This window comes from Zea mays, chromosome 1, assembly GCF_902167145.1.
Source record: "Zea mays cultivar B73 chromosome 1, Zm-B73-REFERENCE-NAM-5.0, whole genome shotgun sequence".
In the NCBI taxonomy this organism is placed as follows: domain Eukaryota; kingdom Viridiplantae; phylum Streptophyta; class Magnoliopsida; order Poales; family Poaceae; genus Zea; species Zea mays.
In genome coordinates this window covers 208,269,405-208,341,493 of record NC_050096.1, presented here as the reverse complement: position 1 = coordinate 208,341,493, position 72,089 = coordinate 208,269,405, and the positions used below count along the sequence as shown (strand labels likewise).

The following is a 72,089-nucleotide window of genomic DNA, read 5'->3' as shown; positions in this document are numbered from 1 at the left end:
AAGATTGACAAGTTGAATGAATCACTTTCTAGCCTTAAGATTGAGAATGATAAATTAATGTCTAAGGCTAAAGATTTAAATGTTTGCAATGTTTCTATTTCCAATCTTAGAAATGATAATGTCATGTTACATGCTAAGATTGATGAATTAAATGCATGCAAACCCTCTACATCTACTGTTGATCATGTTTCCATTTGCACTAGATGTAGAGATATTAATGTTGATGCTATTCATGATCAACTAGCTTTAATTAAACAACAAAATGATCACATAGCTCAACTTAGTGCCAAAATTAATGAGCATGAGATAGAAAATGAAAAATTTAAATTTGCTAGAAGCATGCTCTATAGTGAGAGACGCCCTGACATTAAGGATGGCATTGGCTTCCAACAGGGAGGCAATGTTAAACTTAATGCCCCAAGAAATTGTCTAACTTTGTTAAGGGCAAAGCTCCCATGGTTCAGGATAACGAGGGCTATATTTTATATACTACTGGTTATCCCGAGCACAAAATTAGGAGAATTCATGCTAGGAAACCTCATAATGTTTTACATCATGCTTTTATGTATAGAAATGAGGCTTCTAGCTCTAGGAAATCAACCCATGTTAAATTGCCTAAAAAGAAATCTCATATTGCATCAAATGAACCTAATGTTTCATTGAAAACTTTTGATGCTTCTTATGTGATCACTAACAATTCAGGCAAAATAGTTGCCAAATATGTTGGGGGCAAACACAAGGGCTCCAAGACTTGTGTTTGGGTACCCAAGGTGCTTGTTTCTAATGTCAAAGGACCCAAGACCGTTTGGGTACCTAAGAACAAGGCCTAAACTTGTTTTGCAGGTTTATGCATCCGGGGGCTCAAGTTGGATCATTGATAGCGGGTGCACAAACCACATGACTGGGGAGAAAAAGATGTTCTCCTCCTACGAGAAAAACGATAATCCCCAAAGAGCTATAACATTCGGGGATGGAAATCAAGGTTTGGTCAAAGGACTTGGTAAAATTGCTATATCACCTGACCATTCTATTTGCAATGTTTTTATTGTAGATTCTTTATATTATAACTTGCTTTCAGTTTCTCAATTGTGCAAAATGGGTTACAACTGTCTTTTTACGGATATAGGTGTTACTGTCTTTAGAAGAAGTGACGATCCAGTAGCATTTAAGGGAGTATTAGAGGGTCAACTATACTTAGTTGATTTTAATAGAGCTGAACTTGATACTTGCTTAATTGCTAAGACTAATATGGGTTGGCTCTGGCATCGCCGACTAGCCCATGTTGGGATGAAGAATCTTCACAAGCTTCTAAAGGGAGAACACAGTTTGGGACTAATCAATGTTCATTTTGAGAAAGACAGGGTTCGTAGCGCATGCCAAGCAGGAAAGCAAGTTGGTGTTCACCATCCACACAAGAACATCATGACGATCGGCATGCCGCTTGAGCTACTCCACATGGATTTATTTGGCCCGATAGCTTACATGAGCATCGGCAGGAGTAAGTATTGTCTCGTTATTGTGGATGACTATTCTCGCTTCACTTGGGTGTTCTTTTTGCAGGATAAATCTCAAACCCAAGAGACATTGAAGGGATTCTTGAGACGGGCTCAAAATGAGTTCAGCTTAAGGATCAAAAAGATTAGAATCGACAATGGGACGGAGTTCAAGAACTCTCAAATAGAAGGCTTTCTTGAGGAGGAGGGAATCAAGCATGAGTTCTCTTCTCCCTACACACCACAACAAAATGGTGTAGTAGAGAGGAAGAATAGAACTCTACTTGACATGGCGAGGACCATGCTTGATGAGTACAAGACATCGGACCAGTTTTGGGCGGAGGCGATTAACACCACCTAGTACTCCATCAACAGGCTCTACCTTCACCGAATCCTCAAAAAGACATCATATGAACTTCTAACCGGTAAAAAGCCCAATGTTTCATATTTTAGAGTCTTTGGTAGCAAATGTTTTATTCTTGTTAAAAGAGGTAGAAAATCTAAATTTGCTCCTAAGGCTGTAGAAGGCTTTTTACTTGGTTATGACTCAAACACAAGGGCATATAGAGTCTTTAACAAGTCCACTGGACTAGTTGAAGTTTCTTGTGACATTGTGTTTGATGAGACTAATGGCTCTCAAGTATATCAAGTTGATGTTGATGAGCTAGATGATGAAGAGGCTTCGTGCGTCGCGCTAAGGAACATGTCCATTGGGGATATATGCCCTAAGGAACCCGAGGAGCCTCCACAAGCACAAGATCAACCTTCATCTTCCATGTAAGCATCTCCACCAACCCAAAATGAGGATCAAGCTCAAGATGATGAGAATGAAGACCAAGAAGATGAGCCACCTCAAGAGGAGGGCAATGATCAAGGGGGAGATGCCAATGATCAAGACAAGGAAGATGATCAGGGTCCAAGACTGCCTCACCCAAGAGTCCACCAAGCGATACAACGAGATCACCTCGTGAACTCCATCCTCGGCGATATTCATAAAGGGGTAACCACTCGATCTCATGTCACACATTTTTGTGAGCATTACTCTTTTGTGTCTTCTATTGAGCCATACAGGGTGGAAGACGCATTAAGGGATTCGGATTGGGTGTTGGCAATGCAAGAGGAACTCAACAACTTCACGAGGAATGAGGTATGGCATTTAGTTCCACGTCCTAACCAAAATGTTGTAGGAACCAAGTGGGTATTCCGCAACAAGCAAGATGAGCATGGTGTGGTGACAAGGAACAAAGCCCGACTTGTGGCCAAGGGATATTCATAAGTCGAAGGTTTGGATTTCAGTGAAACCTATGCACCCGTAGCTAGGCTTGAGTCAATTTGCATATTACTTGCCTATGCTACTTACCATGGCTTTAAGCTCTATCAAATGGACGTGAAAAGTGTCTTCCTCAATGGACCAATCAAGGAAGAGGTCTATGTTGAGCAACCTCCCGGCTTTGAAGATAGTGAGTACCCTAACCATGTCTATAAACTCTCTAAGGCGCTTTATGGGCTCAAGCAAGCCCCAAGAGCATGGTATGAATGCCTTAGAGATTTCCTTATTACTAATGGCTTCAAAGTCAGAAAAGCCGATCCTACACTCTTTACTAAAACTATTGAAAATGATTTGTTTGTATGCCAAATTTACGTTGATGATATCATATTTGGGTCTACTAACAAATCTACTTGTGAAGAGTTTAGTAGGATATTGATTCAAAAATTCGAGATGTCTATGATGGGGGAGTTGAAGTATTTCTTAGGATTTCAAGTCAAGTAACTCCAAGATGGTACCTTCATCAGCCAAACTAAGTACATTCAAGATATACTCACCAAGTTTGGAATGAAGGATGCCAAGCCCATCAAGACACCCATGGGAACCAATGGGCATCTCGACCTCGACACGGGAGGTAAATCCGTAGATCAAAAGGTATATCGGTCGATGATAGGATCACTACTCTATTTATGTGCATCTCGACCAGATATTATGCTTTCCATATGCATGTGTGCAAGATTCCAAGCCGATCCTAAGGAAGTTCACCTTAGGGCCGTAAAAAGAATCTTGAGATATTTAGTTCATACACCTAAGTTTGGTCTTTGGTACCCCAAGGGATCCACCTTTGATTTAATAGGTTATTCAGATGCTGATTGGGCAGGGTGTAAAATTGATAGAAAGAGCACATCAGGGACTTGTCAGTTCTTGGGAAGATCCCTGGTGTCTTGGGCTTCAAAGAAACAAAATTCAGTAGCTCTTTCTACCGCTAAAGCCGAGTACATTGCCGCAGGCCATTGTTGCGCGCAATTGCTTTGGATGAGGCAAACCCTTAGGGACTATGGCTACAAATTAACCAAAGTCCCTCTCCTATGTGATAATGAGAGTGAAATCCGCATGGCGGATAATCCCGTTGAGCACAACCGCACTAAGCACATAGCCATTAGGTATCACTTTTTGAGGGATCACCAACAAAGGGGGATATCGAGATTGCTTATGTTAGCATCAAAGAACAATTAGCCGATATCTTTACCAAGCCATTAGTTGAGAAAACCTTTACCAAACTTAGGAATGAGCTAAACATTCTTGATTCTCGGAACTTTGATTGATACTTTGCACACATAGCTCATTTATGTACCTTTGATCATATCTCTCTTATGTCTACGACTAATGTGTTTTCAAGTGTATTCCTATGCTAAGTCGTAGATTGAAAGGGAAATGGAGTCTTCGGCGAAGACAAGGCTTCCACTCCACTCTATCGGTATTGTTTACCCTTCGTCGTCACTCCGCACCGCTCTCCACTTTGGTATAATCTTCACTCTTATTACTAGTACCATTGGGGAGAGAGTATTAAGGCTCTAAAGACTCCGTTTTTGGAGATTAATGCCAAAGGCGGAGAGAGTATTAGCCCAAAGTAAAAGGACCGCACCACCACACCAATTTCAAAAATTTTAGAAACAAAGTTTTTAATGTTTTCAATTGGTATATTTAAAATTAGTATTCCTCTAAGAAATTCTATCTCAATTGGAATCTATATTTTAAGGAGGAGTTTTTCAAAAATTGGTATCTAAAATATTTGATCTTCTTTCAATTGGTAAAACCCTCCTGAACACTAAGAGGAGAATTTCATTCAGGGGGAGTTTTGTTTAGTCAAAGGAAAAGCATTTGAAACAGGGGGAGAAAATTTCAAATCTTGAGAATGCTTCTCGAAATCTTATTCATATACCTTTGACTACTTGCAAAAAGACTTTGAAAAGAATTTCCAAAAAGATTTGCAAAAACAAAACAAGTGGTGCAAAAGTGGTCCAAATGTTAAAAAGAAAGAAAGCAATCCATGCATACCTTATGAAAGTTTAAATTGGTTTAAATCCAAGCAACCTTTGCACTTACCTTATGCAAACTAGTTCAATTCTGCACTTATATATTTGCTTTGGTTTGTGTTGGCATCAATCAACAAAAAGGGGGAGATTGAAAGGGAAATAGGGTCAAACCTTTTTCTAAATAATTTTGGTGGTTGAATTTCCCAACACAAATAATTGGACTAACTAGTTTGCTCTAGATTATAAGTTCTACAGGTGCCAAAGGTTCAATACAAACCAATAAAAAGGTACAAGTTAGGGTTCAAAAAGAAAGGAGCAAAAGAAACTGAAGGCTGCCCTGGTCTGGCGCACCGGACTGTCCGGTGCACCACCGGACAGTGTTCGGTGCACCAGGGTGGATCAACTCGAACTCGCCACCTTAGGGTTTCTGGAAAAGCCACTCCGCTATAATTCACCGGACTGTCCGGTGTGCCAGCGGAGCAACGACTACAGTGCAACGGTCGACTCCAATGGAAACCTAAAAAGCGCTACAGTGCGCAAACAGTTCGCGTAGAGTCAAAGCAGGCGCCAGAAGGCGCACCGGACAGTGAACAGTACCTGTCCGGTGCGGCACCGGACTGTCAGGTGCCCCAGCCTGTCAGAGCTCCAACGGTCGAACCCTAACGGTTGGGTGATGTGGCTAGCGCCCTGTTGGGGACTTGTTCTCAAATGCTATGAATCAAGAACAAGGCAACATAAAATGTTAAATATCAAAGGCCCTTCGTCCTTCAAATCATTATTTCCCTTCGGACATAACGAATTTAGGACAAAGGTCATGAAGGACATACCTTCATGATCATGATAAAAAATGGATAACATTCAAACAAAATATAGAAAATGACACAATTTCTATAAACATTATTATTAATCTATTTCTATTTTTATTACTTGTTTGAACAAAGATAAATTACAAATGTACCTTTGGATTGAAGGAAAAGAATACAGGCGTGACGCAAAAGTGAATGTCAAGTCAGCGTGAACATTACGGGAATACTGTTCACCTATTTATAGGCACGGGTCGCAGCCCATGCAAGATTACATTAATGCCCTTTACATTTATCAATAACTCTATAGTATTTCTTCGAGGTCTAGTTTGGCTTTTCATCTTTAAGTCGGTTTCCCCTTCCCGCCGTGATGCCGAAGCTCTTTTGCATATAGCTTCATGATCATCTTATCCTTCGTCGTGATCACCATCCTAGTCAAGCTTCGTCTTGACCATGCTTCTGTATACCCGCAACCTGATTCCTGATTCCGAAGATACCTGCTCGCATACTTAGGAAACATTGTCAAATCACGTTTTTGAGGACCTTCGGAAGCCGAAGGTCCCCAACACGCCCCGGACTGTTCGGTGCGCCCATCGACAGCAGCCCAACCCCAATGGTTGGTTTGGTGGTTGGGGCTATAAATACCCCCAACCACCACCACTTCAAAGAATCCAAGTTTTCAGCCATTGCATTCAATACAAGAGCTCTAGACTTCACTCCAAGACACAAACAAGAGATCAAATACTCTCCCAAGTCCAAGATCACTCCAAACATTTAGTGACTAGTGAGAGAGATATATTTGTGTTCATTTGAGTTCTTGTCGCTTGGATCGCTTTTCTTCTTCCCCATTCTTGTTCTCAACACCTTTGTAATCAAAGCAAGAGACACCAAGTTGTGGTGGTCCTTGTGGGGTCTAAGTGACCCAATTGATTGAGGAGAAAAGCTCACTCGGTCTAGGTGACCGTTTGAGAGAGGGAAAGAGTTGAAAGAGACCCGGTCTTTGTGACCACCTCAACGGGGAGTAGGTTTGCAAGAACCGAACCTCGGTAAAACCAATCACCGTGTCACACGCTTTATTTGCTTGTGATTTGTTTTCGCCCTCTCTTTCGGACTTGGCTTTATTTCTAACGCTAACCCCAGCTTGTAGATTGTCTTTTAAGTTATAAATTTCAGATTTGCCTATTCAACCCCCTCTAGGCGACTTTCAATTATGAATCAATATCTGGAGTAAAGATATGAAACAGAAAGAACCATACCCACCTGCAGTGTTGCAATACAAGGTCCAAGACAAAGTAAATCAGTGTTAGATTCAGGTCCATGAGCCTTGAGAAAAGAAATAAAGATTTCCATTAGTAGAGCCCAAAGCTTGAAGAGCAATGGTGACAACTCATCTCCCTCTACACACTAAAAAGTCTAGAAAAGGCAGGCCAATGTGTTTGTTTGTTCAAAAGAAAAGTGCAGTATGGGGGAATGCAGCTGTTGATGCTTTTCTTTTATTCAGATTCATCGAACTATGTCATAAGCCAAAAGTATGTCAAAATAGAACTGTGCTCGGTAGTAACGTGTTTACTGCAATATCCACAATTGAGGGTGCAGTAAAGCTGTTTGAAAAAAAATCAGATCACCTGCGATCGTTTTATATCAGGACTACCCAAGGCCCAACGGATGTGCATAAGTTATAATGTAGGCTAGCTTAAAACACAAAACATGTGAATCATTGAACCTATGATATATAGCCCATGATGTGATGGTCTAAAAGAAATCAAAACATAAAATTAGGCATCGCCCTGTAAACAATATGAACGAGAACATAAACTGCGCAAGAATTTAGACACATCAAAAGTGCAAGGACCAAATTCGCCTATCTCCCACATAGCCACAGTGTGTACGAACCGTGTGAAAAAGAAATGAACTACAAAGAACAAAATGCGCCAAAACCCAGAAAAATTAAGACTCTAAAGTCGTGTGGTTCTTGCTTAGCTTACCCCTAATGTGTAAGAATCGTATGTCAGGACGATAGCTGTGGCCAGCCCCTGGGGCACACTCTGCTCATAAGCCACTGCGTTGGCCCAATGCATCACTATCTGAGGGAAGTGCACCAAATCACAAGATGCTTTCTTTGAGCCAAAAAAACCGAGCGGCCGAGCCGCCTCTTACCTTCTTGAGCTCCCGGATCACCTTCTCCCTCTTATTTTCATCCTCCGGCGACAAAACAACCCCCTCATCCTTCAAGAACTAGGCCATGACAGAGGGCGCATGAATTAGTCGAAAAGAAGTCGGAGACTCAGAATGGGAGGGGGAACCCGATGAAGGTTGAACCTTCGGGGCGGAGCTCACCTGCACGAGAGAACTGCTACGGCGATGATCCACCTCCACGAGCAAGCTGGGGTGGGGCTGGAGCTGTATGACGATCAGGGCTGGGGGAGGAAGCGACGATGGGATCGAGGCCGACTGCGAGGAGGCTGTGGAGGTACGGGGCCCACTGCCACGTCGCCGAGGCGCCGAAGCCATGTAGGAGGAGCACGGGGCACCGCGGGGGCGCCTAGACCTAGCGCCGCACGCGGCGCCCCGGGTTCTATCGTTGCCGCCATGGGAATTGGGGGCGGCTGGGAGCACGAGGTACCCTATGGACCTCTGTCGTTGCGACGTGCAAAAGGGTGAGCGGCGGGGGCGGGCATTGCGCAGCGTCGGCGGTGTCTCGGGCGGGCTTGCGCGGTGTGCCTGTTTGGTACGGGGCGGCGGGCGGGCGCTAGCAAGCCGAGGTCGGGGGGACGGGGGCGCGGGCTGTGCGGGCGGTTCCCGTGCGCGTAGGGAGGCGGCCGATGCGGGCGTGCGGTGCGGCATGGCTGGCGGGTGTGGTGTAGCGGCGTCGCGCGACGGGATTCGTGGAGCGGTCGCGACGGGGGTTTCGCGGCAGGCGGGCGTGGGGTCGCGGCGGGGGCGGTCTACACTATCCCCTTAATAGTTAGTATATATATATGGCAGGTATAAAGGGAGCCCTGGGCTTTCAATAGTTAAATGAAGTCCAGGCCGACCACCCCTGCAAGCTGGTTCAACACAGCGCGCCGACTCAACCAGGCTGTCGGGTGCACCACCCGCCCCACGTCTGTGAGCGCAAAAAAGGAATGCATGCATGAGTCAAACACGTTCCAATGCATGCGCGTAAATTTAGGAAAGATATGTGTGGCGGTTTCTATTTTTAAATGCTTTATTTTCTCTATAAATTTAGGATCGCTGCAACAGCCATGCAACTAGACGCGTAAGGATCATTTTATGATATATACTGATACTAAATATGCTACACTTTGTAGATAATTATGCAATTCGGTATACTGCGTAAAAATCTGTTACGAGCTGCATGCACACGAATTTATGATGGAAAAAATGTGCAATGAAAGGAAATGAATTGCATGCATAGAAACAAAAAATCGTATTTAATGTTTTATTTCCTTCGTAAATATAGAATCCTTCCAACAACCATGCACCTAAACACATTAGAACTAGTTTACGATATATACTTATACTAATTATACTACACGGTGTAGTTATTTATGCAATTCGGTACACTGCGTAAAAAATCTGGCATGTTGTTCACTGGTGGACGCATCTCCAGGTTGGAGCGTAAAAATCTTAAGTTTTGAGTATAAAATCCCTCAATTATAAGCGTAAATACCGAGCCAATGTGAGAGGTTGATAGCTCTAGTAGGTTGTTATTACGGTCCTATTTTTATGGCAGATCCAAAAAACATGGCAGCCGCATGCATGCGATTTCTATTTTTATACAAATCCAAATATTATGGCAAATCGTGGGAGTTTCCATTGCATGCGCGCAAATTTTGGATTATATTTTTCTTTCCAGTTCATGCGCGCAAAAAATTGGATGACATGAGTCACATAGAGCATAAATTCTTATATAACGTCGCATAAATACTTACAAATTTGGCATTTACGAACATAAATGATTTGATTTTTTATGGTGATTACGAATATCATAAATCAAGGAATTGCCTTTCCAATGTGCATGCAAAAAATATGCATACAACAAACTGATATACGAACCCCGTGTTCAAGCATAAAATCGTACAGTTTTTAGTGTAAATAATACATGTGGTAGGCATAAAACACAATAATCAAAAAGAAAACACAAATCGGAGGAGGTAGTCGCCGGAGGACATCGTCGACGACATAAGCACAGATGTATGTCGTCATTCGGGCTGCCCAAACTGCGCCGGATCGGAGGATGTCATGCGCGGTCGTCGCTGTGCGCACCTCGCACCATCCGTGACGCCGCTCGAACCTCACGTCTTGTGTGTCGCCATCGCTACTCGCACATCGAGGGGCGCCGCTTGCTCGCCGGCCTTGGAAGTGCTGCCGCCTCGGGGCCCCGGGGACGCCACCGCTTGCCCGCACAAGGGCACTGCCGTCGCTCGCCCTCTGGATCGGGGAGCCGCCGCCGCTGACCTGGGAACCGACGCCTCTACTCCGGATCGAGGAACCACCGCCACCGCACGTCGAGGTCGAGGAGCCGCGACCACCGCAGCCACTGGCCGGGGATCCACCGCCGCGCGCTCTATCGGGCAACCGCCGTCGTCGCACGCGTCGTCGCTAATGAATCTGGATGGGGCGTGAAAAACTGAACCCTAGCACTCCAGATTTTCTTTTATAGACGTCTAGACCTGGTCCGGCTCGACCGGATTGCACTGTCTGGCCTGGGCTTCCTCTAGTTATTGGAAGCCCATGGCTCCTAATATACAATATATATATATATATATATATATATATATATATATATATATATATATATATATATATATATATATATATATATATATATATTCACACACACATTAGATAAGTGTCCGTGCGTTACAACGAGAACATATAATACCACGATAATTTATATACAAAATGTGTGTTATACTGTTATAAGAAAAAGTTTCATAATCCATTTGTGATCCTGGCCATACATAAGTTTTGTTATTTTAATCTAGCTGTTTCACCACTACATTGCAGCCACCAGTACCATGCAGACTTCAATATATGCCACGATTTGCATGGTCTCATCGTTGGAGAGCACGTCCCACACCTGCCGGAAGAAGTTCCCTCGTATATCGTCTACACATGTAAAATAATCTTAGTTCCACTATTATTTGATATATCAGTGTTTCGATGAAGACTGTTAAGTTGAACATCCATCTAGGATAGAGGTTACGTTCATCCACAACGGAACAATGGACTATGACTTGAATTGCTAGTTTTGTGTGAATAAATTTTACCAAAGCCCTTAACTGATACTAGGCTGCAACATGCATCCTGAAAGTCGCCTAGAGGGGGGTGAATAGGGCAAATCTGAAATTTACAAACTTAATCACAACTACAAGCCGGGTTAGCGTTAGAAATATAATCGAGTCCGAGAGAGAGGGTGCAAAACAAATCGCAAGCGAATAAAGAGTATGACACATAGATTTGTTTTACCGAGGTTCGGTTCTCGCAAACCTACTCCCCGTTGAGGTGGTCACAAAGACCGGGTCTCTTTCAACCCTTTCCCTCTCTCAAACGGTCCCACGGACCGAGTGAGCTTCTTCTTCTCAATCAAACGGGAACAAACTTGCCCATAAGGACCACCACACAATTGGTGTCTCTTGCCTTGGTTACAATTGAGTTGTTCACAAGAAAGAATGAAAGAAAGAAGCAATCCAAGCGTAAGAGCTCAAAAGAACACAACAAATCTCTCTCACTTATCACTAAAGCCTTGTGTGGAATTGGGAGAGGATTTGATCACTTGGGTGTGTCTAGAATTGAATGCTAGAGCTCTTGTAAGTAGTTGGAAGGTGGAAAACTTGGATGACTTGAATGTGGGGTGGTTGGGGGTATTTATAACCCCAACCACCAAACTAGCCGTTTGGTGGAGGCTGTTGTCGCATGGCGCACCGGACACTGTCCGGTGCGCTAGCCACGTCACCAGGCCGTTGGGTTCCGACCGTTGGAGCTCCAACATGTGGGCCCGCCTGGCTGTCCGGTGGTGCACCGGACAAGTCCTGTAGACTGTCCGGTGTGCCACCCGCCCGTGCTCTGCCATCGGACAGTCCGGTGTGCACCGGACATGTTCGGTGAATTATAGCGGAGCGGAAATCCGAAGCTGGCGAGTTCAGAGTCGCTCTCCCCTGGGGCACCGGACACTGTCTGGTGGTACACCGGACAGTCCAGTGAATTATAGCGGAGCGCCTCTGCGTTTTCCCGAAGGTGAGGAGTTCAGCCTCGAGTGCCCTGGTGCACCGGACACTGTCCGGTGGCACACCGGACAGTCCGGTGCGCCAGACCAGGGCACACTTCGGTTGTCCTTTGCTCATTTTGTTGAACCCTTTTCTTGGTCTTTTTATTAGCTTTTTGTGAACCTTTGGCACCTGTATAACTTATAGACTAGAGCAAACTAGTTAGTCCAATTATTTGTGTTGGGCAATTCAACCACCAAAATCAATTAGGAAAATAGGTGTAAGCCTAATTCCCTTTCAATCTCCCCCTTTTTGGTGATTGATGCCAACACAAAACAAAGCAAGTATAGAAGTGCATAATTGAACTAGTTTGCATATTTGTAAGTGCAAAGGTTACTTAGAATTGAGCCAATATAACTACTCATAAGATATGCATGGATTGTTTCTTTTTCTTTAACATTTTGGACCACGCTTGCACCACTTGTTTTGTTTTTGCAAATTCTTTTGTAAATCCTTTTCAAAGTCCTTTTGCAAATAGTCAAAGGTAAATGAATAAGATTTTGAAAATACTACTTTCTCCCCCTTTTGAATACAATAAGATACCAATTTGAAATTTACCAATTGAAAATCATTAGTTTTTAAAATTAGGTGGTGGTGCGGTCCTTTTGCTTTGGGCTAATACTTTCTCCCCCTTTGGCATGAATCGCCAAAAACGGATACTTAGAATGAAATGTAAGCCCTTTCCTAACTGTTTTCTCCCCTTTGGCAAATAGAATATGAGTGAAGATTATACCAAAGACGGAGAATTGCTCGAAGCGACGGCGAAGGATGAGTTACGGAGTGGAAGCCTTTGTCTTCGCCGAAGACTCCAATTCCCTTTCAATACACCTATGACTTGGTTTGAAATATACTCAAAAACATATTAGTCATAGCATATAAAAGAGATATGATCAAAGGTATACTTATGAGCCATATGTGCAAGACATCAAAAGAAATTCCTAGAATCAAGGATATTTAGCTCATGCCTAAGTTTGTTAAAGGTTTGTTCATCAAGTGGCTTGGTAAAGATATCGACTAATTGATCCATAGTGTTAATATATGCAATCTTGATATCTCCCTTTTGTTGGTGATCCCTTAGAAAATGATACCGAATGGCTATGTGTTTAGTGCGGCTATGTTCAACGAGATTATCCGCCATGCGGATTGCACTCTCATTATCACATAGAAGAGGAACTTTGGTTAGTTTGTAACCGTAGTCCCTAAGGGTTTGCCTCATCCAAAGTAGTTGCGCGCAACAATGACCTGCGACAATATATTTGGCTTTGGCGGTAGAAAGAGCTACGGAATTTTGCTTCTTTGAAGCCCAAGACACCAAGGATCTTCCCAAGAACTGGCAAGTCCCCGATGTGCTCTTTCTATTGATTTTACACCCCGCCCAATCGGCATCCGAATAACCAATCAAATCGAATGTGGATCCCCTAGGATACCAAAGCCCAAACTTAGGAGTATAAACTAAATATCTCAAGATTCGTTTTACGACCGTAAGGTGAGCTTCCTTAGGGTCGGCTTGGAATCTTGCACACATGCATACGGAAAGCATAATATCCGGTCGAGATGCACATAAATAGAGTAAAGAGCCAATCATCGACCGGTATACCTTTTGATCGACAGATTTACCTTCCGTGTCGAGGTCGAGATGCCCATTGGTTCCCATGGGTGTCTTGATGGGTTTGGCATCCTTCATCCCAAACTTGCTTAGAATATCTTGAGTATACTTCGTTTGGCTTAGGAAGGTGCCTTCTTGGAGTTGCTTCACTTGAAATCCCAAGAAGTACTTCAACTCCCCCATCATTGACATCTCGAATTTTTGTGTCATGATCCTACTAAACTCTTCACATGTAGATTCGTTAGTAGACCCAAATATAATATCATCAACATAAATTTGGCATACAAACAAATCATTTTCAAGTGTTTTGGTAAAGAGTGTAGGATCGGCCTTTCCGACTTTGAAGCCATTAGTGATAAGGAAATCTCTAAGGCATTCATACCATGCTCTTGGGGCTTGCTTGAGCCCATAAAGCGCCTTAGAGAGTTTATAAACATGGTTTGGATACTCACTATCTTCAAAGCCGGGAGGTTGCTCAACATAGACCTCTTCCTTGATTGGTCCATTGAGGAAGGCACTCTTTACGTCCATTTGATAAAGCTTGAAGCCATGGTAAGTAGCATAGGCCAATAATATGTGAATTGACTCAAGCCTAGCTACGGGTGCATAGGTTTCACCGAAATCCAAACCTTCGACTTGTGAATATCCCTTGGCCACAAGTCGGGCTTTGTTCCTTGTCACCACACCATGCTCGTCTTGCTTGTTGCGGAACACCCACTTGGTTCCTACAACATTTTGATTAGGACGTGGAACTAAATGCCATACCTCATTCCTAGTGAAGTTGTTGAGCTCCTCTTGCATCGCCACCACCCAATCCGAATCTTGTAGTGCTTCCTCTACCCTGTGTGGCTCAATAGAGGAAACAAAAGAGTAACGTTCACAAAAATGTGCAACACGAGATCTAGTGGTTACCCCCTTATGGATGTCGCCGAGGATGGTGTCGACGGGGTGATCTCGTTGGATTGCTTGGTGGACTCTTGGGTGTGGCGGTCTTTGTTCTTCATCCTCCTTGTCTTGATCATTTGCATCTCCCCCTTGATCATTGCCGTCATCTTGAGGAGGCTCATCTTGTCGATCTTCTCCTTTATCAACTTGAGCCTCATCCTCATTTAGAGTTGGTGGAGATGCTTGCGTGGAGGAGGATGGTTGATCTTGTGCATTTGGAGGCTCTTCGGATTCCTTAGGACACACATCCCCAATGGACATGTTCCTTAGCGTGATGCACAGAGCCTCTTCATCACCTATGTCATCAAGATCAACTTGCTCTACTTGAGAGCCGTTAGTCTCATCAAACACAACGTCACAAGAAACTTCAACTAGTCCGGAGGACTTGTTAAAGACTCTATATGCCCTTGTGTTTGAGTCATATCCTAGTAAAAAGCCTTCTACAGTCTTAGGAGCAAATTTAGATTTTCTACCTCTTTTAACAAGAATAAAGCATTTGCTACCAAAGACTCTAAAATATGAAATATTGGGCTTTTTACCGGTTAGGAGTTCGTATGATGTCTTCTTGAGGATTCGGTGTAGATACAACCGGTTGATGGCGTAGCAGGCGGTGTTGACCGCCTCGGCCCAAAACCGATCCGAAGTCTTGTACTCATCAAGCATGGTTCTTGCCATGTCCAATAGAGTTCTATTCTTCCTCTCCACTAAACCATTTTGTTTGTGGCGTGTAGGGAGAAGAGAACTCATGCTTGATGCCCTCCTCCTCAAGGAAGCCTTCAATTTAAGAGTTCTTGAACTCCGTCCCGTTGTCACTTCTAATTTTCTTGATCCTTAAGTCGAACTCATTTTGAGCCCGTCTCAAGAATCCCTTTAAGGTTTCTTGGGTATGAGATTTTTCCTGCAAAAAGAACACCCAAGTGAAGCGAGAATAGTCATCCACAATAACTAGACAGTACTTACTCCCGCCGATGCTTATGTAAGCTATCGAGCCGAATAGGTCCATGTGTAGGAGCTCCAGTGGTCAGTCAGTCGTCATGATGTTCTTATGTGGATGATGAGCACCAACTTGCTTCCCTGCTTGGCATGCACTACAAATCCTGTCTTTCTCAAAATGAACATTTGTTAGTCCTAAAATGTGCTCTCCCTTTAGAAGCTTATGAAGATTCTTCATTCCAACATGGGCTAGTCGGCGGTGCCAGAGCCAACCCATGTTAGTCTTGGCAATTAAGCAAGTGTCGAGTTCAGCTCTATCAAAGTCTACCAAGTATAGCTGACCCTCTAACACTCCCTTAAATGCTATTGAATCATCACTTCTTCTAAAGACAGTGACACCTACATCAGTAAAAAGACAGTTGTAGCCCATTTGACATAATTGAGATACGGAAAGCAAATTGTAATCTAATGAATCAACAAGAAAAACATTGGAAATTGAATGGTCAGGAGATATAGCAATTTTACCCAATCCTTTGACCAAACCTTGGTTTCCATCCCCGAATGTATTAGCTCGTTGGGGATCTTGGTTTTTCTCATAGGAGGAGAACATCTTCTTCTCCCCTATCATGTGGTTTGTGCACCCGCTGTCGATGATCCAACTTGAGCCCCCGGATGCATAAACCTACAAAACAAGTTTAGTTCTTGACTTTAGGTACCCAAATGGTTTTGGGTCCTTTGGCATTAGACACAAGAACTTTGGGTACCCAAACACAAGTCTTTGACCCCTTGTGCTTGCCCCCAACATATTTGGCAACTACCTTGCCGGATTTGTTAGTTAACACATAAGATGCATCAAAAGTTTTAAATGAAATGCTATGGTCATTTGATGCACTAGGAGTTTTCTTCTTAGGCAACTTAGCACGGGTTGGTTGCCTAGAACTAGATGTCTCACCCTTATACATAAAATCATGGTTAGGGCTAGAGTGAGACTTCCTAGAATGAATTCTCCTAATTTTGCTCTCAGGATAACCGGCAGGGTACAAATGTAACCCTCGTTATCCTGAGGCATGGGAGCCTTGCCCTTTACAAAATTAGACAACCTTTTAGGAGGGGCATTAATTTTGACATTGCCTCCCTATTGGAAGCCAATGCCATCCTTAATGTCAGGCGTCTCCCATTATAAACCATACTACGAGCGAACTTAAATTTTTCATTTTCTAGTTCATGCTCGGCAATTTTAGCATCTAATTTAGCTATATGATCATTTTGTTGTTTAATCATGGAAAGGTGATCATGTATAGCATTAACATCAATATCTCTACATCTAGTACAAATAGTGACATGCTCAGTGGTAGATGTAGAGGGTTTGCAAGAATTAAGTTCAACAATCTTAGCACGTAATATATCATTTTTATCTTTAAGATCGGAAATTGTAATATTGCAAACGTCAAGTTCTTTAGCCTTAGCAAGCAATTTTTCATTCTCAACCCTAAGGCTAGCAAGAGAAATGTTTAATTCTTCAATCTTAGCAAGCAAATCATCATTATCATTTCTAAGATTGGGAATTGAAACATCACAAACATTTGAATCAACCTTAGCTAACAAATTAGCATTCTCATTTCTAAGGTTGTCTATAGTCTCATGGCAAGTGCTTAGCTCACTAGATAGTTTTTCACATTTTTCTACTTCTAGAGCGTAAGCATTTTTAACCTTAACATGCTTTTTGTTCTCTTTAATAAGGAAGTCCTCTTGGGTGTCCAAGAGATCATCCTTCTCATGAATAGCACTAATCAATTCATTTAATTTTTCTTTTTGTTGCATGTTTAGGTTGGCAAAAAGAATGCGCAAGTTATCCTCCTCATTACTAGCATTATCCTCATCACTAGAGGTTTCATATTTGGTGGAGGATCTTGATTTCACCTTCTTCTTTTTGCCGTCTTTTGCCATGAGGCACTTGTGGCCGCGTTTGGGAAGAGAAGTCCCTTGGTGACGGCGATGTTGGCGGCGTCCTCGTCGGAGGAGGAGTCGGTGGAGCTCTCGTCGGAGTCCCACTCCCGGCAAACATGGGCATCGCCGCCCTTCGTTTTGTAGTACCTCTTCTTCTCCTTTCTTCTCCCCTTCTTGTCGTCGCCCCTGTCACTGTCACTAGAAATAGGACATTTTGCTATAAAGTGACCGGGCTTACCACACTTGTAGCAAACTTTCTTAGAGCGGGGCTTGTAATCTTTCCCCCTCCTTTGCTTGAGGATTTGGCGGAAGCTCTTGATGACAAGCTCCATTTCCTCGTTGTCGAGCTTGGAGGCGTCGATGGGAGTTCGACTTGGAGTAGATTCCTCCTTCTTTTCTTCCGTCGCCTTGAATGCGACCGGTTGTGCTTCGGACGTGGAGGGGCCGTCAAGCTCGTTGATCTTCTTTGAGCCTTTGATCATCAATTCAAAGCTCACAAAATTCCCGATTACTTCCTCGGGAGTCATTAGAGTATATCTAGGATTGCCACGAATTAATTGAACTTGAGTAGGGTTAAGGAAAACAAGTGATCTTAAAATAACCTTAACCATTTCGTGGTCATCCCATTTCTTGCTCCCGAGGTTGCGCACTTGGTTCACCAAGGTTTTGAGCCGGTTGTACATGTCTTGTGGCTCCTCCCCTTGGCGAAGTCGGAATCGACCGAGCTCCCCCTCGATCGTTTCCCGCTTGGTGATTTTGGTCACCTCGTCTCCTTCGTGCGTGGTCTTTAGCGTGTCCCAAATCTCCTTAGAATTTTTCAACCCTTGCACCTTATTATACTCCTCTCGACTTAGAGAGGCGAGGAGTATAGTTGAGGCTTGGGAGTTGAAGTGTTGGATTTGGGCCACTTCGTCCTCATCATAATCTTCATCCCCTACGGATGGTACCTGTACACCAAACTCAACAACATCCCATATACTTTTGTGAAGTGAGGTTAGGTGAAACCGCATCAAATCACTCCACCTAGCATAATCTTCACCATCAAATGTTGGTGGTTTGCCTAATGGGACGAAAAGTAAAGGCGTATGTTTAGGAATGCGAGGGTAGCGTAGGGGGATCTTACTAAACTTCTTGCGCTCATGGCGCTTAGAAGTTACGGAGGGCGCGTCAGAGCCGGAGGTGGAAGGTGATGAAGTATGGGTCTCGTAGTAGACCACCTTCCTCATCTTCTTTTTCTTGTCGCCACTCCGATGCGACTTGTGGGAAGAGGCTTTCTGAAAGGGAATTAGGCTTACACCTAGTTCCTAAATAATTTTGGTGGTTGAATTGCCCAACACAAATATTGGACTGACTAGTTTGCTCTAGTGTATAAGTTATACAGGTGCAAAAGGTTCACATCTAGCCAATAAAAAGACCAAGTGTTGGATTCAATAAAGGAGCAAAGGGGCAACCGAGGGCACCCCTGGTCTGGCGCACCGGACAGTCCGGTGCGCCACCGGACAGTAAACAGTACCTGTCCGGTGCACCAGGGGACTCAGACTCCAACTCTTCACTCTCGGGAATTCTCGGAAGCCGGCGCGCTATAATTCACCGGACTGTCCGGTGTGCACCGGACATGTCCGGTGCTCCAAGGAAGCTCGGCCTCCGGAACTCGCCAGCCTCGGGTTCGCGCGGCAGCCGCTCCGCTAAAATTCACCGGACTGTCCGGTGTGCACCGGACTGTCCGGTGAACCACGGAGCAACGGCTACTTCCGCGCCAACGGTCACCTGCAAGCGCATTTAATGCGCGCTCTGCGCGCGCAGTCGGCAGGCGCGCCCATACCGGTGCACCGGACATCAAACAGTGCATGTCCGGTGTGCACCGGACACCCAGGCGGGCCCACAAGTCAGAAGCTCCAACGGCTAGAATCCAACGGCAGTGATGACGTGGCAGGGGCACCGGACTGTCCGGTGTGCACCGGACTGTCCGGTGCGCCATCGAACAGAAGCCTCCAGCCAACGGTCAAGTTTGGTGGTTGGGGCTATAAATACCCCAACCACCCCACATTCATTGCCATCCAAGTTTTCTACTTCTCAACTACTACAAGAGCTCTAGGCATTCAATTCTAGACACATTCAAAGAGATCAAATCCTCTCCAATTCCACACAAAACCCTAGTGACTAGAGAGAGTGATTTGCCGTGTTCATTTGAGCTCTTGCGCTTGGATCGCATTCTTTCTTTCTCTTTTGCTCTTGTGATCAACACTCAATTGTAACCGAGGCAAGAGGCACCGATTGTGTGGTGGCCCTTGCGGGGAAGTTTTGTTCCCGGTTGATTGAGAAGAAGGGAAGCTCACTCGGTCCGAGGGACCGTTTGAGAGAGGGAAGGGTTGAAAGAGACCCGGCCTTTGTGGCCTCCTCAACGGGGAGTAGGTTTGCAAGAACCGAACCTCGGTAAAACAAATCCGCGTGTCACTCTCCTTATTTGCTTGCGATTTGTTTTGCCCCCTCTCTCGCGGACTCGTTTATATTTCTAACGCTAACCCGGCTTGTAGTTGTGTTTATATTTGTAAATTTCAGTTTCGCCCTATTCACCCCCCCCTCTAGGCGACTATCAATTGGTATCAGAGCCCGGTGCTTCATTAGAGCCTAACCGCTCGAAGTGATGTCGGGAGATCACGCCAAGAAGGAGATGGAGACCGGCGAAAAGCCCACTACAAGCTACGGGAGCACTTCATCGGAAGAGTCCCGCACCAAAAGGAGGGAGAAGAAGAAGAGCTCCTCCAACAAAGGGAAGGAGAAGAAATCTTCTTCTCACCACAAAGAGAAGAAGGAAAAATCTTCTTCCCACAAGCCACATCGGAAAGGCGACAAGCACAAAAGGATGAGGAAGGTGGTCTACTACGAGACCGACACTTCATCAACTTCTACGTCCGACTCCGATGCGCCCTCCGTCACTTCTAAGCGCCAAGAGCGCAAGAAGTACAGTAAGATCCCCCTACGCTACCCTCGCATTTCCAAACATACACCTTTACTTTCCGTCCCATTAGGCAAACCACCAACTTTTGATGGTGAAGATTACGCTAGGTGGAGCGATTTAATGCGATTTCATCTAACCTCGCTCCACAAAAGCATATGGGATGTTGTTGAGTTTGGCGCGCAGGTACCATCCGTAGGGGATGAGGACTATGATGAGGATGAGGTGGCCCAAATCGAGCACTTCAACTCTCAAGCAACAACAATACTCCTCGCCTCTCTAAGTAAAGAGGAGTATAACAAAGTACAAGGGTTGAAGAACGCCAAGGAGATTTGGGATGTACTCAAAACCGCGCACGAGGGAGATGAGCTCACCAAGATCACCAAGCGGGAAACGATCGAGGGGGAGCTCGGTCGGTTCCGGCTCAACAAAGGGGAGGAGCCACAACACATGTACAACCGGCTCAAGACTTTGGTAAACCAAGTGCGCAACCTCGGGAGCAAGAAGTGGGATGACCACGAAGTGGTAAATGTTATTTTAAGATCTCTCATTTTTCTAAATCCCACTCAAGTTCAATTGATTCGTGGTAATCCTAGATATACTAAAATGACCCCCGAGGAAGTTATCGGGCATTTTGTAAGTTTTGAGTGCATGATAGAAGGCTCGAGGAAAATCAACGAGCTTGGCGACCCATCCGAAGGTCAACCCGTTGCATTCAAGGCGACGGAAGAAAAGAAGGAGGAATCTACACCAAGTCGACAACCAATAGACGCCTCCAAGCTTGACAATGAGGAGATGGCGCTCGTCATCAAGAGCTTCCGCCAAATCCTCAAACAAAGGAGGGGGAAGGATTACAAGTCCCGCTCCAAGAAGGTTTGCTACAAGTGTGGTAAGCCCGGTCATTTTATTGCTAAATGTCCTATATCCAGTGACAGTGACCGAGGTGACGACAAGAAGGGGAGAAGAAAGGAGAAGAAAAGGTACTACAAGAAGAAGGGCGGCGATGCCCATGTTTGTCGCGAGTGGGACTCCGACGAGAGCTCAAGCGACTCCTCCGACGACGAGGACGCCGCCAACATCGCCATCACCAAGGGACTCCTCTTCCCCAACGTCGGCCACAAGTGCCTCATGGCAAAGGACGGCAAAAAGAAGGTTAAATCTAAATCCTCCACTAAATATGAATCCTCTAGTGATGACAATGCTAGTGATGAGGAAGATAATTTGCGTTCCCTTTTTGCCAACCTTAACATAGCTCAAAAAGAAAAATTAAATGAATTGGTTAGTACTATTCATGAAAAGGATGACCTTTTGGATTCCCAAGAGGATTATCTAATTAAAGAAAACAAGAAACATGTTAAGGTTAAAAAGGCTTATGCTCTAGAAGTAGAAAAATGTGAAAAATTATCTAGTGAGCTAAGCACTTGTCGTGAGATGATTGACAACCTTAGAAATGAAAATGCTATTTTAAATGCTAAAGTTGATTCACATGTTTGTAATGTTTCAATTCCCAATCTTAGAGATGATAACGTTGACTTGCTTGCTAAGATTGATGAATTAAATGCATCTCTTGCTAGCCTTAGATTAGAGAATGAAAATTTAATTGCTAAGGCTAAAAATTTTGATGTTTGCAATGCTACTATTTCCGACCTTAGAACTAAGAATGAAATGTTGCATGCTAAGGTTGTAGAACTTAAATCTTGCAAACCCTCTACATCTAATATTGAGCATGTTTCTATTTGCACTAGATGTAGAGATATTGATGTTAATGCTATTCTTGATCATATGGCTTTAATTAAACAACAAAATGATCATATAGCAAAATTAGATGCTAAAATTGCCGAGCATAACTTAGAAAATGAAAAATTTAAATTTGCTAGAAGTATGCTCTATAATGGGAGACGCCCTGGCATCAAGGATGGCATTGGCTTCCAAAGGGGAGACAATGTCAAACTTAATGCCCCTCCTAAAAATTTGTCTAACTTTGTTAAGGGCAAAGCTCCCATGCCTCAGGATAACGAGGGTTACATTTTGTACCCTGCCGGTTATCCCGAGAGCAAAATTAGGAAAATTCATTCTAGGAAGTCTCACTCTGGCCCCAATCATGCTTTTATGTATAAGGGTGAGACATCTAGCTCTAGGCAACCAACCCGTGCCAAGTTGCCTAGAAAGAAAATTTCTAATGCATCAAATGAACATAGCATTTCATTTAAAACTTTTGATGCATCTTATGTGCTTACTAGCAAATCCGGCAAGGTAGTTGCCAAATTTGTTGGGGGCAAACACAAGAGCTTCAAGACTTGTGTTTGGGTACCCAAAGTTCTTGTTTCTAATGCCAAAGGACCCAAAACCGTTTGGGTACCTAAAGTCAAGAACTAAAATTGTTTTGTAGGTTTATGCATCCGGGGGCTCAAGTTGGATACTCGACAGCGGGTGCACAAACCACATGACCGGGGAGAAAAAGATGTTCTCCTCATATGAGAAAAACCAAGATCCCCAACGAGCTATCACATTCGGGGATGGAAATCAAGGGTTGGTCAAAGGTTTGGGTAAAATTGCTATTTCACCTGACCATTCCATTTCCAATGTTTTTCTTGTTGATTCATTAGATTACGACTTGCTTTCTGTTTCCCAATTATGTCAAATGGGCTACAACTGTCTTTTTACTGATATAGGTGTCACTGTCTTTAGAAGAAGTGATGATTCAATAGCATTTAAGGGTGTGTTAGAGGGTCAGCTATACTTAGTGGATTTTAATAGAGCTGAACTCGACACATGCTTAATTGCTAAGACTAACATGGGTTGGCTCTGGCATCGCCGACTAGCCCATGTTGGGATGAAGAATCTTCACAAGCTTCTAAAGGGAGAGCACATTTTAGGATTAACAAATGTTCATTTTGAGAAAGACAGGATTTGTAGCGCATGCCAGGCGGGGAAGCAAGTTGGAGTCCATCACCCACACAAGAACATCATGACGACCGACAGGCCGCTTGAGCTACTCCACATGGATCTATTCGGCCCGATTGCTTACATAAGCATCGGCGGGAGTAAGTATTGTCTTGTTATTGTGGATGATTATTCTCGCTTCACTTGGGTATTCTTTTTACAGGAAAAATCTCAAACCCAAGAGACCTTAAAGGGATTCTTGAGACGAGCTCAAAACGAGTTCGGCTTAAGGATCAAGAAAATAAGAAGCGACAACGGGACGGAGTTCAAGAACTCTCAAATTGAAGGCTTCCTTGAGGAGGAGGGCATCAAGCATGAGTTCTCCTCTCCCTACACGCCACAACAAAATGGTGTAGTGGAGAGGAAGAATCGAACTCTATTGGACATGGCAAGAACCATGCTTGATGAGTACAAGACACCGGACCGGTTTTGGGCCGAAGCAGTCAACACCGCCTGCTACGCCATCAACCGGTTATATCTTCACCGAATCCTCAAGAAGACATCATATGAACTCCTAACCGGTAAAAAGCCCAACATTTCATATTTTAGAGTTTTTGGTAGCAAATGCTTCATTCTTATTAAAAGAGGTAGAAAATCTAAATTTGCTCCTAAAACTGTAGAAGGCTTTTTACTTGGTTATGACTCAAACACAAGGGCATATAGGGTCTTTAACAAGTCCACTGGACTAGTTGAAGTCTCTTGTGACGTTGTGTTTGATGAAACTAACGGCTCTCAAGTAGAGCAAATTGATCTTGATGAGATAGGTGAAGAACAGGCTCCATGCATAGCGCTTAGGAACATGTCCATTGGGGATGTGTGTCCTAAGGAATCCGAAGAGCCTCCAAGTACACAAGATCAACCATCCTCCCCCATGCAAGCATCTCCACCAACTCAAAATGAGGATGAGGCTCAAAATGATGAAGAGCAAAATCAAGAAGACGAGCCACCTCAAGATGATAGCAATGATCAAGGGGGAGATACAAATGATCAAGAAAAGGAGGATGAGGAAGAACCAAGACCGCCACACCCAAGAGTCCACCAAGCAATCCAACGAGATCACCCCGTCGACACCATCCTCGGCGACATTCATAAGGGGGTAACTACTCGATCTCGGGTTGCTCATTTTTGTGAACATTACTCTTTTGTTTCCTCTATTGAGCCACACAGGGTAGAGGAAGCTCTCCAAGATTCGGATTGGGTGGTGGCGATGCAAGAGGAGCTCAACAATTTCACGAGGAATGAGGTCTGGCATTTAGTTCCACGTCCTAACCAAAATGTTGTAGGAACCAAATGGGTCTTCCGCAACAAGCAAGATGAGCATGGTGTGGTGACAAGGAACAAAGCTCGACTCGTGGCCAAAGGGTATTCACAAGTCGAAGGTTTGGATTTTGGTGAAACCTATGCACCCGTAGCTAGGCTTGAGTCAATTCGCATATTATTGGCCTATGCTACTTACCATGGCTTTAAGCTCTATCAAATGGACGTGAAAAGTGCCTTCCTCAATGGACCGATCAAGGAAGAGGTCTATGTTGAGCAACCTCCCGGCTTTGAAGACAGTGAGTATCCTAATCATGTCTATAGGCTCTCTAAGGCGCTTTATGGGCTCAAGCAAGCCCCAAGAGCATGGTATGAATGCCTTAGAGATTTCCTTATTGCTAATGGCTTCAAAGTCGGCAAGGCCGATCCTACACTCTTTACTAAAACTCTTGAAAATGACTTGTTTGTATGCCAAATTTATGTTGATGATATTATATTTGGGTCTACTAACGAGTCTACATGTGAAGAGTTTAGTAGGATCATGACACAGAAATTCGAGATGTCGATGATGGGGGAGTTGAAGTATTTTCTAGGATTCCAAGTCAAGCAACTCCAAGAGGGCACCTTCATTTGCCAAACGAAGTACACTCAAGACATTCTAACCAAGTTTGGGATGAAGGATGCCAAACCCATCAAGACACCCATGGGAACTAATGGGCATCTCGACCTCGACACGGGAGGTAAGTCCGTGGATCAAAAGGTATACCGGTCGATGATTGGTTCATTGCTTTATTTATGTGCATCTCGACCGGACATTATGCTTTCCGTTTGCATGTGTGCAAGATTCCAATCCGACCCTAAGGAATCCCACCTTACGGCCGTAAAACGAATCTTGAGATATTTGGCTTATACTCCTAAGTTTGGGCTTTGGTACCCTCGGGGATCCACTTTTGATTTGATTGGTTATTCGGATGCCGATTGGGCGGGGTGTAAGATCAATAGGAAGAGCACATCGGGGACTTGCCAGTTCTTGGGAAGATCCTTGGTGTCATGGGCTTCAAAGAAGCAAAATTCGGTCGCTCTTTCCACCGCCGAAGCCGAGTACATTGCCGCAGGACATTGTTGCGCGCAATTGCTTTGGATGAGGCAAACCCTGCGGGACTACGGTTACAAATTAACCAAAGTCCCTTTGCTATGTGATAATGAAAGTGCAATTAAAATGGCCGACAATCCCGTCGAGCATAGCCGCACTAAGCACATAGCCATTCGGTATCATTTTCTTAGGGATCACCAACAAAAGGGGGATATCGAGATTTCTTACATTAACACTAAAGATCAATTAGCCGATATCTTTACCAAGCCACTTGATGAACAATCTTTTACCAGACTTAGGCATGAGCTCAATATTCTTGATTCTAGAAATTTCTTTTGCTAAGCTTGCACACATAGCTCATTTCAATACCTTTGATCATATCTCTTCTATATGACTAATGTGTTTTCAAGTCTATTTCAAACCAAGTCATAGGTATATTGAAAGGGAATTGGAGTCTTCGGCGAAGACAAAGGCTTCCACTCCGTAACTCATACCTCGCCATCACTCCGAGCAACTCTCTATTCTTTGGGGGAGAAACGAGCATCAAAGAAAAGAACTTCATCCCTGGGGAAGAGAGTAAAAGCTCAAAAGCTTCGCTTTTTGGTATAATCTTAACTCATTTATTTTATGACCAAAGGGGAAGATAGCACTTAAAGGGCTCTAATGATTCCGTTTTTTTGGCGATTCATGCCAAAAAGGGGGAGAAATGAGCCCAAAGCAAAAGGACCGCACCACCACCAATTTCAAAAACTTAGTGTTTTCAAAGAAGTATTTATCAACTGGTATCCTATTGTGTTCAAAAGGGGGAGAAAGTAGTATTTCAAAAATGGTATATCAAAACCCTCTTGAACACTAAGAGGTGGATCTCTTTTAGGGGGAGTTTTGTTTAGTCAAAGGAAAAGCATTTGAAATAGGGGGAGACAATTTCAAATCTTGAAAATGCTTTGCAAACTCTTATTCATGTACCTTTGACTATTTGCTAAAGATCTTTGAAATGGATTTACTTTGCAAAAACAAAAACATGTGGTACAAACGTGGTCCAAAATGTTATATAAGAAAGAAACATTCCTTGCATATCTTGTAAGTAGTTATATTGGGTCAATTCCAAGTAACCTTTGCACTTACATTATGTAAACTAGTTCAATTATGCACTTCTATATTTGCTTTGGTTTGTGTTGGCATCAATCACCAAAAAGGGGGAGATTGAAAGGGAATTAGGCTTACACCTAGTTCCTAAATAATTTTGGTGGTTGAATTGCCCAACACAAATATTGGACTGACTAGTTTGCTCTAGTGTATAAGTTATACAGGTGCAAAAGGTTCACATCTAGCCAATAAAAAGACCAAGTGTTGGATTCAATAAAGGAGCAAAGGGGCAACCGAGGGCACCCCTGGTCTGGCGCACCGGACAGTCCGGTGCGCCACCGGACAGTAAACAGTACCTGTCCGGTGCACCAGGGGACTCAGACTCCAACTCTTCACTCTCGGGAATTCTCGGAAGCCGGCGCGCTATAATTCACCGGACTGTCCGGTGTGCACCGGACATGTCCGGTGCTCCAAGGAAGCTCGGCCTCCGGAACTCGCCAGCCTCGGGTTCGCGCGGCAGCCGCTCCGCTAAAATTCACCGGACTGTCCGGTGTGCACCGGACTGTCCGGTGAACCACGGAGCAACGGCTACTTCCGCGCCAACGGTCACCTGCAAGCGCATTTAATGCGCGCTCTGCGCGCGCAGTCGGCAGGCGCGCCCATACCGGTGCACCGGACATCAAACAGTGCATGTCCGGTGTGCACCGGACACCCAGGCGGGCCCACAAGTCAGAAGCTCCAACGGCTAGAATCCAACGGCAGTGATGACGTGGCAGGGGCACCGGACTGTCCGGTGTGCACCGGACTGTCCGGTGCGCCATCGAACAGAAGCCTCCAGCCAACGGTCAAGTTTGGTGGTTGGGGCTATAAATACCCCAACCACCCCACATTCATTGCCATCCAAGTTTTCTACTTCTCAACTACTACAAGAGCTCTAGGCATTCAATTCTAGACACATTCAAAGAGATCAAATCCTCTCCAATTCCACACAAAACCCTAGTGACTAGAGAGAGTGATTTGCCGTGTTCATTTGAGCTCTTGTGCTTGGATCGCATTCTTTCTTTCTCTTTTGCTCTTGTGATCAACACTCAATTGTAACCGAGGCAAGAGGCACCGATTGTGTGGTGGCCCTTGCGGGGAAGTTTTGTTCCCGGTTGATTGAGAAGAAGGGAAGCTCACTCGGTCCGAGGGACCGTTTGAGAGAGGGAAGGGTTGAAAGAGACCCGGCCTTTGTGGCCTCCTCAACGGGGAGTAGGTTTGCAAGAACCGAACCTCGGTAAAACAAATCCGCGTGTCACTCTCCTTATTTGCTTGCGATTTGTTTTGCCCCCTCTCTCGCGGACTCGTTTATATTTCTAACGCTAACCCGGCTTGTAGTTGTGTTTATATTTGTAAATTTCAGTTTCGCCCTATTCACCCCCCCCTCTAGGCGACTATCACTTTCTTCTCCTTCTCCTTCCCCTTGTTGCGGGACTCTTCCGATGAAGCTTTCCCGTGGCTTGTAGTGGGCTTGTCGCCGGTCTCCATCTCCTTCTTGGCGTGATCTCCCGACATCACTTCGAGCGGTTAAGCTCTAATGAAGCACCAGGCTTTGATACCAATTGAAAGTCGCCTGGAGGGGGGGGTGAATAGGGCGAATCTGAAATTTACAAACTTAATCACAACTACAAGCCGGGTTAGCGTTAGAAATATAATCGAGTCCGAGAGAGAGGGTGCAAAACAAATCGCAAGCGAATAAAGAGTATGACACGCGGATTTGTTTTACCGAGGTTCGGTTCTCGCAAACCTACTCACCATTGAGGTGGTCACAAAGACCGGGTCTCTTTCAACCCTTTCCCTCTCTCAAACGGTCCCGTGGACCGAGTGAGCTTCTTCTTCTCAATCAAACGGGAACAAACTTCCCCACAAGGACCACCACACAATTGGTGTCTATTGCCTTGGTTACAATTGAGTTGTTCGCAAGAAAGAATGAAAGAAAGAAGCAATCCAAGCGCAAGAGCTCAAAAGAACACAACAAATCTCTCTCACTTATCACCAAAGCCTTGTGTGGAATTGGGAGAGGATTTGATCACTTGGGTGTGCCTAGAATTGAATGCTAGAGCTCTTGTAAGTAGTTGGATGGTGGAAAACTTAGATGACTTGAATGTGGGGTGGTTGGGGGTATTTATAACCCCAACCACCAAACTAGCCGTTTGGTGGAGGCTGCTGTCGCATGGCGCACCGGACAGTCCGGTGCGCCAGCCACGTCACCAGGCCGTTGGGTTCCGACCGTTGGAGCTCTGACTTGTGGGCCCGCCTGGCTGTCCGGTGGTGCACCAGACAAGTCCTGTAGACTGTCCGGTGTGCCACCCGCGCGTGCTCTGCCACCGGACAGTCCGGTGTGCACCGGACATGTCCGGTGAATTATAGCGGAGCGGAAATCCAAAGCTGGCGAGTTCAGAGTCGCTCTCCCCTAGGGCACCGGACACTGTCTGGTGGTACACCGGACAGTCCGGTGAATTATAGCGGAGCGCCTCTGCGTTTTCCCGAAGGTGAGGAGTTCAACCTCGAGTGCCCTGGTGCACCGGACACTGTCCGGTGGCACACCGGACAGTCCGGTGCGCCAGACCAGAGCACACTTCGGTTGTCCCTTGCTCATTTTGTTGAACCCTTTTCTTGGTCTTTTTATTGGCTTTTTGTGAACCTTTGGCACCTGTATAACTTATAGACCAGAGCAAACTACTTAGTCCAATTATTTGTGTTGGGCAATTCAACCACCAAAATCAATTAGGAAAATAGGTGTAAGCCTAATTCCCTTTCACATCCCCTCGGTTTAGAGCATATAAGTAAAACTCCACAACCTTTCATGAACTTTTAGAGATCACCCAAATCTCATGGATTGTGACTAGCAGTTAAGCTCATATAGGTGTGTTCCTCTAAAGATGTTCTGTAGGACAACATCTTTGCTTCACAAATCCACTTGGAACATATTAAGGTGTAAACACGAACCAACCTTACAATAAGGAAATATATGCATCTGAAATGAGCCTTATTAAGGTCTTTCCTCTCGGTCTACCACTAGCTTGTTTCACCATTCTAACTGACGGGATCTCCGATCACATAAAACATGTTACCACTATGATAAACTTTAGGTGGGTCTCAGGCCCATCTCACTTGATGCACTATTTATCACACTACGTGATAGCCCCTTAGTGAATTGATCTGTCAGATTTTTAGACGTATGGATATAATCCAATGCTATTACTCCAGGGTTTCTTAGTTTCCTAACAGACTTCAAACGCCTCTTTATATGCCTTGTCGACTTCATGTTATCCTTAGTACTATTTATATTAATTATCACAGACTGATTATCACAGTTCATGGAAATAGCCGGCATAGGTTTTTAACCACCGGTAAATTCATAAGGAGTTCACGAAGCCACTCAGCCTCAACTGAAGCGGTATCTAATGTTGTGAGTTCTGCTTCTATAGTCGACCTCGTTAAGATGGTATGCTTGCAAGACTTCCATGAAATAGTGCCACCTCCAAGTGAAAACACATATCCATTTGTGGCATATATCTCATCAGCATCAGATATCTAGTTTGCATCACAATACCCGTCCAGTACTGTTGGGTGCCCGATATAATGGATGCCTAAACTCATAGTACCTTTTACATAGCACAAAACTCTCTCAAGAGCATGCCAGTGATCATCTCCCAGATTTGAAATAAATCGGCTAAGTTTGCTCACAGCAAAAAAGATGTCAGTCATCGTAGCGCTAACTAAATATATGAGTGAACCAATCGTTTGAGAATATCTCAATTGATCCCTTGCTATTCTTCAATAGCTTACTAGGGTCATAAGATGTTGGAGCAGGTTCACATTCGCTAAAACCAAAGCGACTCAAAACCTTTTCCACATAATGAGATTACATAAGTGTGATCCCACCATAGCCTTCTCTCAGTAGCTTAATGTTAAGAATGACATCGGCTTCTCCCAAATCTTTCATTTCAAAATTATTAGACAGAAAGTATTTTGTTAAGATTAGAATGTCATCAACATATAGTCATAAAATTACTCCCTCACGCCCAATATACCGATAGTATACACACATGTCTTCTTCATTCACAACAAAGCTGACAGATATCAAAGTTTTTATCAAACTTTTCATGCCACTGCTTAGGTGCTTATTTTTAGGCCATATAAAGATTTCAATAATTTACACACCATGCCTTCTTGACTATTTGCTACAAACCCAGCTGGCTGCTCCATGTAAATTTCCTCATTTGTTTCTCCATTTAGGAATGTTGTCTTAACATCCATTTGATGGACGAGAAGACCATGAGAGGCAGCCAATGAAAGTAGCACACGAATTGTGGTCAATCGAGCCACAAGTGAGTAAGTATCAAAGAAATTCTCACCTTCCTTCTGTGAATAACCTTTAATTACAAGCCTCGTCTTATACCTTTCAATAGTACCATCAGGCTAAGCTTACACCCATAAGGACGCTCAACGACCTCCCAAGTTGCATTAGACATAATAGAATCCATCTCACTTTTTATTACTTCCTTCCAAAAGTGTCGGGGACCATAATTAGGGGTACCCTCAAGACGCCTAATTCTCAGCTGGTAACCCCCATCAGCGTAAAGCTGCAAAGGCCTGATGGGTATGATTAAGTCAGGGATCAGTCCACACGAGTGACTCGATCACGCTTCGCCCGAGCCTAGCCTCGGCCAAGGGCAGCCGACCTCGAGAGACTTCCGTCTCGCCCGAGGCCCCCCATTTTACGGCGGACACACCTCCGGCTCGCCCGAGGCCTTGGCTTCGCTTAGAAGCAACCCTGACTAAATCGCCGCGCCGACTGACCAGGTTGCAGGAGCATTTAACGCAAAGGTGGCCTGACACCTTTATCCTGACACGCGCCCCCCGGCAGAGCCGAAGTGACCGCCGTCACTCCACCGCTCCACTGACCAGTCTGACAGAAGGACAGCGCCGCCTGCGCCACTCCGACTGCAGTGCCACTCGACAGAGTGAGTCTGACAGGCAGTCGGGCCCTGCCAAAGGCGCCATGGGAAACTCCGCTCCGCCCGACCCCAGGGCTCGGACTCGGGCTAAGACCCGGAAGACGGCGAACTCCGCTCCGCCCGACCCCAGGGCTCGGACTCGGGCTAAGACCCGGAAGACGGCGAACTCCGCTCCGCCCGACCCCAGGGCTCGGACTCGGGCTAAGACCCGGAAGACGGCGAACTCCGCTCCGCCCGACCCCAGGGCTCGGACTCGGGCTAAGACCCGGAAGACGGCGAACTCCGCTCCGCCCGACCCCAGGGCTCGGACTCGGGCTAAGACCCGGAAGACGACGAACTCCGCTCCGCCCGACCCCAGGGCTCGGACTCGGGCTAAGACCCGGAAGACGGCGAATCTCCGCCTCGCCCGACCCCAGGGCTCGGACTCCGCCCTGGCCTCGGCCAAACGATCTCCGCCTCGCCCGACCCGGGGGCTCGGGCTCGGCCTCGGCAACGGAAGACAGACTCGACCTCGGCTTCGGAGGAGCCCCCACGTCGCCCTGCCTAGGGCACAGGCCCGCCACGTCAACGGGAAGCGCCATCACCAACCTACCCCGAGCCGACTTGGGTCACGAAGGACAAGATCGGCGTCCCATCTGGCCAGCTCCGCCGGATGGGCAATGATGGCGCCCCCCAAGCTCTGTGACGACGGCGGCTCTTAGCTCTCTTACGGCAGCAGGGCGACGTCAGCAAGGACTCGACCGCTCCAACAGCTGTCCCTCCGCCAGGCTCCGTCGCTCCTCCGACAGCCACGACATCACGCCAGCAAGGTGCCAAGACCTCTCCGGCTGCCACATTGGCATGTACCCAGGGCGCTAGCTCTCTCTCTCCGCTAGACACGTAGCACTCTGCTACCCCCACTGTACACCTGGATCCTCTCCTTACGACTATAAAAGGAAGGACCAGGGCCTTCTTAGAGAAGGTTGGCCGCGCGGGGACGAGGACGAGACAGGTGCTCTCTTGGGGCCGCTCGCTTCCCTCACCCGCGTGGACGCTTGTAACCCCCCTACTGCAAGCGCACCCGACCTGGGCGCGGGACGAACACGAAGGCCGCGGGACTTCCACCTCTCTCACGCCCGACTCCGGCCACCTCGCCTCTCCCCCCTTCGCGCTTGCCCACGCGCTCGACCCATCTGGGCTGGGGCACGCAGCACACTCACTCGTCGGCTTAGGGACCCCCTGTCTCGAAACGCCGACAGTTGGCGCGCCAGGTAGGGGCACGCTGCGTGCTGACGAACAGCTTCCCGTCAAGCTCCAGATGGGCAGTCTCCAGCAACCTCTCCGGCCCGGGACGGTGCTTCGTTTCGGGACTCTTGAGTTCATGTCCTTCGACGGCAGCTACGACATGATACTTCTTCCACCGCCGCGCGACAACGACAATGGCGGCCGACAACCCGCCCGCTGGTGGCGGAATCGACGACATCGTCCCCGCGTGGTGGAAGAACAACATTCGAGCTCGCTCCGTCCTCTCCCCCATCAACGGAGGAGGAGGCGAGGCAACCAAGGCCAAGCGGGAGGCCGCGCTCCGTCGGCTGTCGAGCGAATCGACGCCCCCGACGCCCCGACGGAAGGCACGCCGGACGTCGACCTCGCGTTCGAGACGAAGGCAAGCGCCGTCCCCCCGCGACACGCTGATCCCGAGCAAGAAGACGACGCCAGCGCGCTCGCGGAAAGCCTGCAGGACGTCGCCCCCGTACCTGAGATGACGGTGCAACCAGTCCCCGATGTGACTACGTCGCTCCTCGTCGACCAAAAGGTACCGACTAACTCCCATCTTACGTCATTTCGACTCGGCCTCAACCCGCCAAACGACCTCGCTTTGGCGGGCGCTCTCATTGAGGCGAGTGCAACCCCACTGGGGTTTCGTATGCGGTCGCCTTGGGACCGGTTGACGGACGTCTCGACCTACGGGCCCTCTGGGTCCGAGGAAGATGACGATCCCAGCATCTGTTGGGATTTCTCCGGACTTGGCAACCCCGGTGCCATGCGGGACTTCATGACCGCATGTGACTACTGCCTCTCCGACTGTTCCGACGGAAGCCGCAGCCTTGACAACGAGAGCTGCGGCCCAAGCCGCGAATGTTTCCACATCGAGCTAGGGGATCCCTCCGAAGGCAACCATCTCGGCATGCCGGAGGATAGTGATCTTCCTAGGCCGGTGCCTCGCGCCGACATCCCACGGGAGCTAGCTGTGGTCCCCGCTCCGGCGGGGGGTTACGACCCACAACTCGAGCAAGTCCGCGAGGTGCAGGCCAGGCTCAACGAGGGAACAGGAGCGTTTGAGTCGATCCGTCGGGACGTCGGGCAGGTATGGGCGGGCCAACCCCTGGCCGGAGAAACACGTCACCTGCCCCAAGGTCTCCAGCACCGCGTCGCCAATGATGTCAGGGTCAGGCCGCCGCCCGCATCCAGCGGGGTTGGTCAGAACCTGGCAGCCGCGGCGATGCTCCTCCGTGCGATGCCGGAGCCATCAACCACCGAGGGTCGGCGAATCCAGGGAGAGCTCAAGAATCTCCTGGAAGGCGCTGCGGCCCGACGGGCCGAGAGCACTGCCTCCCGAAGGCAGGGACATCCCTCGGAACCTCATGCCGCGACTTCCCGATTCATGCGGGAAGCCTCGGTCTACACTGGGCGCACGCGTGACACCGCGCCTGCGGCCCCGGGCCACCTCGGCAACGAGCACCATCGACGCGACCGTCGGGCCCACCTCGACGAAAGGGTGCGCCGAGGCTACCACCCCAGGCGTGGGGGGCGCTACGACAGCGGGGAGGATCGGAGTCCCTCGCCCGAACCACCCGGTCCGTAGGCCTTCAGTCGGGCCATCCGACGGGCGCCATTCCCGACCCGGTTCCGACCCCCAACTACTATCACGAAGTACTCGGGGGAAACGAGACCGGAACTGTGGCTCGCGGACTACCGCCTTGCCTGCCAACTGGGTGGGACGGACGACGACAACCTCATCATCCGTAACCTCCCCCTGTTCCTCTCCGACACTGCTCGCGCCTGGTTGGAGCACCTGCCTCCGGGGCAGATCTCCAACTGGGACGACTTGGTCCAAGCCTTCGCCGACAATTTCCAGGGCACATACGTGCGCCCCGGGAATTCTTGGGACTTTCGAAGCTGCCGGCAACAGCCGGGGGAGTCGCTCCGGGACTACATCCGGCGATTCTCGAAGCAGCGCACCGAGCTGCCCAACATCACCGACTCGGATGTCATCGGCGCGTTCCTCGCCGGCACCACTTGCCGCGACCTGGTGAGCAAGCTGGGTCGCAAGACCCCCACCAGGGCGAGCGAGCTGATGGACATCGCCACCAAGTTCGCCTCTGGCCAGGAGGCGGTCGAGGCTATCTTCCGAAAGGACAAGCAGCCCCAGGGCCGCCCATCGGAAGAGGCTCCCGAGGCGTCTGCTCCGCGCGGCGCCAAGAAGAAAGGCAAGAAGAAGTCGCAATCGAAACGCGACGCCGCTGATGCGGACCTTGTCGCCGCCGCCGAGTACAAGAACCCTCGGAAGCCCCCCGGAGGTGCAAACCTCTTCGACAAGATGCTCAAGGAGCCGTGCCCCTACCATCAGGGGCCCGTCAAGCACACCCTCGAGGAGTGCATTATGCTTCGGCGTCACTTCCACAGGGCCGGGCCACCCGCCGAGGGTGGCAGGGCTCGCGACGACGACAAGAACGAAGATCACCCAGCAGGAGAATTCCCCGAGGTCCGCGACTGCTTCATGATCTACGGTGGGCATGCGGCAAACGCCTCGGCTCGGCACCGCAAGCAAGAGCGCCGGGAGGTCTGCTCGGTGAAGGTGGCGGCGCCAGTCTACCTAGACTGGTCCGACAAGCCCATCACCTTCGACCAGGCCGACCACCCCGACCACGTGCCGAGCCCGGGGAAATACCCGCTCGTCGTCGACCCCGTCGTCGGCAACGTCAGGCTCACCAAGGTCCTGATGGATGGGGGCAGCTGCCTCAACATCATCTACGCCGAGACCCTCAAGCTCCTGCGCGTCGATCTGTCCTCCGTCCGAGCAGGCGCTGCGCCCTTCCACGGGATCATCCCTGGGAAGCGCGTCCAGCCCCTCGGACGACTCGACCTCCCCGTCTGCTTCGGGACGCCCTCCAACTTCCGAAGGGAGACCCTGACGTTCGAGGTGGTCGGGTTCCGAGGAACCTACCATGCCATACTAGGGAGGCCATGCTACGCGAAGTTCATGGCCGTCCCCAACTACACCTACCTGAAGCTCAAGATGCCGGGCCCCGACGGGGTCATCACCGTCGGCCCCACGTACAAACACGCGTTCGAATGCGACGTGCAGTGCGTGGAGTACGCCGAGGCCCTCGCCGAGTCCGAGGCCCTCATCGCCGACCTGGAGAACCTCTCTAAGGAGGTGCCAGACGTGAAGCGTCACGCCGGCAACTTCGAGCCAGCGGAGACGGTTAAAGCCGTCCCTCTTGCCCCAGTGGCGACACCACCAAGCAGATCCGGATCGGTTCTGGGCTCGACCCCAAATAGGAAGCAGTGCTCGTCGACTTTCTCCGCGCAAACGCCGATGTTTTTGCGTGGAGTCCCTCGGACATGCCCGGCATACCGAGGGATGTCGCCGAGCACTCGCTGGATATTCGGACCGGAGCCCGACCCGTCAGGCAGCCTCTGCGCCGATTCGACGAGGAGAAACGCAGAGTGATTGGCGAAGAGATCCACAAGTTAATGGCAGCAGGGTTCATCAAAGAGGTATTCCATCCCGAATGGCTTGCCAACCCTGTGCTTGTGAGGAAGAAAGGGGGGAAATGGCGGATGTGTGTAGACTACACTGGTCTCAACAAAGCATGTCCGAAGGTTCCCTACCCTCTGCCTCGCATCGATCAGATCGTGGATTCCACCGCTGGGTGCGAAACCCTGTCCTTCCTCGATGCCTACTCAGGGTATCACCAGATCCGGATGAAAGAGTCTGACCAGCTCGCGACTTCTTTCATCACGCCGTTCGGCATGTACTGCTATGTCACTATGCCGTTCGGTTTGAGGAATGCGGGCGCGACGTACCAGCGGTGCATGAACCATGTGTTCGGCGAACACATCGGTCGCACAGTCGAGGCCTACGTCGATGACATCGTAGTCAAGACAAGGAAGGCTTCCGACCTCCTCTCCGACCTTGAAGTGACATTCTGATGTCTCAAGGCGAAAGGAGTCAAGCTCAATCCTGAGAAGTGTGTCTTCGGGGTGCCCCGAGGCATGCTCCTGGGGTTCATCGTCTCCGAGCGAGGCATCGAAGCCAACCCGGAGAAGATCGCGGCCATCACCAGCATGGGACCCATCAAGGACTTAAAAGGCGTACAGAGGGTCATGGGATGCCTCGCGGCCCTGAGCCGCTTCATCTCACGCCTCGGCGAAAGAGGTCTGCCTCTGTACCGCCTCTTAAGGAAGGCCGAGTGTTTCGCTTGGACCCCTGAGGCCGAGGAAGCCCTCGGGAACCTGAAGGCGCTCCTTACAAAGGCGCCTGTCTTGGTGCCCCCGGCGGATGGAGAAGCCCTCTTGGTCTACGTCGCCGCGACCACTCAGGTGGTTAGCGCCGCGATTGCGGTCGAGAGGCAAGAGGAAGGGCATGCATTGCCCGTTCAGAGGCCAGTCTACTTCGTCAGCGAGGTACTGTCCGAAACCAAGATCCGCTACCCACAAGTTCAGAAGTTGCTGTATGCTGTGATCCTGACGAGGCGGAAGTTACGACACTACTTCGAGTCTCATCCGGTGGAGATCATCCAGTGCCGAGAGGCCTCGGGCAGGATCGCAAAGTGGGCAGTGGAAATCATGGGCGAAACAATATCGTTCGCCCCTCAGAAGGCCATCAAGTCCCAGGTGTTGGCGGACTTCGTGGCCGAATGGGTCGACACCCAGCTGCCGACGGCTCCGATCCAACCGGAGCTCTGGACCATGTTTTTCGACGGGTCGCTGATGAAGACAGGAGCCGGCGCGGGCCTGCTCTTCATCTCGCCCCTTGGAAAGCACCTGCGCTACGTGTTGCGCCTCCATTTTCCGGCGTCCAACAATGTGGCCGAGTATGAAGCTCTGGTCAACGGGTTGCGGATCGCCATCGAGCTAGGGGTCAGACGCCTCGACGCCCGCGGTGATTCGCAGCTCGTCATCGACCAAGTCATGAAGAACTCCCACTGCCGCGACCCGAAGATGGAGGCCTACTGCGATGAGGTTCGGCGCCTGGAGGACAAGTTCTTCGGGCTCGAGCTCAACCACATCGCTCGGCGCTTCAACGAAACCGCAGACGAGCTGGCTAAAATAGCCTCGGGGCGAACGACGGTCCCCCCGGACGTCTTCTCCCGGGACCTGCATCGACCCTCTGTCAAGATCGACGACGCGCCCGAGCCCGAGGCACCCTCGGCACAGCCCGAGGCACCCTCGGCTCAGCCCGAGGTACCCTCGGCCCCCGAGGGTGAGGCACTGGACGTCGAGGAAGAGCAGAGCGGGGCCACGCCTGATCGAGATTGGCAGGCCCCGTACCTGCAATATCTCCGCCAGGGAGAGCTACCCCTCGACCAAGTCGAGGCTCGGCGGGTAGCGCGACGCGCCAAGTCGTTCGTCTTGCTGGGCGATGAAGAGGAGCTCTACCATCGCAGCCCCTCGGGCATTCCTCCAGCGATGCATCTCCATCGCCGAAGGTCAGGAACTACTGCAAGAAATACACTCGGGGGCTTGCGGCCATCATGCAGCGCCTCGAGCCCTTGTCGGGAATGCTTTCCGGCAAGGCTTCTACTGGCCAACGGCGGTGGCTGACGCCACTAGAATTGTCCGCACCTGCGAAGGGTGCCAATTCTATGCGAAGCAGACCCACCTGCCCGCTCAGGCTCTGCAGACGATACCCATCACCTGGCCCTTCGCTGTATGGGGTCTGGACCTCGTCGGTCCATTGCAGAAGGCACCCGGGGGCTACACGCACCTGCTGGTCGCCATCGACAAATTCTCCAAGTGGATCGAGGTCCGACCCCTGAACAGCATCAGGTCCGAGCAGGCGGTGGCGTTCTTCACCAACATCATCCATCGCTTCGGGGTCCCAAACTCCATCATCACCGACAACGGTACCCAGTTCACCGGCAAAAAATTCTTGGATTTTTGCGAGGATCACCATATTCGGGTGGACTGGGCCGCCGTGGCTCATCCCATGTCGAATGGGCAAGTAGAGCGTGCCAACGGCATGATTCTACAAGGGCTCAAGCCTCGGACTTACAACAACCTCAACAAGTTCGGCAAGCGATGGATGAAGGAACTCCCCTCGGTGGTCTGGAGCCTAAGGACGACGCCGAGTCGTGCCACGGGTTTCACGCCGTTTTTCCTGGTCTACGGGGCCGAAGCCATCTTGCCCACTGATCTGGAATACGGCTCCCCGAGGACGAGGGCCTACACCGACCAAAGCAACCAAGCTAGCCGAGAAGACTCGCTGGACCAGCTGGAGGAGGCTCGGGACAGGGCCTTACTACACTCGGCGCGGTACCAGCAGTCCCTGCGACGCTACCACGCCCGAGGGGTCCGGTCCCGAGACCTCCAGGTGGGCGATCTGGTGCTTCGGCTGCGACAAGACACCCGGGGAAGGCACAAACTCACGCCCCCCTGGGAGGGGCCATTCGTCATCGCCAAAGTTCTGAAGCCCGGAACATACAAGCTGGCCAACAATCAAGGCGAGATCTACGGCAACGCTTGGAACATCAAACAGCTACGTCGCTTCTACCCTTAAGATGTTTTCAAGTTATTCACATACCTCGCACCAACGCAAAGTTTAGTCATCAAGGAAGGGTCGGCCTCGCCTCGGCGAAGCCCGACCCTCCCTCGGGGGCTAAAAGGGGGGAGACCCCCTCTGCGTCGAATTTTTTCTCGAAAAAAGGATCTCTTTAGCAGGATTTCTTTCGTGCTTCTTGACTACTTCGAAAAGCGGATCCTGGAAACGACGGAGTACACGTAAGCAGCCAAGGCTGACCGAGCCGAGGGACTCCTACGCCTCCGGGATACGGATACCTCACTCATCACCTTCTGCGATAAGTAACTCGCGTTCGGATAAAGCGACTCCGTGGACCGAACAAGTCTTCACGTTCGGAAGCTCTCCTGCCGAAGCAGTCCTTCAAGCTTTCTCGACTAAGTCGGGGACAGGGCCTCATGGATGGGTGAAAGTACGCGTAAGCGGCAAGGCCGACCGAGCCGAGGGACTCCCACGCCTCTGGGATACGGATACCTCACTCGTCCCTTCCGCGAGAAGCAACTCTCGCTCACACAAACATCCCTGTTACCAACAGAGAGTCCAGATGCTCGAAACAAGAGGAAAAAAGACGCGGCTTTGCAAGCACGGCGAGGGTGTGTTTTCTGGCCTCGGCGGCCGCAGAAGGCACACGCTACAAGACGATCTGATCCTGCAGGCTCGGGTCTTCACGCTGAAGGGAGCCGTAGCACCCTCGGCATCGACGACGTCTTCAGCAAAGTCCGACCCAGCCTCGGACGGCGATGCGATCAAGGACTTCTCCGGGAATCCGGCCCGAGCAGGCGGCTCGGCCGGTTACCCCTGAGGCCTCGGCCAAGCATCTTCTGAGGGCGCCAGCCCGACCCGAGGCCTCGGCTGATCGACTCCGGCGTCGGCCCCGCTGACGGACAACCCGGCTAGGCTCCGGCCAACCAGGTTCCCATTCTCGAGCCAACTCCGCCTCTGTTCATACTGATATCGCTACCCCTGGCCTCGGCTCATCGAAGAGCGGCCGAGGGGTCTCTTGAACTAAGCCAGAGGAGCCCCAGACAACAAGGCCGATCGAGCCGAGGGATTCCTACGCCTCCGGGATACGGATACCTTACTCGTCACCTTGACACGGGGCGACTCATGTTTGGTGAAGCGGTTCAAATAATCAACAGGCGAGACTTAGTGCTCGAAAATGAGGAAAAAACACGGCTCCGTGCCAAAATTACATACATGTTCAGGCCCCGACAGCCGCAATGAACAAACACACCGGCATTCGAGATGCCGTCACAAACGGAACTCCGGTTCCCCCTCCGTGGGTACGAACAACCCCCCTCCGAGGGGGAAGGCCTGCGGAGCAACGGAAGGCCGACGAACGGCGCGCCGTCACCTGCTCCAGCAGCGGCGACGACGACGACTTCTGCTCCGGGGGGTCGAACAGCGGCAGCACTGACCTCAGGGCGGGTGCTGCTACCAGGAGGCCCCCGCCCACGCCAAAACTCGTGAGGCAAGGACGGGCAGAAGGCCGTAGAGTTGGAGGTTAGTCCGTGGCCGGCCCCTGCTATCGCGCCGGCGGAAGAACCTCTTCAAGCTGCCGTGGCGGATGCCGGCACCGCGAGCGGCTCCGAGGCCACTCGCGCCCGAAAGCCAGGCACGCTGCAGCTGCCAGCGCCACGGACGACGGCCGCCCTTCCCTCCGATCACCGAGTGAAGGAGCGGGCCACCGCCCGCGCAGGGGCCGACCCCAACTCGGCGCTCTCCCCTCCCCAGCCTTGGTGATGAAAATCCTTGAGGCTGAGGGAGGGGCAGAGGCTGCAGCCCGGCTCGCTTTCCCCCACCATCAAGCCGGAGGTCGCCATCCTGGGTGACCACCGGTGGAGGGGTGCGACCGGGCTGCATGATGAAAATCCTTGAAGCCGAACGATGGCTGAGAGGTACCAACTCCCATGGAGTTGCGTTCCTCCAACGAGGAGGCGGAAAGGCGGCGGATACCCCCCATCCGGGGGCTTGGAAGATGGAAAGACACGACGCATAAGGGAGGAGGAAGCCATGGTTGCCTTCTGAAAGGAGTCTCCCGCCTTTTAAAGGCAACTCTCCCTACGTGCGCCCCCAGACGCCATGGGCTAAGTCTTCTCCAACACGCTCCAAGGCCCTCCCCTGCGACTCGGGGGCTGGGTCCCGCATGTCATGCAAACCGGCTCAGGGCAGAAGAAGCCAAACCGCCGCGCGTGGTGCGCACGACCGCCCGGCGGTTACAAGCGACCCCCCACTTTTGCCCAGACCAACGGGCGGAAGGGGCGGGCAGCCATGCAGGCGGCATGCAACCGCGCCAGGTGGACGCGCTTCTCCGACTTCTAACACGCCAGCTTGGAGGCCCAGGCCCACGCGTCGCGCAACCAGCGCGCCAGTTGCTGCATGCAAGCAACCGCACCGCCACTTGTGCCGCCGTCGCACCTCTTCGGTTGCGGAGCCTATGCCGCGACTCGAGGCGACCCAGCGCACGACCCAGCAGCGCCAGCCTGGCGCGTTGGTCAAAGCGGCCGAAAGTGGGCCGGCAGTAATGGCGGTGGCAGGCGGGCGGGCGCAGCAGTCACGTCGTCAGCCAGGCTCACGTCCCATCCTGGGACAGCAAGAGAGCCTCCTCCCACGGCGTGAAGACGGTGCACCCGTGACCCGTTCCTCGAACGGATCGCGCACGCGCAACGGCCGCACCGCCAACCACTCGCCCCGTCGCATTAACTCCGCGGCGGGACAGGCGGCGCCTCTGGCAGGAGAAGCGGACGACGCTTCACCTTCGCCATAATAACCGCGTCAAAAAGAGGTACGCCACGTCGTTCGATTTCGCATCCTTTTCCTTTTTCCTCTTTCTCTATCTCTTGCAACAGGGACCGGGAAAGGGGGACACCCCGAAAGGGATCCTTCTCCGCGAAGGAACCGGGCTCCGAGCCCCTCCCTACTGATCAGAGGTTCGAAGACTGGCCCTCCGAAGGGTTCAACAGTCGCCTCAGATCGCGTGGGCCCGACACCCACTACTGGTCAGGGGTTCGAAGGCCAGCCCCCCGAAGGGTTCCATGGCCGCCTCAGGCTACTCGGGCTCCGCGCCCACTACTGATCAGGGGTTCGAAGGCTGGCCCCCGAAGGGTTCACAGTCGCCTCAGACACCGAGCGAGGGATGACCAGGGGTACGTTCGATACATAACCGAGGCTCGGGCTGCGCTCCCAAGGTACCCTAGGACATTTCCGAGACCAGCGGGAACGATCTTGTAACGGAATCCCATCGGAGGGAGGCATCGAGCCCTCGGACCACGTCGCCAGGGGACCGGGTCCGGCAAATCACCCGCAGGTACTTTTGGGCGTGCCTCTGGGCCCCTAGCCGACCCCCAACGAACGGGGCACGGACGTCCACTCGGATTACCCGCTTGCAGCTCACCGGAGACAACATGTTCGGTGCCCATCGAGGGTAACATGGCGCACTCCCCCCCTCCTCCTTGCGGAAAGGCGACGTAGGGGCGTATGTAAAAAAGCCGAGTCTGTCCCTGATCGTCCTCTCGCCCTGTGCAGAGGCTCGGGGGCTGCTCTCGCAAACCTGGCTCCGGCCAAACCGTTGACAGCGTCAACATACCAGCCCGAGAGCTTGGGCCCCGACCGTGCACCCGGGCTACGGCCAGTTCGCATGAGGGAACGACTAGACCAGCCGAAGCATTACGCAAGGCATTAAGACCTCGAAGGAGTGTAACCACTCCTCCGAGGCCTCGGGGGCTACACCCGGCGGGTGCGCTCGCGCGCACCCACCGGAACGAAATGCAACCGAGAAAGGCTGGTCCCCTTGCAAAAAAGTGCGACGAAAGCCTCCAAGCGAGTGCTAACACTCCCTTCGAGGCTCGGGGGCTACTGTCGGGGACCATAATTAGGGGTACCCTCAAGACGCCTAATTCTCAGCTGGTAACCCCCATCAGCGTAAAGCTGCAAAGGCCTGATGGGTATGATTAAGTCAGGGATCAGTCCACACGAGTGACTCGATCACGCTTCGCCCGAGCCTAGCCTCGGCCAAGGGCAGCCGACCTCGAGAGACTTCCGTCTCGCCCGAGGCCCCCCATTTTACGGCGGACACACCTCCGGCTCGCCCGAGGCCTTGGCTTCGCTTAGAAGCAACCCTGACTAAATCGCCGCGCCGACTGACCAGGTTGCAGGAGCATTTAACGCAAAGGTGGCCTGACACCTTTATCCTGACACGCGCCCCCCGGCAGAGCCGAAGTGACCGCCGTCACTCCACCGCTCCACTGACCAGTCTGACAGAAGGACAGCGCCGCCTGCGCCACTCCGACTGCAGTGCCACTCGACAGAGTGAGTCTGACAGGCAGTCGGGCCCTGCCAAAGGCGCCATGGGAAACTCCGCTCCGCCCGACCCCAGGGCTCGGACTCGGGCTAAGACCCGGAAGACGGCGAACTCCGCTCCGCCCGACCCCAGGGCTCGGACTCGGGCTAAGACCCGGAAGACGGCGAACTCCGCTCCGCCCGACCCCAGGGCTCGGACTCGGGCTAAGACCCGGAAGACGGCGAACTCCGCTCCGCCCGACCCCAGGGCTCGGACTCGGGCTAAGACCCGGAAGACGGCGAACTCCGCTCCGCCCGACCCCAGGGCTCGGACTCGGGCTAAGACCCGGAAGACGGCGAACTCCGCTCCGCCCGACCCCAGGGCTCGGACTCGGGCTAAGACCCGGAAGACGGCGAATCTCCGCCTCGCCCGACCCCAGGGCTCGGACTCCGCCCTGGCCTCGGCCAAACGATCTCCGCCTCGCCCGACCCGGGGGCTCGGGCTCGGCCTCGGCAACGGAAGACAGACTCGACCTCGGCTTCGGAGGAGCCCCCACGTCGCCCTGCCTAGGGCACAGGCCCGCCACGTCAACGGGAAGCGCCATCACCAACCTACCCCGAGCCGACTTGGGTCACGAAGGACAAGACCGGCGTCCCATCTGGCCAGCTCCGCCGGATGGGCAATGATGGCGCCCCCCAAGCTCTGTGACGACGGCGGCTCTTAGCTCTCTTATGGCAGCAGGGCGACGTCAGCAAGGACTCGACCGCTCCAACAGCTGTCCCTTCGCCAGGCTCCGTCGCTCCTCCGACAGCCACGACATCACGCCAGCAAGGTGCCAAGACCTCTCCGGCTGCCACGTTGGCATGTACCCAGGGCGCTAGCTCTCTCTCTCCGCTAGACACGTAGCACTCTGCTACCCCCCACTGTACACCTGGATCCTCTCCTTACGACTATAAAAGGAAGGACCAGGGCCTTCTTAGAGAAGGTTGGCCGCGCGGGGACGAGGACGAGACAGGTGCTCTCTTGGGGCCGCTCGCTTCCCTCACCCGCGTGGACGCTTGTAACCCCCCTACTGCAAGCGCACCCGACCTGGGCGCGGGACGAACATGAAGGCCGCGGGACTTCCACCTCTCTCACGCCCGACTCCGGCCACCTCGCATCTCCCCCCTTCGCGCTCGCCCACTCGCTCGACCCATCTGGGCTGGGGCACGCAGCACACTCACTCGTCGGCTTAGGGACCCCCCTGTCTCGAAACGCCGACAAAAAGTCAGCATTAGGAGAGGAATATGCATCTTCAATGGTACTTGGTGTGTCACCAACAAGATATGTAATGTAATCATCACCGAAGGACTTTGTAGTCCTTGATATCTTACTCTTTCGAGTTGTTACATTGTCATCTTCCACAGGATTTCGTATATGAGATTCATCAGTGTGTTCTACCAAATAAAATGCTCATGGGGTATTGTTGGTTCATTATTAGACACATCATGTGTAATTTTCAAAGGAAATTCGTCCTAAAAAATGTAGCATCTCTTGACTCCATAATTGTACCAACCAACATGTCCGGTACTCCAGAGTTTATAATTAAAAACATATATCCAATACTGTGGAAAACATACCCTAGGAAAACACAATCAATAGTTTTGGTCCTAATTTATGCTTCTTGTTAATTGGCGCATTCACTTTAGCCAAACAACCCCAGGTGTGTGAATAGGAGATATTTAATTTCTTATTTTCTCATTCCTCGAATAGTGTGATTTCTTTGTTCTTTGTGGGAACTTTATCCACGACATGACACACAGTCAAGATCGCCTCACCCCACCATTCCTTAGATAGTCCCGAAGTTTCTAACATGGCGTTGACCAAATCAGTTAGAGTACAGTTCTTTCTTTCAGAAACCCATTGGATTGTGGTGAGTATGGTGTCGTCGTCTCATGAATAATACCATGTTCCACACAAAAAAAATCACCCGAAAAATATTCTCCACCACGATCAAACCTTAACCATTTAATTTTCCTCTCGAGTTGATTTTCAGCTTCAGCTTTGTAGGTCTTAAAATAATGCAAAGCTTCATCTTTTGATTTTAAAAGATACACATAACAAAATCTAGTAGAATCATCGATAAAAGTAATAAAATATTTCTTGTCTCCTTTAGTCAATATTCCATTCATCTCACATCGGAATGTATTAAATCTAGTGGTATCAAATTCCTCGCCTCTACAGCCTTACGAGGCTTGCGATGTTGCTTAGATTGCATGCACACCTGTTATTTAGAACCTTTGACTAAATCAAATTTTGGGATTAAATTTAAATTTGCTAACCGCGAGACAACCAAAATTGATATGACAAGTCGTGAATGCCAAATATTTGACTCATTCGAAACAATATTATTCACAGATTTATTAGATGTATCATGCAAAGACAAGCCTCCACTGCCATAGCCTTTTCCAACAAATGTTCCATATTTAGACAATATACATTTATTGTACTAAAAAACAAGTTTGTAGCCATCTCGACATAATTGAGATCCACTAACTAGATTCTTTTGATGGAGGTGACATGCTGCACGTTCTTCAATAGCACTGTCTGTCCGAAGTAAACTTCAGAATGACTGTACCAACACCAAGAACACGTGCATGTGATCCATTCCCCATTAGAAGACTCCAGTTCCTTTGCACTGATAAGAAAAGAACAAAGAAATATCAGCACACACATGAATATTAGCACCAGTATTAGCCCACCACTCAGGTGAATGAGACACTGAAAGAACAATAGGTAAAAGATTATCATACCCCGATGTTCCTTCTCCAGTCTCGCTAATAAACATGTTTGTTGTTTTCTTCTCTTGAACTGGTTTCTTTTCTTGCTTAAATTTGCGGTATGCGCACGCACTTGACCAATGATCAGTACTCCCGCAAACAAAGCAACCGACATCTTTGTTTTTCTTCTTAAACATGGTTGTTTGCTTGGGCTTAGAGGCATTATGTTTCTTGTTCTTCTGATCTTGTTGTTACGAGATGCAATGTATTTTTTCTTCTGTACCATATTGGCACTAGAAGACTCAATTCCTTTCTCACGAGTGTCTTTTTCTCTCGCCCTCTCCTCAACATCAATAGATCCAATAAGTTCAGCCACGCTAAACTCTTGTCTTTTATGTTTAAGTGTGGTAGCAAAATCCCTCCAAGAAGGCGACAACTTAGCGATAATATCGCCGGCCACGAACTTGTCAGGCAAGACACATGGGAATTGTTCGAGTTTCTTGGCCAATGCCTATATTTCATGAGCCTATTCAACAACAGGACGGTTTTCCACCATCTTATAGTCAAACAACTGCTCCATGATGTACAACTCGCTACCGACATCATAAACACCGAATTTCTCATCTAATGCATCCCATAATTATTTTGCAGTTGTGCACGTAAGATAATAATCAACATACTTGTTGGCAAGAGCGCCAATCACGACGCCTCGAAACAAGTTATCGACAATAATGTACATTCTCTCCTCTTTAGGAGTGAACTGTTCAGGTTTACCCTGTGCGGTGTGATAGCAATTCATTGCTGGCAACCACAGTATCATCTTACTACTCCATCTTTTGTAAAATGTCCCATCAAATGGTTCACTTGGTTTTAACGCAGCAACAAAACCACTAACAGAAAAATGTCTAACATCATGTTTTTGGATTGTTAGGAATTTAGGCATTTTTGTATTCAATTTAATCTAGAAATATAGCACGATAAATGTGATAACAGATATGTGCATAACTACTCATAGTAGCAGTAAACAGTAAAATAACATGCACAAAAATAAGTAACAGTGAGTACTCTACTGAGGGACCAATGCTCAAAGCACCTGTGACTCTATTCACACGAGACATCTCGTGTGTATGTTCGATGTAGTTGATCGGAATTCGATGCAGGTTGATGTTCGCAGTGCAGTCCCGCGAACAACCACTAGGGAGAAGACGAATGGGTTCCCACGAACAAGTTGATGTCACCAATGAGTCGATGTCGATGAAACAATTGTGTTGTGTGCTCCCCAAAAACCTGATCGGTCGCCTATCTTGAGCAAGATCCCTTACAACGACGATGGTTTTGGAGGCCTGCTTACTCCGTGTCTTGTGCGCGCAAGAACATAGAGCCAGGAAAGCAGAACGCAACGTAGCAGTGGATAGCTCTGGTGTTGTTACGCATGCCATTGGATGAGAGGTAGCGCCTCTTCTTATAGGCACCAGGAGCCCCTTTAGCTTCCAGGTTAACGTCATGAAAGTGCCATCAAATGACGGTAACTCCCGACCATCAAGAGACATAAGTTACTAGCCATGAAAGGACCATCAAAATAGTAACTCCCAACCATCAAAGGCATGAGTTACTAGTCATGAAATGAGGGTCATCAAGACAAAATGTCATCAAGACAGTAACTCGCAGTCATCAAGAGCCAATTAACTAATTGTAACTTCCATCATGCCTTGTGATTTATTTGATTAATTAGTCAATAGGTTTTAACCCAGTTAATCTAACATCTGAGCTCTTTCTCCACTATTAATCAACGACTTCGTATGGCTATAAGCAACAGTGTCACGAGTACCGACAACATCGTCTCCCCCTGCAATCGAAAGGTGTATACCCATGAATCCATGATGTAATATTGTTGCTTATGCTATTCAATCTAACTAGTATGTGAGCAATGCACATGGTAATATCCATGTTTATGTTATTTAATCTAACTATTATATAATTAATGCTCATAGTACATTCCAAATCTTTAAACCTGTGTATAGAGATGGCAATGGAGTCTCGATCCCCAATTCCCCGCGGGAAATTCCTCCATTAGGGGATGGGAATGGAGAAGTTTGTTCCCCCCATGGGGATGTAAACGGGGAAAATTCTTCCCTGATAGGTACATGGGGATGGGGACGAGGAAGCATTTCCCATCTCCATTCCCCGCGGGGAACCGTTAAACATGCACGTGATAATGTTTTCATGTACTAGTTAATGATAAAAATAAATAACTACCTTATCAAGGGATCAATCATTGTACAAATGTGTTTATTTTGATGTACACATAATTATGTATTACATCTAACAATATGTATAAGTGATATGGTTTGCGTTAATAACAGGGTGTATGTACTAATTATAATTTAAACAGGGACGGGGATTCCCGTTGGGTATTTATCCCCACGGGCAACAGAGATAAGGAAGAAATGTACCCCGCAAGCATTCATGGGGATCCCTGTGGAGAAATTTTTACGTCGCGGGGATGGTATGGGGAGTTATTCCCCTGTAGGAAATGGGTGACGCCTAAGAGGGAGGGTGAAGTAGGACTTCTAAAACTTTCACTAAACTAGGCCACAAATAATTCCCTAGAGCAAAACCTATGCAAATAGTCAAACTAGAATGTGCAAACCAAGTTTTGTCTAAGTGTTGCTATCTCTACCGCAATGGCTAAGTTTCAATCTACACTATATAAGTATGAATACAAGAATGAAACTTAAATGCTTAATATAAATGCGGAAACTTAAAGAGCAAGGTAGAGATGCAAATTCTCGTGGATGACGCCTGCATTTTTATCGAGGTATCCGGAACCACGCAAGGTCCCGACTAATCCTCATTGGTGCCCCTACGCAAAGGGAAGCCCACGCGAGGGCCAAGCACCTCGGTCGAGTAACTCTATAGAGAGCCGTGGGCCTTCTCCACGCGCAAGTGGTGCTCTGCTTTCAGCTCCTCTCAGACCCTCCCCGCTGTCTCCACTATCGAGCTTCCGGCTGAAAATGCCATGGGCCTCGTTCCCTCCGGTACACGGTGGCGGCCGTGACACAAATGCGGTTATCACGGTCTCGCAAGACTCTCACCCCCACTTGGTACAATTTCAATGGCTCGCACAAGAGCCGAGGGGTTGATGGTTTATCTAATCTCACTCAACTAACTAGGATTCATCTAAAGCAAGCGCTAGAGCGGTCTAACTAACCTAAGCACTTCACAAAGCACCTACGCTAATCACCGAGTGATTCTATTTAGCACTTGGGTGCAAGAGCACTTGAGAATGTCTACTATATGCCTTGCTATGTCTCTTGGGCTCCCAAACTTGGAAATGGCCGGTTGGTGGTGTATTTATAGCCCCCAACACAAAACTAGCCGTTGGAGGAAGCTGCTGCTTTTTGTGGTGCATCGGACAGTCCGGTGGGGTCACCAGACAGTCCGACGCCCCTGTCCGGTGCCCCTGTCCGATGCGCCTAGTTGTTGGGTCTGTCAGCGTAGGTGACCGTTGGCGCGCAGGCTTTTTGCACCGGACAGTCCGGTGGTCTTCCCTCCACAGTGCCACCTGGAGCTAGCCGTTAGGGCTACTGTTCCTGGTGCACCGGACAGTAGTCCGGTGCTCTTGTCTGGACAGTCCGACTGTGGCAACACTTCTTCTTTTCTTGGACTTTACTTGATCTTCATGATGTCTTCTTTTGAGGTGTTGCTTTCCTAAGTGCCTTGGTCCAAGTAACTTATCATCCTGTGAACTACAAACACAAATAGTAGCAAACACATTAGTCCACAGGTTATGTTGATCATCAAATACCAAAATCTATTAAGCCAAATGGCCCAGGGTCCATTTTCCTTACATCCCCGACGAAGAATTCTCCGTTGCCATCCCTATCTGTGTACGCACTACTGGAATCCGGGTCTTTGCTGAGTACCGCACTCGGCAAAGTCCTACTCTCGGTAACGATGCCTTTTGCCGAGAGCAGGACTCTCGGCACAGGAATACACTCGGCGAAGGGCGGGTCTCGGCAAAGGCCGTTAGCCACCGTCCAAAGCTGACGGTCGTTACCTATGCCGAGTGGTGGAAAGATATTGTGAAGGCCTAAGGCCGATTTCGTCCTAAGCAGGGCCCAAAGGAAGGAAGTACTTCAGTGGATCAAGATGTTGATGTTCCCTGATGGGTATGCAGCTAACCTGAGTAGGTGGGGTGAACTTATCTACTCTGTGAGTCTTAGGGATGAAGAGTCATGACTTCCACATATGGATTGAACAGATTCTTCTCTGTGCATGGACAATCTGGGGCGGCATCCAACAACCCTCATGGATCGCCCGGCCAATCGCCGCACCAGTCCATCCGCCCACCTCGATGAGACTTATGTTCTTAGTGTTGAGACTTCAGAACTTATTGATAATGCTGTATTGGATACTTATGTTTGTGTTCGATACTTATGTGAGAACTTGAGACTTATGAGACTTATGTTCTTGATACTTATGTTTGTGTTGAGAACTTGGATATTTATGTTTGTGTTGGATACTTATGTCTGTGATGATATATGTGATGTATATATGTGATGTATATGTGACATATGTGATGTATATGTGGTATCTTTTGTTTGTTTGGATGGAATAGAGAAAGCAAATAAAAATGTGTATACTGGTCACTTTGTCGAGTGTAACACTCGGCAAAAAGGTGCTTTGCCGAGTGTTAGGGCCATAGCACTCGGTAGAGAACCAATACTTAGGCACCGGTAAAGCTTTTTTGCCGAGTGTTGTGGCCCTGGCACTCAGCTTTGCCGAGTGCCTCACAGAGCACTCGACAAAGAACCTGACAAATGGACCCGCTGGTAAATCCTTTACCGAGTGCAGGTCAGTAGACACTCGGCAAAGGTAACTTCTTTGCCGAGTGCCGCTTAGAACATTTGACAAAGGGTCATCTCCGTTACCCGGTGTCGTGACGGCCGCTTTTCTTTGCCGAGTGCCTGATAGAAAGTACTCGGCAAAGAAGTTGTTGCCAATGTATTGTTCGCTGAGGTCTCTTTGTCAAGTATTACACTCGGCAAAGACTGTGCCGAGTGTTTTTCAGACTTTGCCGAGTGGTTTAAGCACTCAGCAAAGCGCTCGATTTCGGTAGTGACGGTTGTTTGGCAATAGTAAAATCCAGCCCTCTCCCGTGGGGAAAAAACTGGTAGGATCTGGCTCGTGGCTAAGATTCTCTTTCTTCCCTTTGTAAAAAAAGAGAAGAAAAAAAAAACGACTGTCACGGTGCCTTGTCTGGTAATGATCGCGCGGTCGGCTCTGTCCTAACCCGTAAGATGGACGGGAGCTGATGATAGCGTGACCTCCAAATAAACAACAAGGGCGTGTTCCCCGTGGTCGAATATTTTAAGGGCCACTGATTAGGTGCGGTTGAATACATCAACTTCACGAACATCATCTGATCTGATCTGATTTGGTCTGATATGATCTGGGTAGTCATTTCTGCAATGAGCATCTATCAGGTGAACCAATTAATATTGATGACATTATGAGTTCGAAGATATACTCTAAAGTGTTATCTAAATACAGAAGACATTCGTTCGTTCTTTGCCTATAACTCTAAAAGGCTTGTAACACCCTCATTCATCCTCTATATACGAAGACTCTCTCCTATCATTTTTATCGATTTATTTTTTTTATATTTTAGACAATGGAATTAAATAGAACTAAAATATATATAAGATATCTGAGGACCCGAGATGGTAATGGGGACTCGATCCTCGATTCTCCACGGAGAATTCCTCTAGGATATAGGTAATTTGTCCCCACGAGGATTGAAACGGGGTAATTTGGTCCCCATGTGCCCGTCCCGCGAACTTCTCTTGATCTAAATTAGTCTATTTCCATGTTAAAACTATACTAAAAATTTAATACACAGTCTATTATAAAATAGCAAACTAAATTCTAAAGTTGATGCATCTTGTAATTTTAAATCTGGTTTGTTCAAGTTATATTCATTTGATATAATAAATTTGAATTTGACTCTTAATATCGTATTTTTTCCTAACGGGGACGGATTCTCCACGGGGATAAATTCCATGATACAGATGGGATGAAAGAAAAATCTCCCGTATGAACTTTTGCAGGAATGGGGATGGGCCAGAGAAATTTTCTCCCTGCGGGGACGGGGGAGCCATATCCTCGGTGGAGAATTTCCCATTATCATCCTTATTTGTGGTACATATATATGCATAATCTTTTTTTTTTTGACTGACATGTGGGAAAGTATCCCATCTCAATAGTAGAAAATCTTGGGAACGGTAGGATCGAACACAAAGATCAGCTAGCTTGTAATCACCGAGCCATATAGCTAGAGGGTAATAGATCATGAATCAAATGTTTTTTTCATAAATTATTAAGGCTCTAAATTATTTTTAATTTAAAAATAAATAAAAATATAGTTCAATTCTTACATTTTATAGTGTAAAACTTTAAAGTCTATTATTACCCCTACTTATTGAGTTATGGTTCAGTTCTTGTCGACGGAGAGTAATGAGATATAGAATAAGGTACCCTATAGAATAAAGAATCTTTCTCTGAAAAGTCTGACGTACGTAAATAAGATATAATAAAAAAAATACAAAGAGAAGCGCTGGACTGGAGATGCTCCTATATGCGGCAATGCCTGTGCTTATAAATAGCCACCTCGGTCGGCAAGGACATGAACGGCGGACGCAGTGTGCATGCATACAAGAGCAACAAGATACTGGCGCAGAGGAGCAATGCCCGGCATGGATGCCTTCGCTGCTGTGTCACTACTCGCCACACTCTTTCTGGTGAGTGCGCTGCATGCACCGAGCTGACTGCTCAGGCGCTCTGATGCTCTCCGGCCCTCTCCGGGTGACCATACAAGCTGTTGGATGCAGGTTCGTGCGGCAGCTGCCCATCCTCCGGCGGCGGCTGCGGACGCCATGACGCCGACGGACTATTGGCGAGCGGTGCTTCCTGAGACCCCGATGCCCCGAGCCATACTCGACCTATTGACCACATCTACAGGTATATTTAATTTATTACAAATACATACTGTATCTGCTTTCTGTTTTCCATTCAAGCGTCCGAGTAAAACTAGATACTTCTAAGGCCATTCTCGGTCATAAACTCTCTCGTCGTAGAGCTTCATGACGCAGTTTGATAGGCTAACATGCGATATATATAAATGTTGCATATAAATAAATTGCTTTCAACGGTGCGCTTTCTAATACCTTGAAAAGGGGTTGGCATATAGTTTGGTGATGATGAAACTAATTTCACCTATTTCATAATAAATATAGTGTCATGTCATTAAAAATCCTATATGACATACTAATTAATGCAATGGAATCTCACGTGAAACTTCCATTGATAACAACCTAACTTGAAATAGCCAGGAAACTAGTTGTAAGTCGGACGATAAAACAATATTTTTCACCAGCTTTGGGAAATTCTCTTCTAGAGTGGGATGGAAATAGACGAGATCGATTTCACATATTTCACCAACGTGATGGTTTATACAACATTCCCTTTATAGGACGTACTTTGACTATCCAAGTGACCCTTGACCACAAATTCTCTATGTAATATTATTTAATAATTGAAAAATCATGATAACTAGGAAGCGATTTTAAGAAATGAATCTAATGGTGTCGTTTTGTTGGCATATATAATTAATTTATTATTGAAATAGTTGTTGTCAAAACATAAACTTGGATAGTCAAAGCAAGCCTTATAAGATTTTTTTTATTTCAGTACTCCATGCTTGTTTTAATATCAATAGTTCTAAAAAACCATACTAGAGTATGGTTAGTAGAGCTCCGCTCCCAGCGATTCTGTATATATGTACCAAATGGTTAAATTCACTACTAGAATTCGGCTTTTTGCCGAGTGTCAAATGTTTTGCCGAGTGTTTTTTCGGCACTCGGCAAAAAAGCTCTTTACCGCGTGCCAAGAAAAAAACCTTTGGTAAAAGAAAACACTAGGCAAAAAAACTCTTTGCCGGGTGTTTTATTTTTGACACTAGGCAAAGAGTGTCTTTGCTGAGTGCTTTTTTTAATACTCGGCAAAGAGCTTCTTTACCGAGTGTCAAATATATAACACTCGGCAAAGAGCTATTTTGCCGAGTGCTTTTTTAAACACTAGATAATGACAATTTAAAAATCACATTCTAAATCAGTAAATTAATTCAAACGAAAAAGTTTTTAATTATAAATTTGTATAACTCATCATGATGTGCAGTTTATATTTTAAACATTTCTTCATATGACAAAATAAAAATAAATTTGTTTATAAAACATATATCTCTCCCCTAGTTTATGAAACTACGAGAGAGATGTATTAGATTTGTGCATATTGTTAGAACCATCATGTGAGATGAACAAATGACCAAACAACCAAAATAAACTTTATAGATCTTTAGAAGTTATAGAATTTTGTAGTTGACAACTTTTTCATTTGAAGTCATATTGTCAACTAAAACTACGTCTAAATTTAAAAATTTTAAAAATTGAATTTTGAAAACGGCCTCGAAAGAAAAAACCACCAACATAAAAGTTGTAGGTATTGAAGAGTTATGAAACTTTGTAGTTGACAATGTTTTGGTTTGAAATCACCTTGTCATGCAAAACTATGTTTGAATTTTAAAATTTGAATTTTTGAAACTACCTCGGATGGAAAAACCACTAAAATAAAAGTTTTAGGTCTTAAAATTTAATGAAACTTTGTAATTGACATTTTTTTGATTTGAAATCATCTTATCATTGAAAATTTTGTGTGAAGTTTTCAAATTTAAAAATCAAAATTTTTAAACGACCTCGGATGTAGAAACTATCAAAATAGAACTTGTAGATCTTAAAAAGTTATGCAACTTTATAGTTGATCACATTTGCAAATGAATTTATTTAGTATCTCAAATAATCAAATTACTCTCGGTTTGTTATAGTTAATGAGGAATGAAAACGTAGTATAGATATAATTGATGTAGTAGTGTAATGGTAGAGGAGAGTATGCGTGAGAGAGATTGCGAGTTCGAATCTCACCATTCAAAATAATAGTGAAAAATGATAGGGTGATGGGTATGGTAATGGGTAGTGGTTGGAGAGTTGTTGTTTACATAATTTTAAAAAATGTTTTGCTATTTTTTGGTTTTTTTTGCGATTCTTAATTTGCGGAGTGTTTTTTTTGTCGAGTGCTTTTCGACAGTCTTTGTCGAGTGTCCGAAAAAATACTCGACAAAGAACCATTTGCCGATGAAATGTCTGCCGAGTATTCTATGCCGAGGGTAACACTCGGGAAAGGCTTTGCCGAGTGTCTTAGACATTCGGCAAAGAACGCGATTCTGATAGTGATTGTTACTGAATTCTAGTGGAGAGTTAAAAAGTGAATGAAGAAAAAACTACTGCAAGTTGGAAACTAAAAACCACTACTCGGAGTACCCATTCAATCACCACCAAAATCACTTCTCACCTGCATCCCAACATCCATCCACCAAAATCACTCCACCATAGAATCAAGGAGTGAAGAATTAGAAAGTGGAGCTCTACCCAACTAGTTCTAATATATTTCATCCATTGTAAATACAAGATTATTTGTTTTTTAGTTTTCCATGTACAATATTTTTCTTACTAGCTTCTTTTATTGTCATTATATTGCATCTCTTCTCAATTATTGATTTTCCATGTCATAAAAACTAGTCATTGATCTCAATAAGAGCATGTACGCTCCACATGTTGTCAATCCAAAAAGGGAAGAATTTCACATGCTTTGAGGTTGTTATAAGTTATGATGTACTAGCATAAACAGGCACACTCCGCCACATGCTTTGAGGTTGTCATAAGTTATGATGTACTAGCACAAACAGGCACACTCTGCCAGGCTGAACTTTTTCTAGTGAACAGTAAACAGTAGCAAACAACAAAACTAGATGGGTTGTAAGAAAAAAAAACGATAAAACAGTAAAAATGGACGAACGGTAATAGAAGATCGATATATAGTGTCTGAGTAGGAAATAAATAACGCACATCAGCATATGCTACAGTACCGACGGTGGAATGAACAGTGTAGAACAATGTATGAGTGTCTAAGGCGTTGAGAACACAACCATCCGTGTGTTCAGAGATCTTATTGTGCAATGAATCAAAGTACGTTATCAAATAATTTAGTACTACCTCCGTTCAAAAATATATGACACCGTTGATTTTTTCGAAAACTTTGACCACTTGTCTTATTCAAAAATATAAAATTTTAAGTCAAGCACAAACTTAAGGTAGATAAAACAAATCACAAAAAATGATAACTCATTATTTTCTTTGAATAAGACGAGTGGTCAAATCTTTTAAAAAATTCAACGGTGTCATATATTTATGAATAGAGGGAGTATGCTACTTTTAGATTCCTAATTCCATTTTATTATTGTAAAACTGAAATATCTGTATTAGGTTTCTTAGAGTCAGCATCAATTCACACATATTTTTTCTCTAGAAACGAACTTTGATAAATGGGATATGATATGATATGATATGATCGTTCCAGCTTCATTTCAAAATTCCTTAGGTCATGACTGTTTCCCATGATTTTCTCATAATAACTCAATAAATACACAATGTCGTATTTGTTATAAGGACCATGAGAGAAATTTGTAACAAAAAGTTTAGTTTTCTTCATAGTTAGCATTAAGAATTTATCCTTTTTCAATTAACACAACCTAGTGCATAAAGTATAAAAGGGTACATATAATTTACATATATAGAATGTGCATGAAATCTAATTACCACATACTTATTTTATTTCCTCAACATGCCTTTATCATCGCTAATTCATAGTCAATACTCATTCTTGCTGGCTATCAATGTATGGTTCCCAAGTTGGTGAGGGCTCAAGGAAGGTCACCACGTCAAATGGGTACCAAGGCCATGACTTAAGAACGGTCAGCACATCATATGCATCTCAAGATGGGGACAACTCATGGAAGGCCACCATGTCATATGGGTTCCAAAGTGGTGAGGGCTCGAGGAAGGTCACCACATCATATCCGTACCGAGGGCAGGACTTAAGGATGGTCAGCACATCATATGTATCTCAAGATGAGGACAACTCATGGAAGGTCTCAATGCCATCTAGGTTCCAAGTTGGTGAGGGCTCAAGGAAGGTCACCACGTCAAATGGGTACCAAGGCCATGACTTAAGGACGGTCAGCACATCATATGCATCTCAAGATGGGGACAACTCATGGAAGGCCACCATGTCATATGGGTTCCAAAGTGGTGAGGGCTCGAGGAAGGTCACCACATCATATCCGTACCGAGGCCAGGACTTAAGGATGGTCAGCACATCATATGTATCTCAAGATGAGGACAACTCATGGAAGGTCTCGATGCCATCTAGGTTCCAAGTTGGTGAGGGCTCAAGGAAGCTCACCACACCATTCGAATCACAAAGGGAGGACTCAAGGAAGGCCACCGCATCATATGGAATCCAAGATGATGAGGACACAAGGAAGGCCACTACATCATATGGAATCCATGGGGAGGACCCAAGAAAGGCCACCACGTCATATGGTTCCCAGGATGAGAAGGGATCAAGGAAGGTCATAATGTCATATGGGTCTAATGGTGAGGATGATCCAAGAAAGGCCACCACATCATATGGAATACAAGATAAAGAGTATCCCAGGAAGGCCACCACATCTTATGGAGTTCAAGGTGAGAAGGACCCAAGGGAAGCTACCATCTCATATCGATCAGCACTAATTTATTTTACTGTGACACTTATTTGGGAATGAATGCATGAGTACATTGCATTAGATTATGTTGTAGGCCATAAACTTCTGCACATCGAAATGAGATATTTATGCCGTCTCAAACTTATTTCAGGGGACATCCATCACCATGACCATGCTGCCGTTCACATCCACAGCAGCGGCAACAAGCTAGTAGCAGATGTTTTCTTCTTCCACGACGTCCTACGCCCAGGGTCCGTAATCACGCCGATCATCCCACCGACCATCACCCTACCACCTCTGCTGCCTCTCCGCGAGGCCGACGCGCTCCCGTTCTCCACCGGGCGCTTCGCCGACATCCTCGCCATGTTCGCGCCGACGACATCCGACGCCATGGGCGAAGAGATACGGTCGACGCTCGACACCTGCGAGAACACGCGCCCGCTCCCTGGCGAGAAGGCCGCCTGCGCCACCTCCCTCGAGTCTCTCGCCAGGATACCCGCCGTCCTCCTCGGGACACGCAACGTCCGCGCTTTCTCCGGCGACATGCCCACCGATCCTGCCGGCACGTCGGCGAAGCGGGGGCGGTATAACGTAACGGCCGTGCAGAAGCTCTCCGAGTCACTGACGGCGGCGGCGTGCCATGACCTGACGTACCCCTACGTTGTGTTCTACTGCCACACGACCAACCCAGCGGCCACGTACCTGGTGAAGCTGGCAGCCCAGGATGGCGGGACGCCGGACATGGAGGCGTTGGTCGTGTGCCACCTCGACACGTCGTTGTGGAGTCCCAGACACCCATTCTTGGTGGCGCACAGTCTCAAGCCAGGGGACGACGCAGTCGTGTGCCATTTTCTCTCTAAGCTCAGCATCGTCTGGGTCCCCGCTGGCGAGCAGGGGTGGCGTGCGTGAAGTGAAGCCTAATAGCGTTAAGTACCCGTGCTCAGAGCTCTATCTGTAACCTGTATGGACCTAATGTGGCTCTGTAATGCTAAATAAAACCTGCGTCAATCATGTATCGTGATATTTTATTTGTTTTAGCAAAATGGTGTCCAAAACTATAGTCCAAAGTGAAGGAATTCATGTTGTGAGCACTATATTTGGCACCTGAACATGGTTGGACGGTTCGACCAAATGGCCCGGACGATCCGTGCACGCGATCAGATTAACTCGGTCATGAGTACTTATTACATGCATGGCTATCCTAACCTATTTATGGTAATCTGTTTAATCTCGCCTAGAAACAGGTCCAGATCTTATCTCCTATACATATAAAGGGATACAGCTGATTGAGAACCTTCGAACATATTTCAATCGAACCAATTTATTTACCTTCATTTATCATTCATGTCTTCGGATTAGATGTATCGTAGCTTTAGTTGTAGATTCCACCTAGCAATTTCTATCTCCATTCGACTCTACGTCGTCTAGAGCCATCTTGGATGACCTGTCGACCCCAAGACGACCATAGGATCTTACTCTAACGAGGTTTCTCCAGGGGGCAAGATCTACTTCATCCACTTCACTTAAGATCTTTTCCTCGATCTATTTTCTTAATTCTTAGGTGACTCTACGCCGTCTGGGGATGCCCCGGGTGGCCTACCGACCCTGAGGACACGCCTTGGAACTCTCCTCTATGACGAAGTCCCTCTCGGAGGTGAGCTCTAGGTTTCTCCACGAGAAAGAAGAAGGCTCTACGCCATCGCAGACCGTCCAGCCCACAACGCAGGCTTTAATTCACTAGGACTGTTCGTGTCGCCGCAGAGAGCAACACTAGGCGGTACACCGCAAGTGTTTGGCCCCAAATTGATGCCAACATACTTTTTGGCAACTTCGTTGGGACAACTAAGTTTAGATCTATTAAAATTAGGTTACAATGGCCGATTCTAAAGATCTCAATAGTGTTTCCTCAGTCAACAACACAAGGCTGACTAATTTGTCAGATGCTAAGCATAAGGAATTAGAAGACTACATGAAGAAGTTGGACGAGGAGTTCCAGTGACAACAAGCTCAGAAACACGAGGTGGCAGAGAGGCGGTACCTCTCGCACTTCAAGATATATCATCACCAGAAGGTTGTCAATGAGAGGGAAATAAAGTTCGATTCTCTGTCAACCTTGTTGAAGCAGCTTTCCACTATAAGTGATGCTATGTCATCCAATGAGATTCAATCTATTAAAAATTCTTTTGATGATCAAATTAAACTTATGAAGGAGTCATTAGATGGAATGACATGTGCATTAGAAAATTTTCATATGCCTAATTCTTTGTCACATAAATTAGGTACTGAAATAGTTGCCCTAAACACATTGGCAACAAATGGGGTTTTTTCAGTCCTAACCATATTATAGTATGCCGATAAACTGATATCTTGGGTAAATGATGTTCCCATCTTCACTGTATGGTAGATTGGTGTAAGGAAAATGGACCCCGGGCCATTTGGCTTAATGAGTTTTGGTGTTTGATGATTAACACAATCCGTGAACTAATGAATTTCCTAGTGTTTGTGTTTGTAGTTCACAGGATGCTAGGATTACTTGGACCAAGGAAATTGAGGAAAGCAACACCTCAAAAGAAGACATTAAGAAGATCCAAGAAAAGTCCAAGAACGAAGATGTGTATTGCCTGCGGACTGTCTGTGCGAGGAGCACCAGACTGTCCGGTGCCTACACGCCGGACTGTCCGGTGCCCACACGCCGGACTGTCCGGTGCACCAGGAACCAAAGCCCTAACGACTAGTTCCAGGTGGTACCCGAAGGGAAGACCACCAGACTGTCCGGTGTGAAAGCCTGCGGTGCCAACAGTCACCTGCTCTGACAGGGTAACGGCTAGGCGCACCGGACAAGAAACCATGCGCTGTCTGGTGCGCCACCGGACTGTCTGGTGTGACCGCAGAAAGCAGCAACTTTCCTCCAACGGCTAGATTTGTTTTGGGGGATATAAATACACCCCCAACCGGCCATTTCCAAGTGTGGGAGCCCAAGAGACATACCAAGGCATATAGTAGACATTCCCAAGTGCTCTTACACCCAAGTGCTTAATAGAATCACTCGGTGATTAGCGTAGGCGCTTTGCGAAGTGCTTAGGTTAGTTAGACCGCTCTAGCGCTTGCTCTAGGTGAACCCTAGTTAGTTGAGTGAGTTTTGTAAAACCACACAACCCCTCGGCTCTTGCGTGAGTCGTCATTATTGTACCAAGTGGGGCAAGAGTTTTGCGAGACCGTGACAACTGCGTTTGTGTCACGGCCGCCACCGTGTACCGGAGGGAACGAGGCCCATGGTGTTTTGGCCGGAAGCTCGATAGTGGAGACGGAGGGGAGCATCCGAGAGGAGCCGGAAGCGGAGCACCACTTGCGCGTGGAGAAGGCCCGTGGCTCTCTACGGAGTTACTCGACCGAGGTGCTTGGCCCTCGCGTGGGCTTCCCTTTGCGTAGGGGCACCAACGAGGATTAGTCGGGACCTTGCACGGTTTCGGATACCTCGGTAAAAATACCGGCGTCATCCACGAGAGTTTGCATCTCTACTTTGCTCTTTAAGTTTCCACATTTATATTAAGCATTTAAGTTTCAATCTTGTATTCATACTTATATTGTGTAGATTGAAACTTAGCCATTGCGATAGAGATAGCAACACATAGACAAAACCTAGTTTGCACATTCTAGTTTGATTATTTGCATAGGTTTTGCACTAGGGATTTATTAGTGGCCTAGTTTAGTAAGAGTTTTAGAAGTCCTAATTCACCCCCCTCTTAGGCGTTACCCGTTTCCTACAAGTGGTATCAGAGCCTGGTTTGGCTCATTTGAAATGCTTTAGCTTCACTGCCGCTAAAAGAGCCGACACTTTTTAGAGGAAGGGATGGATACCCATAGGCCACCACACTTCGATGACACTAACTTCCCATATTATAGTGCTATAATGGCTTGTTACCTAGAGGTCGTTGATCTGGTGTTTGGAGAGTCACTCATGACGGGATGAAACCCCCCAAGAATCCCGAGAAACCCACCACGAGTGAGGAAAAAGAAATTCATTTAAATGCTAGAGCAAAAAATTGCTTGTATGAATCTCTTACCATGGATATTTTTAATCAAGTATTTACCTTGAAAACTGCTAATGAGATTTGGCTAAAATTGCATGAGCTCCATGATGGCACATCAAATGTCCGTGAGCAAAAACATTGCATAGTCTTAAATGAGTCTAATTCTTTTGCTATGAGAGATGATGAGCTTGTTAGAGACATGTATTCTCGTTTAAATCTAATCATTAATGAGCTCAACTCTATTGGCATAAATAAGCTAGGTGATGTAGACATTGTAAGGAAGATTATCTCCCTGCTACCACAATGAAGATATGGGAGCATCATCACCATCCTTCACAACATGGAGGACTTGAGTACCATGACCCCGACCATTGTGATTGGGAAAATCGCGGCCTTTGAGATGTCGCGAAAAATGTGTCGGGGAGAGGAGCCAACTTCCTCAAGGCCATATGCTTTTGCATGTGATGAAAGGAAGGGTAAAAAGAAGGCTCCCACTCCAAGTTCCTCAAGTGAAGAAGAGAAAGAAGAAGAAAGTGATGATGATGAAGATAATCAACCATGCACATCATCCTCCGAGGACGAAGAAACAATTCGACGCGTCGGAAAGGTAATGGGGATGATCTGCAAGATTAATCTAATGGGTGTGCCCCTGCAGGTCGAGGATCTTCTCTTTAACATTGATAGGAAATAACAAAGAAAGAGAGGATGCTTCGCATGTGGGGAGAAGGGCCACTTCAGGGACAACTGTCCATCTATGGCCGAACCCAAAAAGGAGAGGAGCAAAGGTAAGGCGCTAACAAGTGTCAGAACTTGGGATGATTCTTCAAGTGAAGATGAACCTCCAAGGACGCGCAGCCATCGGTCCTCATCACGCTCATCACGGTCATTACACAAATGCTTTATGGCAAGAGGTAACAAAAGCATTCCATCCTCTAGTGATGAAAGTGAGGAAAAGCCCTCCGTAGATGAGCTTGCGGAAGCCGTTAAATTTTTTTAGGATGTTTGCACTAAGAAAAAAGCTCAACTCAAAACTTTGAAAAATAAGTTGATTAGCTCCCAAAATGATTATAAGGGTTTGCTAGAAAAATTTGAAACTTTTGCAAACTTAAATAGTGAGTTGTCAACTAAAATTGAGCTATTAGAGTCTAGTGCTCCATCCACTGCTACCAATGATGGCCTTATTAAAAAGAATGAAAAACTTAAGGCTAAGTTAGCTAGCTCTCAAGAAGCTATTGAAAATTTGCTAGGGAAAATGGAAATTCTTAGCATACACAACAATGAGCTAACTACTAAGCTAGAAAACATTGGTAGCACCCCAGAAGTATCTTTGATTGAAAAACCTAAAATTATTAAGAAAGATGCTTCTACTTCCTGCTTTGATTTAATTGATTATTCTAGCCCCTGCAATCAAGTTCTTGTTAAGAATGTTATTATAGAAACCTGTTCTGACGAGAGTGCAAAGGAATATGAGCAATTAAAGTAAGAAGTGGCTCGCCTTAGAAAAGCCTTGTATAACAAGAAAGGCAAAGCCAAACAAATCCAACCTCCACAGGATAACACCACTGTGGGAGTGAACAAGCCTATGGAGGGTGAAACTGTGATTTGTAGGTTATGCCACAAGGAAGGCCATAAGTCTTTCCAATGCAATGCGATGACCGGGGATAAGCAAAAGCTCAAGCAAAAGCCATCAAGCAAAATCTCCAACACCTACATCAAAAAGGTGGATAAAAAGACCGCTACACCATATCTGATCAAAAAGAAAAAGAATGGAAAGGTGATAGCAATCAAGGCCAACAAGCAAACCAACAAAGGAAAAGGGGCCAAACACATCTGGGTGCCAAAGGAAATAATTTCAACCATGAAAAGCACCAAAAAGGTTTGGATCCCGAAAGGGAAGTGATTGGACCGAAGGTCAACGGAAAATTTGGAGACTTGGCAAAGTGGGGATGTATATCATGGGATACATCATATTGGATTAAGTTATTGCCAAGTAAGTTAATGAAAAAGTTTGGACCCAAATTTCCCATCCATGACTAAGGTAACTAGATTTATTATTTCTTATTTTTATATATGCGTATCTATTTATTTTATATCTAGTTTACCTTTCGTGCCTAGTATTACAATTTGTACTTACTTTTGTTTAAATGCATGCATACTAGGTAAATCACATGGTAGGATTGCTTGCTTTCAATTCATACACTTAAGCAAACCTACATGGTTTAAAATGTTTATTTAAGCACGACACATAGCTTCTATATCACTCCATAGTAAATGATACATCGATTGATATTTTAAATACTACAAGTGGTAAAACACTCATATTCTACAATTTTTATCATTTAGTTTTATATGTGCCAAAGTTCGGATTCTAGATAAATCGCCCCTCTTGATATCAAATAAAAGTGCATGTCTCCTACAAGTATTCAAAACTTGTATGCACACTTTCAGGGGAAGGTTACTCTATAATCTAAGACTTTGAGACTAACACCTCTTTCAAGTATATTTCTTGTGATAGTCTCATTGTAAGGAAAATTGAAAGTCGCCTAGAAGGGGGGTGGATAGGTGGAATCTGAAAATTATAAACTTAAGCACACACTACAAGTCGGGGTTAGCGTTAGAATTAAATTCGAGTCCGAAAAGAGAGGGAAAACAAATCAACCAAGAAATAAAGCGGATGAACACGGTGATTTGTTTTACCGAGGTTCGGTTCCAAAGTACCTAGTCCCCGTTGAGGTGGTCACAAAGACCGGGTCTCTTTCAACCCTTTCCCTCTCTCAAACGGTCACTTAGACCGAGTGAGCTTTCTCCTTAATCAAACGGGTCACTTAGACCCTGCAAGGACCACCACACACTTGGTGTCTCTTGCTTTGATTACAAGTCACTTGAGAATAAGAATGAGAAGGAAGAAAGCACGATTGCAAAAGCCAAGCGACAAGAGCGACAAATAACACACAGATCACTCTCTCTCTCAAGTCATTAATCACTAATGATCACTTGTCTCAATTGTGGAACTTGGAGAGATCAGAAGCTTTGATTGGGTCTTGGAATGGATTGCTAGCTCTTGTATTGAATGTGGAAGATTGGAATGCTTGGGTGTTGTGAATGGAGGTGGTTGGAGTTGTATTTATAGCCCCAACCACTTCCTAGCCGTTGCTCCTTTTCAGTCGACCGCGGACGGTCCGCGCCCCTGGTCCGGACGGTCCGCCCCTGCACATCAACGGCTGAAATCGCAACGGTCAGCAGTAACGGCTATATCAATGGCTATATAGCATTTAATGTGTCGTCAGATGTCAGATAAAGGCAGTCGCCGATGGTCCGGTCGTGCACTCCGGACGGTCCGCGAGGACACTATAATTCATTTTACCGAACCCGTCCCCTTTGGGGTTTTCGGTTCTGTGCCGACCGGATGGTCCGCGCCTGAGGCCGGACGGTCCGCGCTTGGTCTCGGACGGTGCTTGCTTTTCCATCAGACGGTCCGTAGTGTAGACTTGTGTTTTGCATTGATTCTGTCCGAGGGTCATCCTGGTGTCGCGGACGGTCCACCGCAAGGGCTCGGACGGTCCGCGCTTAGGTGATTTTCCAAAAAGCTTCTCCTGTCTGGAATAATCTACGGTATTCCAGACAGTCGATTTAGAATAGATGTAGATGAACTTATGCACTTGTGAAATGATCAACTGGGCAAACTGGTGAGTCCACAAGGTTTGTGATGGTCGTCAAAACACCAAAATCGATTATAGGAAATGTTGAGACTATTTCCCTTTCAATCTCCCCCTTTTTGGTTATTGATGCCAACACAAAGCAAAGCAAATGTAAAGTGTAGAAATGTAACTAGTTTGCATTTTGACAGATGTGCATAAGTTATTTTTGAAATGAAAGCATTTCTAAGTATATAAGTTTGATTTGATATTTAACATTTTGGACCACATTTGCACCACTGTTTTGTTTTTGCAAATTCTTTTGAAAAATCTTTTCATAATCTTTTTGCAAATAGTCAAAGTTATAGGAATAATATTTTAGGAAGCATTTTTAAGTTTTGAAATTTCTCCCCCTGTTTCAAATGCTTTTCCTTTGACTAGAACAAAACTCCCCCTGAATAAAATTCTCCTCTTAGTGTTCAAGAGGGTTTTACCAATATGAAAGAGATTTAGATACCAATTGAAAACTTGTTTAAAAAACTTTGAAATTGGTGGTGGTGCGGTCCTTTTGCTTTGGGCTATATTTCTCCTCCTTTGGCATTAATTGCCAAAAACAGAATCTTTTGAGAGCCCTTTTTACTTTCTCCTCAATGGTATGAGTAATAAGAGTGAAGATTATACCAAAGTGGAGAGCGTTGCGGAGTGATGGCGAAGGGTAAATAATACCGATAGAGTGGAGTGGAAGCCTTGTCTTCGCTGAGGACTCCATTTCCCTTTCAATCTACAACTTAGCATAGGAATATACTTGAAAACACATTAGTCGTAGACATAAAAGAGATATGATCAAAGGTACATAAATGAGCTATGTGTGCAAAGTATCAATCAAAATTCCAAGAATCAAGAATATTGAGCTCATTCCTAAGTTTGGTAAAGGTTTTCTCATCTAATGGTTTGGTGAAGATATCGCTAATTGTTCTTTGGTGCTAACATAAGCTATCTCAATATCGCCCCTTTGTTGGTGATCTCTCAAAAAGTGATACTGAATGGCTATGTGCTTAGTGTGGCTGTGTTCAACGGGATTATCCGCCATGCGGATTGCACTCTCATTATCACATAGGAGAGGTACTTTGCTCAATTTGTAGCCATAGTCCCTAAGGGTTTGCCTCATCTAAAGTAACTACGCACAGCAATGGCCTGCGGCAATATACTCGGCTTCGGTGGTAGAAAGAGCTACTGAATTTTGTTTCTTTGAAGCCCAAGACACCAGGGATCTCCCCAAAAACTGACAAGTCCCTGATGTGCTCTTCCTATCAATTTTACACCCTGCCCAATCAGCATCCAAATAACCTATTAAATCAAAAGTGGATCCCTTGGGGTACCAAAGACCAAACTTAGGTGTATAAACTAAATATCTCATGATTCTTTTCACGACCCTAAGGTGAACTTCCTTAGGATCGGCTTGGAACCATGCACACATGCATACGGAAAGCATAATATCCGGTCGAGATGCACATAAATAGAGTAAAGATCTTATCATCGACCGGTATACCTTTTAATCTACGGATTTACCTCCCTTATCGAGGTCGAGATGCCCATTAGTTCCCATGGGTGTCTTGATGGGCTTGGCATTCTTCATTCCAAACTTGGTAAGTATGTCTTGAATGTACTTCGTTTGGCTGATGAAAGTGCCCTCTTGGAGTTGCTTTACTTGAAATCCTAAGAAGTACTTCAACTCCCCCATCATTGACATCTTGAATTTTTGAATCATGATCCTACTAAACTCTTCACAAGTAGATTTGTTAGTAGACCCAAATATGATATCATCAACGTAAATTTGGCATACAAACAAATCATTTGCAATGGTTTTAGTAAAGAGTGTAGGATCGGCTTTGCCGACTTTGAAGCCATTAGTGATAAGGAAATCTCTTAGTCATTCATACCATGCTCTTGGGGCTTGCTTGAGCCCATAAAGTGCCTTAGAGAGTTTATACACATGGTTAGGGTACTCACTATCTTCAAAGCCAGGAGGTTGCTCAACATAGACCTGTTCCTTGATTGGTCCATTGAGGAAGGCACTTTTTACATCCATTTGATAAAGCTTAAAGCCATGGTAAGTAGCATAGGCAAGCAATATGCGAATTGACTCAAGCCTAGCTACGGGTGCATAGGTTTCACCGAAATCCAAACCTTCGACTTGTGAATATCCCTTGGCCACAAGTCGAGCTTTGTTCCTTGTCACCACACCATGCTCATCTTATTTGTTGCAGAAGACCCACTTGGTTCCTACAACATTTTGGTTAGGACGTGGAACTAAATGCCATACCTCATTTCTCGTGAAGTTGTTGAGCTCCTCTTGCATTGCCAACACCCAATCTGAATCTCTTAATGCATCCTCTACCCTGTATGGCTCAATAGAAGACACAAAAGAGTAATGTTCACAAAAATGAGCGACACAAGATCGAGTGGTTACCCCCTTATGAATATCGCCGAGGATGGAGTTCACGGGGTGATCTCTTTGTATCGCTTGGTGGACTCTTGGGTGAGGCGGTCTTAGACCCTATTCTTCTTGATCATCTTCCTTGTCTTGATTGTTGTCATCTTTCCCTTGATCATTGTCCTCCTCTTGAGATGGCTCATCTTCTTGATCTTCTTCTTCATTATCTTGAGCCTGATCCTTATCTTGAGTTGGTGGAGATGTTTGATTTGAAGATGATGGTTGATCTTGTGCTTGCGGAGGCTCTTCGGATTCCTTAGGACACACATCCCCAATGGACATGTTCCTCAGTGCGACGCACGGGGCCTCTTCATCATCTAGTTCATCAAGACCAACTTGCTCTACTTGAGAGCCATTAGTCTCATCAAACACAATGTCACAAGAAACCTCAACTAATCCAGTGGACTTGTTGAAGACTCTATATGTCCTTGTGTTTGAGTCATAACCAAGTAAAAAGCCTTCAACAGCCTTAGGAGCAAATTTAGATTTGATACCTCTTTTAACAAGAATAAAGCATTGCTACCAAAGACTCTAAAATATGAAACATTGGGCTTTTTACCGGTGAGGAGTTCATATGATGTCTTCTTGAGGATTTGGTGAAGATAGAGCCAGTTGATGGAGTAGCAAGCAGTGTTGATTGCTTTCGCCCGAAACTGGCCCGGAGTCTTGTACTCATCAAGCATGGTCCTCGCCATGTCAAGTAGAGTTCTATTCTTCCTATCCACTGCACAATTTTGTTGTGGTGTGTAGGGAGAAGAGAACTCATGCTTGATGCCCTCGTCCTCAAGAAAGCCTTCTATTTGTGAGTTCTTGAACTCCGTCCCGTTATCGCTTCTTATCTTCTTGATCCTTAATCCGAACTTGTTTTGAGCTCGTCTCAAGAATCCCTTTAAAGTCTCTTGGGTTTGAGAATTTTCCTACAAAAAGAATACCCAAGTGAAGCGAGAATAATCATCCACAATAACTAGACAGTACTTACTCCCGCTGAAGCTTATGTAAGCAATCGAGCCGAATAAATCCATGTGAAGTAGCTCAAGCGGCCTGTCAGTTGTCATGATGTTCTTGTGTGGATGATGGGTACCAACTTGCTTCCCTGCTTGACATGCGCTACAAACCCTGTCTTTCTCAAAATGAACATTGGTTAGTCCCAAAATGTGTTCTCCCTTTAGAAGCTTGTGAAGATTCTTCATCCCAACGTGGGCTAGTCGGCGATGCCAGAGCCAACCCATATTAGTCTTAGAAATTAAGCAAGTGTCGAGTTCAGCTCTATTAAAATCAACCAAGTATAGCTGACCCTCTAATACTCCTTAAATGCTATTGAATCATCACTTCTTCTAAAGACAGTAACACCTATATCCGTAAAAAGACAGTTGTAACCCATTTTGCATAATTGAGAAACTGAAAGCAAGTTATAATCTAAAGAATCTACAAGAAAAACATTGGAAATGGAATGGTCAGGTGATATAGCAATTTTACCAAGTCCTTTGACAAAACCTTAATTTCGATCCCCGAATGTGATAGCTCTTTGGGGATCTTCGTTTTTCTCGTAGGAGGAGAACATCCTTTTCTCCCCTGTCATGTGGTTTGTGCATCCGCTATCAATGATCCAGCTTGAGCCCCCGGATGCATAAACCTATAAAACAAGTTTAGGCCTTATTCTTAGGTACCCAAACGGTCTTGGGTCTTTTCACATTAGAAACAAGCACCTTGGGTACCCAAACACAAGTCTTGGAGCCCTTGTGTTTGCCCCCAACATATTTGGCAACTACTTTGCCTAATTTGTTAGTAAGCACATAAGATACATCAGAAGTCTTAAATGAGACATTAGGTTCATTTGATGCAGTAGGAGTTTTCTTTTTAGGCAATTTAACATGGGTTGATTGCCTAGAGCTAGAAGCCTCATTTTTATACATAAAAGCATGATGTGAAACATTATGAGGTTTCCTAGCATGAATTCTCCTAATCTTATGCTCGGGATAACCAGCAGGATATAAAATATTGCCCTCGTTATCCTGAGCCATGGGAGCCTTACCCTTAACAAATTTAGATAATTTCTTAGGGGTATTAAGCTTGACATTGTCTCCCTGTTGGAAGCCAATGCCATCCTTAATGCCAGGGCGTCTCCCATTATAGAGCATGCTTCTAGCAAATTTAAAATTTTCATTCTCTATCTCATGCTCATTGATTTTACTAGTTAGTTGTGCTATGTGATCATTTTGTTGTTTAATTAAAGCTAGGTGATCATGAATAGCATCAACATTAATGTCTCTACATCTCATGCAAATAGAAACATGATCAACAGTGGATGTAGAGGGTTTGCAAGATTTTAATTCATCTAACTTAGATTTTTAGCATGACATTTTCATCTCTAAGACAGGAAATAGAAACATTGCAAACATTTAAATCTTTAGCCTCACTACACGACGGTTGATCTTTAGCGACCCTTATTAGGTACCAAATGTTGGTTGCTAATGGTTAGGGACCGACGGTCAGTCACTAAATCCTTTTGTAGCAACGGTCGGTTGGTCGCTAAAAGTCTAGAAATTTAACAACTTATGGTTGGTCGCTATAGATGTCATCGGGGACTAGCGGTGGGTCGCTATAGAGCAAGGATCAATATCAAATCTTATAGCCTGAACGTACCTGTAGATGTTAGTGACTAAAAATTAATTAAAACAAATAAACATTCATCACTAAATTGTAGTAAAGAAAAAAATTATTTATTAATGATATTTATGGTAATGAATTTTCTTTTAAGTGTTTGTTATGTATTTGCATTTGGAATAATTTTTTTATTGTGCATGATTGATTTTTGGTTATTGAATAACATTTCTTCTTAAATAAAATTCCTAGTAAATAAAAAATATAATAATTATTAGCCCAAAAATTAATAATTTATTTATAAATAATTTTGGTTTAATTACTATAAATTTTAGGGTTATTTAAAAATGTATTTCAAATTTAGAAAAGGAAATTAAAAAAAAGAAAACCTAACCAAATCGGCCCATTAAGGCCCAGCAGCACTCACCTAACCCTAACCAGCCGCGCGCCATTCTCCCTGGCAGCCGCCGCCAAGAAGCCTCCACTCCTTCTCCCTCTTCTCTCTCTTCTCTCCTCCCCTTGCTCTTCTCTGGTCGCCGCACCCGTGCAAAAAGGATCTTGAGATGATGCCGACGCCGACGCAGCATTGCTTCTACTATGCCGCTTCTGCTATGCCGCCGGCGCTTCTGCTATGCCGCCACCGCTTCTGCTATGCCGCCGGTGCCAGCCGCCGTCGCACCAGAGCCGCAGAAGCTTTCGCTGACGCCGACGCCGACGCAGTAGTGTCGCCGGCCGCGCTCGCCGCTCGCCAACGGCTTGAGCCGAGCGCCCCTGCAGCTCCCTGCAGGAGAGGTTAGAACTACTCCATATAATGCTCTTACATTTTATTAAAAGACAGAATCAAATTATGCACAATAATGACTTCCACTATTATGACGGTGCTAGTAGCCTATTAAGCATAACTGTCCAATTTGCTCATGATCTGACCAGATTGTATCTTAACAAATTCAAATCTGCCAGTATTAGAAGCACCATCTTCAGATCCTACTCCTCTACTCGACTCTTTTATTTGACTGAAGTATGATGTTTGAAGATGATGGAGCTGATGGAAGATGAGCGCTTAGAATTATTAGAACTGGCCTCTCGTAGTAAAGGGCTCCTCTCAATGGTTTCTCTTGATAGTGACACATTACAGCAGCTTGATT

At 46.9% G+C, this 72,089-nt stretch overlaps 1 protein-coding gene across 2 annotated transcripts; it reads left to right on the top strand.

Annotated features, from left to right (window-relative positions):
• Positions 1-52,988: 52,988 nt before the first annotated feature.
• On the top strand, positions 52,989-59,277 carry LOC100279974 (uncharacterized). Of its 2 annotated transcripts, XM_020550258.3 has the most exons (5): positions 52,989-53,267; positions 53,358-53,487; positions 57,327-57,565; positions 57,830-58,163; positions 58,335-59,277. In XM_020550258.3, exons 1-5 carry the CDS (start codon positions 53,175-53,177, stop codon positions 59,090-59,092), a joined length of 1,554 nt encoding a protein of 517 aa, XP_020405847.1. In that variant the 5' UTR covers positions 52,989-53,174; the 3' UTR covers positions 59,093-59,277. The 2 variants fall into 2 exon arrangements, with proteins under 2 accessions (XP_020405847.1, NP_001146394.1); NM_001152922.1 differs by having other exon boundaries at positions 53,169-53,267; positions 57,327-58,163; positions 58,335-59,204.
• Positions 59,278-72,089: the final 12,812 nt, after the last annotated feature.

What these genes read in the sequence shown, in the direction of transcription:
- LOC100279974 (NM_001152922.1), top strand. Translation starts at nt 53,175, where the DNA reads ATGCATACAAGAGCAACAAGATACTGGCGCAGAGGAGCAATGCCCGGC. An exon ending in TACTCGCCACACTCTTTCTG is followed by an intron (nt 53,268 to 53,357) that starts GTGAGTGCGCTG and finishes TGTTGGATGCAG; the next exon opens with GTTCGTGCGGCAGCTGCCCA. An exon ending in CCTATTGACCACATCTACAG is followed by an intron (nt 53,488 to 57,326) that starts GTATATTTAATT and finishes ATGGTTCCCAAG; the next exon opens with TTGGTGAGGGCTCAAGGAAG.